The 71,733-nt window shown below is 46.8% G+C and overlaps 1 protein-coding gene and 1 long non-coding RNA gene across 7 annotated transcripts in view; one reads left to right on the top strand and one right to left on the bottom strand.

The window, feature by feature from the left end:
* Positions 1-2,410, top strand: part of LOC118350704 (uncharacterized) — an 8,964-nt gene extending 6,554 nt beyond the window's left edge. Inside the window, exons 1-2 of the long non-coding RNA XR_004804987.2 lie at positions 1-1,273; positions 1,936-2,410. The exon at positions 1-1,273 is cut by the window's left edge and continues 6,554 nt beyond it. This is a non-coding gene — a long non-coding RNA (uncharacterized LOC118350704). The remainder of the gene's footprint in view (positions 1,274-1,935) is intronic.
* A 23,766-nt stretch (positions 2,411-26,176) lies between these two features.
* Positions 26,177-71,494, bottom strand: DRAM1 (DNA damage regulated autophagy modulator 1). Of its 6 annotated transcripts, none has more exons than XM_025439386.3 (7): positions 71,332-71,494; positions 56,558-56,625; positions 53,033-53,175; positions 47,362-47,539; positions 43,134-43,192; positions 39,459-39,637; positions 36,669-38,790 (listed from the first exon to the last, which is right to left on the bottom strand). In XM_025439386.3, exons 1-6 carry the CDS (start codon positions 71,460-71,462, stop codon positions 39,464-39,466), a joined length of 753 nt encoding a protein of 250 aa, XP_025295171.1. In that variant the 5' UTR covers positions 71,463-71,494; the 3' UTR covers positions 36,669-38,790; positions 39,459-39,463. The 6 variants fall into 6 exon arrangements, with proteins under 6 accessions (XP_035554734.1, XP_025295171.1, XP_025295172.1 ...); XM_025439387.3 differs by having other exon boundaries at positions 39,545-39,637; XM_025439389.3 differs by having other exon boundaries at positions 39,459-39,544.
* Between the last annotated feature and the right edge of the window lie 239 nt (positions 71,495-71,733).

Below are 71,733 nucleotides of genomic sequence, written 5' to 3'. Positions count from 1 at the left end.
GGTGCTAGAAAATTTATGTTGAGTAAATGAAAGGAAAAAAGGGCACGTTGGGTCTTCCTCAGTTTCATTGCCTAATTTGTCTCTTAGAGTTCTTCTTCTGCTTCCTATTCTTCTTCTTGAATCAAAACAGGAAGTGATAAAATTGTCATATATGCATTACAAATCATGGAGTTATGATACCTGCCAAACTGGCTCTAAGGTATTAAGGAAGTCAAAGCTTGGTCCCATTTCTTTCTCAGTATTCAGTAGGCCTGAATATCAGTATTCCCATCTCATGACAGCCTCAATAGACAGCAGTGTGCTTTGGAAGGCACAAGTATTGTCCTAATCAAGAGCAGGGATCTCTAGACCCTTTCAAATTCTACACCAAAGAATTTTCTCTGGGCATATGCAAGTATATTTTAAGAGAAATTCTTTGGTATTATTACCACTTGCATATATTTTGAAGATTATAAAAGTGAGAGACTGAATAAGGCCATTATTTCTAACCATAGAGATGAGAGAGTTCATACTTAAATGAGGGTGTAAATGAATTTTTGGAATCTTCTTTACTGGATACTCTTTTGAAAAATAGGTAGTCATGATCAATCTAGGAATGTTACGTTAAACTTAGCACTTGTATCAGGCAAGTTAAACTGACAACTGCAACAAGCAGTCCCAAACTTTAAACTTTAGTTGATGCAATAGTATAGGTTTATTTCTCATTCATGCAATAGTATAATGTAAGCCAATGATCCCCCAAATAACATATCAAAGATCCAAGCTTCTTCCTTCATCTAGTGCCTTCATCTGCTTAGATCTTCTGAGTCCCCTCCATCAAGCTTCAGGATGAAAAAAGAATGTGAAGATTAAACAAAGTTTTTATAGGCCAGGCCTCGATACATATCATTTCCTACCCACATTCCATTGCAATATGGCCACATCTAACTACAAGGAAGGCTAGGAAAAGCAGTCTAGCTGAGTGCCCAATAAGAAAAGGAAATGGGGTATAGGGGACACACAGCAGTCTCTGTCACAGTTCTAAATATATACTTCCCACCCAGCATTATGACGTTAGCAGTGTTCCACATACAGGGCCAATACATTGTTGCTCTTGTTACATTTGGTACATCTAATACAATCTAATAACCATTATCTGGGACACTCTCTCCTGCACAGCCAAGTGTTAATTGTAGGTTGTGATAAATAAGATGACTTCTGCCCCTAAATATTTTGGACTAAAATAGAGCTCTTAACTGACTCTAAAATGGAGAAAAATAAGGATTAAAGAGAGGTAAAAGTGTTTTTAGCATATATTTGATCATATGCCTGTTTGCCTTAACTTTAAATCTCTCTAGACCAAGACATCATAACACATCTTTGTGGTCTTTGTTCAGTGCCTACCATATAGCAGGTATTATTGAAGTGTTTTTCTAAGAGAACAAAACAAAGAACTATATTGAAGGAGCACAGAGAATAAAATAATTATGTGTTGTTATAAGTTATGAAATGTACAACTCAGGGAGGTGCAATTCACATTATGGTCATGGTGAATGGCTCTCCCTTGAGTTGTATAGTATACAAAACCTGCGCATCTGTATGGGACAGGCCTGGGGAAGAGAGCAACTCAAAAATGCTTCCAGGAAAACATAAAAAGTAAACTGGGCTTTGAGATATACAAAGAATTTCTACACGTGAAAAAAGGAGAGGAATGGTGTTCCAGACTGAGGAAAGAAGCCCAGAGTTCTGGAAAGGCAGCTGGTAGATCAGGAAGCTGAGAGTTATGCCAAGACAGTGAGGTAATGAGTAAAAGGTGAGGTTAGAGGTTACTTTGTTGCTCAGTAGTGAAGGTGATTGTTTACCACACTGAGAAGTGTGAAGTTTTTTGGGGTAAATATTCTAGAGTTATTGTTGATTTTGGGAAACAGAAATAATGTGTGCCCAATCATGTTTTAGGAAGATCATTCTGGCCATCATGTGGAAGATGATGAAGAAATGATAAGCAAGGAGATCATGTGGGAGACTACAAGCACACGCCGCTAAGAAATGATAAGGACCTAACAAGGACAATGATAGAGTGAATAGGAAGAAGAGGGCAAAAGGACTTTGTGATTTATTGGCTGCCCTGGGTGACAGAGAGGAGTGAAACAATACTCCAAGGTGATGTGGAAGATAGTGTGGATAAAGAGAACGGGAATTTTAAAAAGGGAAATGATGTGTTCTGTTTAGTATGTGTTACATTTGAGGTGCCAGCAGGACATCTGTATAAATAGCCAGAAAGAGGGGAGATGATTTCTGAACTGTCAGCTCCTTGTAGTAGCCAGGTAGATGGTAGAGAGCAATGGTCCCTAACAGGGTTGTGTGTCTATGGGGAAGGGAAGATGGGTTTGGCTTACTCAAATTTGAGTATGAAGTAAATTACAACCACTTATTCTTCTCATGATTTTGTGGGTCAGGATCTGAGGACGGACTAGATAGCTAAATAGTTTGGTTCTACAAGGTCTTACCTATAGAGTGGTTGGGCCTGGAGGGTACACCTGCAGGATTATTCTTTACTCATACATGGTGCCTCCATGCTCCACCCAAGAGGTCTTATCATTTGAGGTCCTCGCAATGGCTTGGGCTTCTCATGTCATGGTGGTCTCTGGATACCTGATCACACTTCTTATAAGAGGCAGGAGTTAAAGCTACTAGACCAGTAAAGGGCCATGCCTGTAGCTGGCATGGTGTCACTTCTGTTACATTTTATTGGTCATGGGGCCTAATCACATTCAAGAAGTTGAGAAATATATTCCACCTCTGGATGGAGAAAGTGGCATGGTCATCCTGCAGAAGGGCATGTAGGATGGGAAATATTTTGGGGCCATCTTTCGAAAACACTATTTGCTATAAGAATGTCCATCAAAGTCACCTGAGGGGATTTTTCAAATTATGGACATTGTGCTTCCAAGTGTTTTTAAAAATTTTTTAAAGCTTTTATCTTTAAGGAATCTCTATACCCAACATGGGACTAGAACTCACAACCCTGGTATCAAGAGCTCCATGCTCCACCAACTAAGCCAGCCAGGTGCCCCTACTTCCAAATTCTAAGTAGGTTGCACAAGAAATTCTGATACATATCCCTAAGACCCACTGGTATAGAAAATAAGGAAAAGGTAGCTCAGGAATGAAATGTAAAAGGAAGAACAACTCTGAATAGGTAGCTCCTACTGATAGAGCAGAGATGAAAGAAATGAGCTCGAGGCATCATGGGAGCCAGAGCAGAAGAGAATTCAAGGGGGGTGAAGTCAGAAGCACCCAATGCCATGGAGGCAGTAAGAATAAGAAGTAAGCAATGGTTGCCTGGGTTTGGCTTTAAAATCTCCCCAGGCAACTCTGAATTCTGTTGCCTGAGGTTTGCCAACTGAGCCTGCAGCTAGGATAGGTTCCTCTCACAGTCAATCTATCACACAGGGTATAGAAAAACTTCAGGCTAGGACTTGAGAGAACTAAGCTCAGATTCTGACTTGGCTGCATGTTTACTCTGTGACCCTATGCAGGTCACCGCGGCTCTCTGGGCTTCGGACTCCTTCACTCTGAATACTATATTAATATTTAAAATGCCAAAAAAATTTAAAATGCCATATTCTGTTCTCATTTGCATTCAACAAATTTTTATTTTCTTTTTTTAATAATAAATTTATTTTTTTATTGGTGTTCAATTTGCCAACATACAGAATAACACCCAGTGCTCATCCCATCAAGTGCCCCCCTGCAGTGCCCATCACCCATTCACCCCCACCTCCCGCCCTCCTCCCCTTCCACCACCCCTAGTTCATTTCCCAGAGTTAGGAGTCTTCATGTTCTGTCTCCCTTTCTGATATTTCCTACCCATTTCTTCTCCCTTCCCCTCTATTCCCTGTCACTATTATTTATATTCCCCAAATGAATGAGACCATATAATGTTTGTCCTTCTCTGATTGACTTATTTCACTCAGCATAATACCCTCCAGTTCCATCCACGTTGAAGCAAATGGTGCGTATTTGTCATTTCTAATGGCTGAGTAATATAAACCATAGCTGGAGGCATCACAATGCCAGATTTCAGGTTGTACTACAAAGCTGTGGTCATCAAGACAGTGTGGTACTGGCACAAAAACAGACACATCGATCAATGGAACAGAATAGAGAATCCAGAAGTGGACCCTGGATTTTATGGTCACCTAATATTCGATAAAGGAGGAAAGACTATCCATTGGAAGAAAGACAGTCTCTTCAATAAATGGTGCTGGGAAAATTGGACATCCACATGCAGAAGAATGAAACTAGACCACTCTCTTGCACCATACACAAAGATAAACTCAAAATGGATGAAAGATCTAAATGTGAGACAAGATTCCATCAAAATCCTAGAGGAGAACACAGGCAACACCCTTTTTGAACTCGGCCACTGTAACTTCTTGCAAGATACATCCACGAAGGCAAAAGAAACAAAAGCAAAAATGAACTATTGGGACTTCATCAAGATAAGAAGCTTTTGCACAGCAAAGGATACAGTCAACAAAACTAAAAGACAACCTACAGAATGGGAGAAGATATTTGCAAATGATGTATCAGGTAAGGGGTAGTTTCCAAGATCTATAAAGAACTTCTTAAACTCAACACCAAAGAAACAAATAATCCAATCATGAAATGGGCAAAAGACATGAAGAGAAATCTCACAGAGGAAGACATAGACATGGCCAACACGCACATGAGAAAATGCTCTGCATCACTTGCCATCAGGGAAATACAAATCAAAACCACAATGAGATACCACCTCACACCAGTGAGAATGGGGAAAATTAACAAGGCAGGAAACCACAAATGTTGGAGAGGATCCGGAGAAAAGGGAACCCTCTTACACTGTTGGTGGGAATGTGAACTGGTGCAGCCACTCTGGAAAACTGTGTGGAGGTTCCTCGAAGAGTTAAAAATAGACCTGCCCTACGACCCAGTAATTGCACTGCTGGGGATTTACCCCAAAGATGCAGATGCAATGAAACGCCAGGACACCTGCACCCCGATGTTTAAGATATTTTTTTAACGAGACTTGAAAATACTGTTTTTTAATGTGGTATATTGCTAGGGACCAGAACAAGGGGAAACATCTGCTTTTATTTCTTCTTTTTTTTTTTTTGACAGAGATTCTAAATATTTATAATATACATGAAAAAAATTACAACAGTCATATTGGGTTTCTTTCAAATGTGAAGAAAGAGAGAAGGTTTTGCATATGAAAATGATAGACACCATCTTAGGAGGAAAATAATCTGACGACGGTGTTTGCTCACCATGGCTCACAAAAAGTCCCCAAGTCCTTGCCTTCACCAGGACGTCCTGGTAGATAGGTGATATAAGAGAGATTTAGGTTCAGAAACTCTCCAGAGAGTGCCGTCCAATGAGGTACAATGACTGGGTTTGCTTTATGCTCCTGGGTGTCCGATGAGGTACAATGACTGGGTTTGCTTTATGCTCCTGGGTCCCTTGCCGAGCAAACTGGTGGGTTGTGGTCTGAGCCTGGGTGCTCCAGGCTCAGCCTCTGGGGAAATCCTCAAGTGGCATCCTTCCAACCCAGCCCCCAGTAGGGCTGTCCAGGCATCTGCCATTTGCAAGGCCAAGGCTAAACCAGAGTTCACACAGCTGAGCATAAATTTCGTGGGAATCTTCGTTCTTTGTAGTCTGATTGTCGGTGCTGCTTTGGGGTGCCTCTAAAGACGAGGAGCCAATTTAGCTGCAGCCACCAGGTAAATTACTCATCAGCCCTCCCATTCCCACATCCTTTTATTTCCACCTGGTTCCTTCATCCATCCCCCTAGCTACTGCTCACTGCTCCTTCCCCACTTGATGTGAACTTCATATCTTCCCTTCTCTTTCTCATTCTCTGTGTCTTTCTTTCTCTTAATTAAATCCAATCATATTTCAGAGCCAGGCTAATCTAATTCCAACCTCTCCTTGGAGCTTCCCCTGCCAACCTTGGACCTCCCAACCTCCCCCGCACACATGAGTTACCCACCAAGCAGGTTGAGAATGTGCTTAAGCACTTGTAAGTCAGGGGTCTCAGCTGCCCCCCCACACACACAAACAGAAACCTCAGCTTTAATGAATGTATACAAAATTTTGAAACAGAAGAATCTAAAAAGATTTTATTTTAGCTTTAGCATATATAACCTTTGTGACATTTCAAGAAATAACATTTATTCTTCATTACATGGGGAGGGGCACAGCTTAGGGTCTTCAGAGTTCTTAATTTTATACTGATCCTTCCTCTGAGATTACATTGCTCTCATGGTGTTTTCTATACACATTAGCATTTAATTGTATATTGTCACATGTATGACCTAGTGGCTGAGCACGTGGATTCTGAAGTCAGATTAATGTGTTGAAATCTTGACTCTGACACTAGCTCTGTGGCTTTGGGCAAAGTATTTCTGGTGGATAATGTCCAATCATAGCTATCATAACTCCTCACCCCACCCCCCGCCATTCCTCCATTGAGAGGTGAAACTTGTTTCCCCTTCTCTTAAAACTTGCCAGGCCAGTTACTGGTTTGACCAACAGATCATGAGAGAAGTGATATTCTAAGACTTCAGAGCCTGGGCCCTAAGAGAACTGGGAGTTTCCATTTTTTCCTTCTTGGAGCAACTGCCATCCCAAGAGGGACAGTGGAGGAGTATAGATGTCCTCTGGTGGACAGTCTTAGTTGTGCTCCCAGCTGATACCCAACACCAATTGTTAGTCACATAAGCAAGCCCTCTTGGATGTCCTACCTCGGTTGAGCTTCCAGAGAAGTATAGCTCCAGACAACATCATGTGGAGCAGAACCGCCCAGCCGAGCCTAGCCAACTCAGAATCATACATAATAAGATAGTGTTACTTTGAGCCACTAAGTTTTGAAGTGGTTTGTTATATAGAAATAGATCATTCGAACAGTATTTAACCATACTTAGATCTGGTTTCTTCTTCTATAAAATGGAGTCAATAATTGTACCTATTTCATGGGATTGTTTTGAAGATCAAATAAGATTAAATGTATGGTAACTGCTTAGTTATGATGTTAGCATATGATGCTATGCTATGTTATGTTAACTATTATTATTTGTAATCATGCAAGGAAGGCTCGTCATTGGTTAAAATATTTCAAGAATCAAAGTGCAGGAGGTGGGGGAGGACGGGGAAAAAAGGAAGGTGTAGAAAATAAATGGAGCTACTATTTATTGGGCACCTACTAGGTTCCAGGCCCTATCCTAGGTGTTCACATATATGATCTCCCTTGCTCTTGACATAAAATTTGTTGGGGACATGTTATATCCTTATCATAGAGTGGGGGCTCAGAGAAATTAATCTCAGGGTGCTACAGCCAGGACATAATGTAAGCAGGCTGCAAAGTGGGCTGTGCGACTTTATTTTTTTTTTCACCTTCCCACACATTTTGGACCGAGGGGCTTCCTGAGATCTTTCAAAGTATAATTTCTGCTCTCGGTAAGAAATTACGTAGCCAGCCAGATTCTGTTCAACCCAACTGATATTCTGCCTCTAGTAGGAACACTGAAAAAAATTTAAGAATATCCTCCAATGTCCTTCCCTTCCAGTAATAAATGATTACAAATCTAGCACCAAGGAATCTAGAGAAATCTTTCACAGAACTAGTTATTTTTAGTTTATGTCAATTCTCAGAGAAACACTTCCCAGGCATGTAAAGCTGTACTCCCTTTCAGTTTTTCCTAAAATATCACCTTTAGCCACCTGGGAAGTGGCTTTAGCTTCCCTGTTAAGTGTTTGTTTATACATTACTGCTTAACTTGTAAAGGAGAAGTTATTGTACCTTTCCTCACAGAACCAGTTTGCTTGGTAAGGCCAGCACAACAGTGATAAGAAAACCTATACTAGGCCCCTCACACTGGGCCTCTGAGATTCTGGCTGAAGGCTCACCCCCAGACCTGTGTCCAGTAATAAAATCCTCCTCAAATCTGGGAGCACTCAGCTCATTCCTGCCTTCTCAATCTTTTAAGTGCCTCCTTCCCATGCTCCTTCTTTTCCTTTCCCCAGTTCCTTGCAAAGTCTTGTTCCAAAATGTCAGTCAACCATCAGCTAATGGGATCAGAAGCTGCTTCACAATCACAAACCTTCTGTTCCCCTGCCCAGGGCCCCCCATTACCACCCAGTGTCCCAAGATGACCTCCAGCTTCATGACATAAGAAGACATTTCAGAGCAGCTTTATAAACGGAGAAACTCATTTGTTATTTTTTCAAGGGACAAGAAAAGAAAATGTTATGAACAGGAAATTGTTGGTGGGTCATTGGCTGGGACACTGAAATTTGAACATTTAACAATTAATTTGAGGATAATATAAACAGATTTCATTATACAGATTTTAGGAATATGATATGAATAGTCTGTTGTTTTGAATTCTAGAATGTTCCTCCCCCTACCTCACCCCCACTCCCACTCCCTCTTACTATGATTTGGCATTTTCCCTCTTACTACTCTACTCTGCTGGTTGTTGTCTCCATCTATGCCTGCTGTTGGAGTGCAGATGAACTCTGCATTTGGCTTCATATGGTTGCCTTGCCCACATTATTCTGGTTTCCTATTGTGTTGCCGACACATTTTTAAGGGTTCCGTTATGTTAGGTTTCTCCCCCCTACTCTCTTCAGAAAGAAAATTGACTTTTCAAAGGAATATTAATTTTTTTGTTTAAATAAGTCTCTTTCTAGTTCTTTGTCCTGTTTTACAATTATAGCCATGTAATCCATAAGGAATCCATTAGTGTGTAAGAGGTTTTGAAGCTGCTAGATGTGTGTGTGTGTGCGCGCGCGCGCACTGTTTTTTTTTTTTCTCTCTCTCAGAATCTGGCTGCTGCCAACCACTGATTTAGGAATGTTTAGGGGTATATGCCAACTCAATAATCAAAATCATTTTGGTACTGGGAACCCAACCACAGTCTCTGAAGACCAGTGGAATTTATTGCTTGCTCCAGTTTACTAAGTAATAGTACCAACAACATTTTGAGTAAAGAAGAGTCTGATAAGATGTGAAAGAATGTCAGGATAATTCATTTTGAAAATAAAACAATGCTTGTTTTGAATTGAAATACTGATGGCACAAAGAGCCTGATGGTCCATGACTTCCTTCCCTTGACCTGGGGTAGGAATATGATTCATAGCTTACTTCAGGATTGAGGCTCCATACAAACTGCTGGTTTGCTGCTATATACACCTTCCTGCTTTCATCCCACAAATACATATCTGGTACTGGTTTTGGGCCAAGCACTGGCCAAGGCGTTGGGACTGCAGTAGTGAACAAAGTAAACACAACTCTTGCCCCATGGCACTTTCAGAAGGAAGGTATCTCGGCCGTTATAGATTACTTGCTGTTAGGACATTTGAGGCACACACAGTTTTCTCATTCTTGATACAGCAAGTTCATGGGACCAACATCACTGGCAAATCACAGATCCAGCCCACCCTGGAGTCTCTGCAATTTGAAAGAGAGTAAAAGAAAGTGTTGCCCAATGCTCAGAACCACATCTTCTACTTCTAAATCTGCATTTCCTCCTACTGCTCATGGAAGGAAATGCAACTTCTTCCTCCCTAGAAGGGTAGTTGCCAACCCCACTCTGGTAAGGATCCTTCACACTACCTGAGCCCTGACATCTTGGACCCCATAAGGTGTAACCCCCCTCATCATCCCTTACACCTGCCACCAGTCACCCTGCAGTGGAAGCCCATCATGTTAGATTCTTGGGACAGATTCTTCCCACTCTTTATGCCCCTTCTATTTCAGCAGGACCACCCCCCTCCCCCCATATGGAGCCCAGAACAGCAGATCTAGAGCTTCCAGGGCTCATAAGAAACCCATCTTTCTGATGGATCCTGGAATTGTCTTTCCCTTTGGGACAGCCCTGATTTCAAACCCTTATATCCAAAAGAGCACTCAGCAGTTACTGTATTGCTGCTATGTGCTCTGATGTCTTAGCTGAGCCAACATGATTATCATACCTGACCAGATCTTGCCCACAATAGTCATGAGGTTCCCCTGGGCACAATGGGAGCTATTCTGTCCAAGCTGTGGTGCAGGGAAGAAAGCTGGGTCCACCTGGTTCCTCTGCTCCTGTGCCTCTTCAGAGGCTATGTCCTCTAACCCAGCAGGAGAGAGAAGTTTGCTTGGTTTCCATCCTAGAGATCTGGGTGCAGAAAAATCCACTGTAGCCAATCTGTCACTCCCTTCCCTGTGAAGAGGACAGGCACAGGAACTTTTCCCAGATCCTTCCCAGCTCATCTACCTCTAAGGGACCTTACTGTAGCTAGTGTGTGGGAGGAGAACAAATTTAAATGAAATAAACATGAGCCTTCTCCTAATAATAGGCCTATTAATCCAGCACTTCTGAGTGGTCAATTACCTACGTGGTGGGGGAGGGGAGACAAATCCTAGCCTTACTCTTGGTAGTTCAGCAAGAGGCTGGCTTAGCAAGTCTGTGTTAGCTTAGGGAACAGGTGGATGCCCGAGGCTAATCTCTGGAGGCTCTGATTTCAAACAAGACTGTTTCCTCAACCAATAAATTGCCTGTATCACATAGTATACCATATGTCCTCAGTCATCCTTTTCTTATGAATCCATAGAGCAGCACAGGGCAGGGTCCTTTGTCTGGAGCCATTTCCCAGGGACATGCAGTTGTGGTCAGTCAAGCACACATCTCTCTGTCTCATGATGGTGGCCCAGGGTAGCTTTGGGTTCCGTGGCCTCTTATGTGGATGCTTCCCCAGTAAACTATCCTTCACTTTCTGCCTCCTATCACTAGTACGGTGTGTGTCTCTGCTGTCTTGGCATGACAGCATCAGACCCCAGAAAACTGGCCAGTGTGCAGGTGTGAAGAACTCAAGGTCTCTGTACACAGTCTCATGGAAAAGAACTCAAAAGCAATAATAAATGCAGTACATTTACATACACTTGAGGTAAGAAGGGACTTTGACAGGCTGTCCTTGCACCCCACTCTAGGCAGCAGATTATAATCTTAACTAAAATGCATATGTCTGCCTAGATTAGCGAAGTCCTGGAAGGCCATTCACAAAGGGGGCCCACACTGGTTCCTGGACCCTCACTTTCACTCTTCAGGGAAAAAGGAAGCCCCCGCAGATGACTGTATCTGACAAGAACTTGCACTAGGAACAAATCCAAAATGAGATATTCACTAAAGGGGAACTAAGTTACTAATTTTTGTGGAGAGCAAACCACCCACTGTTTACTCACATTGATTCATTTAAGAAAGTTCACAGAAAATTAAAATGTATATCTATGTTGCTGACAATACATTTATACCCACCAGTAATATTTCAACACAAGCAAACATTCCAAGTGCATGGAAACAGGGCTATTGGCCCTTTGATGTGAGATGGCAAACCTAGGGATATACTCAGGCTGAGGCCGGTGTGTTCAGATTAGGCCATAAACATACGTGCAGGGCTGGAGGGGGGAGGGCATGCTGAACGTGGGCTTATCCACCTTGCTTAGACTGTTTGCATGGGTGTAAGTACCCAGAGGAAGGGATGCCATACTTTTCTTCCACATACAGACACTATCCACCTACAACTCCTAAAGAAGTCCACTTTTCCTCATTAATCTGCCTGAAAGGGCTCCTTTTTATAATTGTATGCACTAGCAGGGGTCTCACCTTCCCTCAGAGCCTTTCAGGATTTGATTGTTCTAAAGTCAAGTGCAATATAGGAATCCTGACTACTAATAGCTTGAACCATCCATCCCCGTTTGGAAATGACAACTTCAAAAAGATTTTGGATTTTTGGACTCTGGTCTTCTCCTAGTGGGTAACCAGGGAGCATTAGAGAATAATTGGTCCAGCTCATCAAGGTGTTTTGTTGTTGTTGTTGTTGTTTTTTAACTGAGTCTTTCCATCTTGAGATAATTGTAGATTCACATGCAGTTGTAAGAAATACAGAGAGATATACCACGTACACTTTCTCGGGGTTAATTGAGTCCTTTCTCTGTGCCAGCCATCAGGACGACAGAGATGTCCCAAATGGTGTCCCTGGGCCTCAGTGCCTTTAAGTTCTCATGTTGAAGACAGAGAAAAAAATAGTGAAGTTTATTGTGCAAACTGCCAAGAGGGAAGTGAGCATGTTGGAGGAACAGTCCTGGGTAGTGCCTTGGGAGATGAGCAGAAGTTTTTTCAAGAGAAATAGGTCTTGGAGGGGTAACATGGGCAAAGAAAACAACACAGGCAGAGGCTCAGAAGTATGAAATAGCATGGTGTGTGCTGGGAGCCATTCAAGTAATTCAGCATGGATTGGAACAAAAAATTCAAGGAAGAGAGTTCAGAGGCATCTGGGGAATGAGAAGGGAATGTTGTGTGATCCTGGCCTCCCACATTCTATGCTGGGGAAATAAAAAACAGATGGGAAATATGCTCCCAAACATGGCCCAAGTATGGCTCTCAGAGAAGCAGGAAAGAATCTTATTCCTGTTTGAGGAGCCCACAGAGCCCTCATTTCCAATTTTTGGGCTATCACCCACTTCCTTCTGTGACCTTCACCCAGCACCAAGGGCAGAAGTCTAGCTCACATCTTTCCTCTTCTGTACAAGGGTAACAACTGGCATGCAACAGAGGGCTCCCCTCTACCAATCTGGGCTACCACATGGGGTGAGGCACCCTCAGCTCCCATCTGGCATGGAGTTTACCTAGAAGTCCCATAAGGGCCCAGTGAAGGACACAGAAGGGAGCTGATGGTGCTGCTGGCCAACTCAATGGAGAGTTACCAAAGTGGGTTCTGTAGGCAGACCACCTGAGCTGAGAATCAAATGGGAATCCTGTCCATACTCCAAAGAAATAGACAATCCTGGAAAGCTGACATGAGGCAAGTTAACCAGGACTGCAGGCCTTGACTGAGCTGAGGAGCAGCAGACCTGGGCACTTGGGTGATTCAGTTGGTTAAGCATCTGCCTTCAGCTCAGGTTATGATCCCAGGGTCCTGGGATGGAGCCCCGCATCTGGCTCTCTGCTCAACGGGGAGCCTGCTTCTCTCTCTCCCTCTTGGCCCTACCCCACCTCTCTCTCTCTCTCTCTCAAATAAATAAATAAAATATGAAAGAAAGAAGAAAGAAAGAAAGAAAGAAAGAAAAAAGAAAGAAAGAGAAAGAAAGAAGAAAGAAAGAAAGAAACAAACAAACAAACAAACAAACAGACTGGAGTACTCTAGCCACAGATGTCCACAGAAGGTGCCAGTAAAGCAAGGAGTAACCAAGTATACAGGGAAATCGTTTCTTCAAAGACAGTGAATATCCAAAGAATAGATGGGATCGGAGTACCCACCTGCTCATGTCCACAATCATACACTAAGTCAACGTGCGTATTTCAGGCATCCTGGAGGAGAGGACAGGGAGGGCACACTGTGATGCTTAAATGTAAGTGTCCTTGTTACTCGGCAGGATGGGGCTCCTAAAGAACACTAGGTAGTTTGTAGAAAAATAGGCAAGCTACATTCTCTTTGGTGAGTGCGTATATTGCATGTAAATGATCAACCCCTCTATGTATGGTTTATGAATACCCTCAGTAGGTTTTTGGATGAAATAACTCTATTTTAATGTGGAATGATGAGGATTCTATGCTGGTTGGCGACTTCTGAATCATGCCATACTCTCTGCCAGTGCTAAAATATTCTCTCACTGAAGAAGAGATGAGCTACTTTCTCACCTGTCCTTGGGTCCAAAAATTGGGCAATCTTGGTACATCCCCAGAATATGGGGATGTGGACTTTATAAGAAGACATAGGTGGTTTTGGATCTATGAGTTGGTTTGTTTCAGAACAACCTAATTTTGTAGTTAGTATTCCACCTTATAGCTGAAAGGGAAAGTAAAAGGTAAAGGAGAAAGCAGTGATGTGTGTAGGTAGGACTTGGAACTTGGTGGCTTATGAGTCACTGATGCCCATATTTGTAGGTATGCTTTTTAAAGTAAAAAAGGAATTTTCCTAGTTTGCTGTGTTCACAAAACAAATATCAACAACTTAAAACAATAATGATTTATTTCTTCTCCATGCTATCTGCAGGCTGAGATGGGCTACGGTGTTCACCAGGGCCCTGTAAGTAACAGGAACTAACCCTTCCTGCTATGTGTCTCTCTTTATCCTCGCATCACTACCATACTCACAACACTTCTGATACCAGATGTGTGAGGAGCTTCCTGCCCACATCTACAATTCCAAGACCCCAGCTGGATGTCCTACCATTCAACGCACTTCTGACACTATCTACCTGGAGATAGCATCAGATCTCACAGGTTAATGGCTCAGTCCCACAGGACAGCCTCCACCATCACCACTGTGGATGGCAACACAAGTCCAGGTTGTCCTTTGTGCTCCTGATCAAGCAGCTATAGGTCAGAGGTTCCTCATTACCCCCTCCTCAGGTTTGATTAATTAGCTAGAGTGACTCACAGAACTCAGGAAAAAAGTTTCCTTGCCGTTTACTGGTTTATTATAAAATGACTATGATAAGGACCCAGGTGAACATTTGGATAGAAGAGACAGATAAGGCAAGGTATGGGAAGCGGGCATGGAGCTTCCACGCTTTCTCTGAGCATGCTACTGTCACAGTACCTCCAAGCATTCACTAATCCAGAAGCACTCTGAACCCCCATATTTTTGAGATTTTTTATGGAAGCCTCATCATCTAGGCATAATCAATCATTAACTCCATTTTTAGTCCCTCTCCCTTCCTCCAAGCTTCTAATCATGGCTTGGTCTTTCTGGTGATCAGCCCCCAACTAAGAGTCACCTTATAGAACAGAGATATTGCTGTCACCCAGGAAATTCCAAGGGATTTAGGAACTCTGTGTCAGAAATGGGGGTTGAAGACCAAATGTTGGAACACAAGATGCTGCTACTGCTTTAATCACTTCGGGTATCATAAGAGTTTTAGGTGTTCTTTGCCAGGAACCAGAGTCAGAGATGAATATATATGTAAATATGTATATATATGTATATATATTTTTATTATCTCATACCCTGGGCTCTGCTCTCTCTTCTCATCTCAGGACCCAGGCTAAGAGAGCAGTCCCTACATGGGACATAACTGGGAAAGAGCACAAACCTCAAGACAAGTCTTAAACCTTCTGCTCCAATATGATGAATGCCATATTTACCCACATTTCATTGGCCAAAGCACATCACATGGCCAAACCCAAATCCAGTGAGGTAAGGACATAAACTTTTCCTATAGGAGGTACAGTAAATCACCTGACAATGAGCAAGGAGGAGTGACCAGTGATTGAAAAAAATAATATTATCTAGCGTGATAATATACATTGATTATAAACAAATTGGAAAACGCAGAAAAGAAAATAAAAATTACCTGTAATTCCACTGCTAACACTCTGATGCATTTCCTTCAAGGCTATGTGCCTGTATGTTTGCCTGTTTTGACAAATTTAGTATTACATAACATACACATGTTTACACCTGCTTTATAACTGTTGGTTGATATAGAATTATATAAAGAACACTTTCCCACATTAAAAAATCGTTCTTTTAAAATATCACTTTAATTCTTGCACAATTTTTGTATTAGTTTGGATAGACTAGGTTTGTAACAATAACCAATAAAACTCAACTTTGTTGCATGGCTTTGAACCACAAAGGTTTATTTCTTATTCAAGCCACATGTCCAGTGCAGTTTGGCATGGTGGTTCTGCTTATCTTGATCATTCTGGACATAAGCCAGATAGATTAGTTACCATCTCCAGTGTATCTGGCTATTATATAAGAAGGAAAGGAGAAAATAGGAAAGCATGCACTGGTTGTTAAAGCTTCTGCACCCAAGGTTTTCACATTTTATTAGCCAAATTAAGTCACGTGGTGTGACTTTTTTTTTTTTTAATGGATACAATATTTTGCAGATCCTCCAATCAAGAGGTTGACTCTATTTCTCTACTCCTTGAATCAGCTTGGCCATATGACTTTGGCTAATGGGACAGTCACAAATGTAATATAAGTAGAGGTTTAAAACGTCCTTGTGTATTGAGGCTTGTTTCTCTTAATGCTCTTTGAACAACCCAAGGTTAACATAGAGGATGACAGATCACATGGAAAGGGGAAACATGGTGTCCCAGCTGTTTCAGCTACCCCACATAGGTACATGAGGTCATTCTCAACCATCAAGCTCCACCCAGCTTAGACCCCAGAAGAACCATCCAGCCAATTCACAGATTTTGAGAACATTTAAAGCCACTAAATTTTGAAGTGGTGTATTATGCAATAAGAGCTGATATATATAGAGATATATATAGATATATATAGATATATATGGATATATATATATATATATATATATATATATATATACACACACACACACATCTAATTTCATCTGGGAAGGAGCCATGGTATTTTTAAAAAGTCTCCATGACCACCTCGGTAAGAAATCTTATGGATGTGCCATCATTTATTTAACCATTTTCTTTTTTTTAAGATTTTATTTATTTATTCATGAGAGACATAGAGAGAGAGAGAGAGAGAGAGAGAGAGAGAGACAGGCAGAGGGAGAAGCAGGCTCCATGCAGGAAGCCCGACACGGGACTCGATCCCGGGTCTCCAGGATCACGCCCTAGGCCGAAGGTGGTGCTAAACCACTGAGCCACTTGGGCTGCCCTATTTAACCATTTTCTTATCATTACAATCATATTGTTACCTAATGCATTATATCACAGTCATTATAACTGTAAATAACACTACCACGGACATCTCTGTGTATAAATTTTACCCGTTTCTGATTGTTTCATTATAACAGATTGGTAGAAGAATAATTGCTGTCAAAACTTAAGCCTCATAATAATGACCAAATACTAATTTATAAATCCAATAAAAGTACATAAGAATACCCATTTCTCTTCACTCTCATTTAGCACCTATGCGTGAGCTTTGACAAGCATCTTTTCTAATTTTCTTTTTAATATTTTATTTATTTATTTATGAGAGACACAGAAAGAGAGGCAGAGACACAGGCAGAGGAAGAAGCAGGCTCCTTGTGAGGAGCCCGATGTGGGACTCGATCGCAGGACCACGACCTGAGCCAAAGGCAGATGCTCAACCATCAAGCCACCCAGGCACCCCTATCTTTTCTAATCTAATGAGAGAAAAGTCTCATTTAAATTTTAATTTCTTTGCAAATTGAGGTTCACTTTGTTTTCCATATATTGTTAACAATCAGTAGTTCTTATATAACACTCTGAGTGTATATTATAACATTTCCTTATTTTTCTATATTAAATTAAACCCAACTTCAGTGCCCCACAGGACAACATTGGCAGAAAGCGCAACACCAGGTTTTTCCAAGTTTCTTTTCCCTCTCTTCGATGGTGGGGAACCTGAATGGGCATTAGAAAGGGGTAGGGCTCTGTGCTGGTACAGGGGAGACTTTATGAATGGGTGAGACCATCTGGGTTCCCACAGCCTTGAAGGTAATGTTCAGTTTTCCCATTTAGACATGCCTGTAATGTAGACATACATTCATCTACTCAGAGGCATTAGAGTGGGTCCCCTCCTGCTCACATCTTTAAGCACCTTTTGCTTGCCCAATATCACATTCTGTCAGCATCACAAAAGGCAAGATGCAGATCCTCAGTTGCCTTTATTTGGCAGAGATATAATTTGAGAAAGCTTGTGTGGCATGTGGGGGTGGGGAGGTAAAGGAAGGTGGCTGGAATGACAAGAGGTAATGTGTACACATTGCATAATGCTTTCCCCAAAGGAATGAGCAGATATCTCAGGAGACAAACAATGTAACTGTTGGAAGCATAATATATATGTCAAAAGTCTAGGAAATCACACACAGAAGTATTGAACCATAAGTCATCATATTTCTTCTATAAATAAGAAAAAATCACAATATTTTTAGTGAGTTAGAAAAGAACTGCAAAATCAGACTCTGAACCTCATAGACAGACTTGCTATAAAGGCCCTCTCCCTATAACCACACCTCCCATCCCCACTATTTTTTTAGACCTTGCTCTTTGTAAAAGCTTCCTTTCCACTGGATGTTATGGGACATAGCTTCTGTCAGCCAATGAATCAACAACCATTCCCATCCCTTGGGGTGGTGGGGTGGATCCCTAAACCCAGTCACAGTTACTTGCCTCCAAGTAGCATATGTTTCTGCCTCCAACTCCTTTTCAGGTAAAGCAGCTGAGTGACAAAGCAAAGTCCTCATGAGACCCACTAACTAACCACCTGTTGAGCCATGTGCTCCAATGTTATGGTGGTAGGTGGTACAAGGGCATTGCCTGCATCTAAGACAAGTGAGGAACTTGCAAGAAAACATAAAAAAAGCTTGCTGATGCCAAACACACTATGAGGCAACATTCGCCTGTGCAGTCTGTGTGTTGTGTCTTCTGTAAAAGAATGTCAACAAAGGAAGGAAATGGAAACCATTCCCCAATTTGGGCAACCTCTCCTCACTCACACGCGAGAGCTGGAACAGTGGATACAAAAGTGGACAGAGGAGTGAGGGGGCCCCTGAAAAGGCAGATGGGAAAAAGGGTTAGCTCTCATACTTCAAACTTGTTGCTATAAAACAGAAGAGCTGTTAGGCTCCCCACAGAGCTGTTTTCCTCCTCTAAGTCTACCTAGAGTTTCTTGATGAAGCTATTCGCCTATAAAATTTCCTATCTCCTTAAGATTTAACTTCAGCTGAAGACCCTGAAGAAACAATGTCTCCTTTGAAAGAACTGAAGAGTCCAGAAGCTTCTAGTTTCAACCAGCCACTGTCTAAACAGACAGCCTGCTCTCCAGCCTGAGGGATGATAAAACTTCACAGCCTTGGAGAGAATTCCATGTCAAGAATGTCTGCGTCTGGGGATCCCTGGATGGCTCAGCGGTTTAGGGCCTGCCTTCAGCCCAAGTCATGATCCTGGAGTCTCAGGATTGAGCCCTGCATCGGGCTCCCGGCATGGAGCCTGCTTCTCCCTCTGCCTGTGTCTCTGCCTCTGTGTGTGTGTGTGTATGTGTGTCTCTCATGAATAAATAAATAAAATCTTTCAAAAAAAAAAAAAGAATGTCTGCTTCTGAGAGCTAGCTCTGATTGCCCTCATCTCCATTAAAAAACCAGATGTGTGCTCATGAGCAAAGTAAATATTCAAGGTCAATATACGTTCTTCTCCATCAATCTAGTTTAGCACTTGAATATGAACAAATAGTCTATGGAGCAGAGTGGAACTTTTCTATAACATTGGTGTCAAGTGACAAGACTCACTTTTGTGTATTAGGTTAACTATTATATTAAATGTCTACGAGATAGACTTTTTCTGTTTCATGGGGAATGACTCGAGTTATGATAAATCTCCTGACATGGACGAGGGTATGATATCTGAGAGCTTGAGTCTGGATCCTGGTTCTGTTGCTTAGTCTCTATGTAACCTCGGGCAAGTCATTTAACTTCAGTTTCTGTCTCTAAGATGGAGGTTCTAATAGCATGTATCTCCTACCTTGTCAGCACCAACCATGAAGAGTGTGAGCTCATTCTAGGATTATTCCGTGGCACCAGAAAAAGTAGGATCCAAGAAGTCTGGATACCTAAACTTGTCTTCATTCATTCTTTCATGGAATTTTTTACTGAGTACCTACAATGTGCTGCTAGAGACACAGCAGTGGTGATGAAAGACGTACCTCAAAGCCCTCATTGAGTTTATGGTCTCCTCGTTTGTCGGCCATCTAGATGTGACCCTTCCATATCAACCTGTGCCCTGAGCATAGTGTTTCTCAAAGTAATGTAAACATAAGAATTACCTGGCATCCTCATGAAAAGACAGATTCTAGGACCTCGTCCTGCTGGATATCATGGGAGATCCTGACTTCCTTTCCCTCAGTGGCAAACTGGTAGCAAAGCAACCCCTACCACAATCTTATTATTCATTCCAAGGGAAAGAGCATATGGAAAAGGGCTTTGGAAACCATGAAATGATTTTTCAGTGTGTGGCATACAGGCTTTCTCTGGAGGTTCAGAGAAGCCAGCCAAGGGCCACTCAACCTGTGGTCTATTCCAGTGTCTTCTTACCACACCTCTTCTTTCTGGGCTCTCTGGAGATGTGAATTAGAAGACATCCATCACCATTTTAACCTAATGAGCTAAAGGATGTCAGACTGAAACCAGACTCAAGTCCACCACCAAGGTGGACACCTGTATTATATTCCAGGAGTACCTATTACAGGGCTTCAGAGGGCCATTCAGTGGCTATAATGGGTGGTTTTCAGGGGACTTTCCTGCCTTCCCTTGTCACCTGCTGAAAGTGGGGATTAACCCAAAGATTGGAGTGGTGAACCGTAGGGTCTTGGTAAGTTCTTGCTACTCAACTCCTGTCCACCTCCTCAGCTTCCTCTCCTTCTTCTCCTCCTCCTCCTCTTTTATATATCCATCTGATCTCTGACTACCTCTTCCCTTATTTCAGTAATAAAATCCTCTAGTTTTTAACTGGCCCAGAGCTATCTAGAATAACGACTACACTTTCCAGCCCCCTTGCTACTGTGATCAGTGGAAAGTAAGCAGAAATGTCATAGGGCCACAACTGGGAACAGTTCTCAATAAATAACTGGCATCTGTTTCAACCCTTTTCTATCCTGTCCTGTCCTCCATTTGCTGCCTGGAACGTACGTGTAATAGCTAAAGCTCTGGTGTCTATTTTGGATGTCAGGAACAAGACTACCACAGGAGAACTGGAATAGAGAAGCAGCCTGGAGGCCGGAGCCCTGGGCAAAGCCTCTAATCTGGTCTTGAATTATCAACCTCTGGACTTTTACATGAGAGAGAAACACACTTCTATTTGAAGCCACTGTTATATTGTGTTTCTGCTATTTACATCCAAAATGAGTCCTAACTGATAAAGTGCTCAGGAGCTGGATTCTGGAATTAGACTGCCTAGGTTCCATCACTTATAAGTGCACAGACAATGGCAATTGGCTTCACTTCCCCTCCCCAGTTGTACAATGGGAATGCCAAAGAGAGCATCTACCTTCTAGGTGAGAATGAAGTGTGAAGCACGTAAAGCCTGGCACCTAGTAAACATTTAGAATAAAGGCATGCCTCACGGTAGCAAGACCAAAGGTTATTCTTCTCTTCAATGAGGTGTGGGTTTTTTTTTTTTTAATGCTGCAGCAATGGAGATAGCGCTAATAATAATATCTTTAAAATATTTATAGAGCACTTTACAAGAATTTTTGCAACATCTCTGTGACTTACATATTATTACTTTCATTTCACAGGGAAGGAAATGGAAGTCCAGAGAGGTTTACTAACATATGAAGATCACATAGCCACTAAGGGATTGTGATAGGGTTCCTTTCACTGTCCACAAAGCTTAAGTTCAAGTTTTGCTTCTGTGCCCTAAACACATAATTTTTGCGAAGGTATGCTCAAATTTTTCTATTTGTGAAGAATCCAAAAAAAAAAAAAAAAGTGCCCAAATCCCCTGTGTAAGAGACTGTGTTCTGGGCCCTGACAGCCCTAGGTCCTGGTATGAGATCTCAAAAATGTTAACCCCAGGTCATACTTTTAAAAAAGGGATCCAACCAGAGCTCAGCTTAGCCATGGGAGTAGAGGAAAAGCCTGGATCCACCTCAATTGCAATCTGGGTAACAAAGCCTGATTCTGAGTGATATTTTGGGCTCACCCTAAAAGGTCCTGGAGAAAAGTCAAGCATCTGAGGCAGGGGTGAGGTTTCATGACAGTGCATGTGTTTTAAATTGGAGATTCTTTTAACAGAAGCAATTTGGAGGCAGGACTGGAAGCTGCTGGTAACTGGAAGGTCATGGCCATTTTTCTACATTCCCTGTGGGCAAGGCTAGTAGCTCTTACTGCATTTGGGGTCATTTAAGTTAGATGCTAGGCAGAACTTGCTCACTCTAACAAGTGTGAAAGGCAGACACAAATGCAGCTGTAGAATATCATTGTGCAGATTTGAAAAAGGTATAGAAATAAAATCTTTGACACATGGAGGATATGGACTGAGTCTCACCCTAGGAGAAACTCAGCAGGTGAGTGTGTAGTAAAGGTACAATGGTTCTGAGCAGTGAACACAGAGCTGGGTTCAAATCCTAGCTTATAAGTGCAGTCAGAAATTTGGGCCCACCTCCTCATCCACTCGCATCCTTGTCCTCCACCCTCTACAAAAAGGCCACCCCAAGATGCCTACCTCTAAGAGTGACCATGAGGTTGAGACAGGGACAGGGACAGGGAGAGAGATAGGGACAGGGACAGATACAGGGACCAACAATATGGGAGCTGTTCTATACACATTTGCTTCATTCTTTTCTCGTGAATCTTGTCCTCTTCTGTGACTTTATGATCCCATACTTCCTGGAATTCTTGGGCACTAGAAATTTTCCAAAGAGATTCAACTGCTTAATTAGCTGCCCAGCAGTAGAGCCAGAGTAGAAGTCAGACCAGCCTGGCCTGGCCAGCCCAGCCGCACCCCCATGCCACTTTGTTCCCTGTTCTCCTAGGGCCACGGTGGGATTGTCACAAATGGACAATGCTCTATGGTGCATGGATGCTCCACAGAGCTTGGGGAATCCACGGGCACAAGGCCCTGGCTCCTCGGCAAGCCGCCTGTGGATGTGGGCGTCCGAGGTCTCCTAAATGGTCAAGACTGGGACCTGACCAGGGGCCTCAGGAAGGGCAGGCTCCAGGAGGGAAGTGCCAGGGAAGGACGAGGTGGGCCGGAGGCTGAGGACTCTCGGATGTGGACAGAGTGTCCTGTGCCAGGTGGCTGTCTCACCCTCCGCCCTCGTCCATGGGCTGTCCTCCCCAGTCGGGTGTGTACTTTCCCTTGAAGAAAAGGTCTTGTAGGTCTATATCAAGTCTCCTTCCTAGGTTGGGGCTCCCTGTAGGGCAGCGGGAGGGTGTGGGGAGTCAGTGAAGGAGGGGGACAAGTGACGGTGTCATCCTGGAACAGGCCGCCCTGCTCTGTGTCTGCCCGGACGGGAGCCTACAGGCCCCTCAGGCCTCACAGGAAGATGACAGCAGCGGGTGGGGACGAGCCATGAGCCTCCACTGTGCCACATCATTGTGGCATTGCTCACTGGGTGAGCCTTCTGCCCAAAGGTCACAGAAAAAGTATGAATTAAAAGAGAATCTACAGCCTAACACAGTTTATTCTTTTCTCCACCTATGTAATTTTTTTTTATTTTAAAATAAGAGACTTGATGAGGAATTCCTTGTTTGCCTCTGAGACCCTGTGTTTCATCCAGTAACTTCCACTGTCAAGTGAGCTGCCCCACAGTGAGCACAAGCCTGATGAGCAGCTGACAGGACCTGCCTTATAGAATCTGTGTCTGTAGACCATGGGCGCTCGGTGCTGTCTGTCCTGATACACTCCAGCTCTTCCTCCAGGGGGAGAGACAGAGACAGGGACAAAGACAGGGTCAGGGACTGAGACAGGGGCAGGGAGAGACAGATACAGGGACAGGGACAGGAAGAGGGATAGGAATAGGGAGGGAGACAAGGACAGAGATAGAGACAGGGACATAGACAGGGACAGAGATAGGGAAAGGGACAGAGACAGGGACAGGGAGAGGGATAGGGTCAGGGAGAGAGACAGGGACAGAGACAGAGACAGGGACAGGGAGAGAGATAGGGACAGGGACAGAGACAGGGACTGAGACAGATACAGGGACAGGGAGAGGGATAGGGACAGGTATAGAGACAGGGACAGGGATAGATACAGGAACAGAGACAGAGACAGGGACAGGGACAGAGACAGAAAGACCCCAAGGGAGAGGGGCTGGCTCTCAGTACTTTCCATTCAGCTGGAGGTAGGATTAGGCAACTGTATACCGCACTTGGCCATTTCCCAGGTGTTGGTGGACAGGGGCCAGTAGCGCAGTCCACCAGTGCCCCCTGTTGCCCATGTCAGAAAAATCACGGAGCAGCCCGAACCCCTAAACCCGCTCTAGGTTATCTCAACAGCCTTTCAATTTTTCTGACGAAGAAACCTCAAAAACCTGAAACTATAATTCCACCTTTTTATTTCACTGAGGGCAGTTTATGTCAATTACATTATTACTTTTGTTTTGTTTTGTTTTTTAAAAGATTTTATTTATTTATTCGTGAGAGACACACAGAGAGGCAGAGACACAGGCAGAGGGAGAAGCAGGCTTCCTGCGGGGAACCCGATGTGGGACTCGATCCCGGGACTCCAGGACCCCGCCCTGGGCCACGAAGGCAGACACTAAACTGCTGAGCCACTCAGGGATCCCCACATTATTATTTTAGAGACTTAGACGACGTTAGGAAGGATCTTTAGATAACATTTGGCCAACTGGTTTATTTGTTTGTTTTACCTAAGGGTATCAGTTCTGAGGGCTATTGGCCACTATTGTGTGAAATCAAAGAGGGCCAGGAAATGCAGAGTTCAACATCAGGTGAACTCTAAGTAAGCAGGCTCTTCTCTGCTGGCCGGCCAGTCCTTTACTGCGGATGGTGTCCCCCTGGGGAAATGCAGTTGCCCATTAGCACGGGACCTATATGGATTTCCTATAGGGCCCACACTCCAGGAAACACACATGGATGGTGCCAAGTGAGTCCAAATGAATTATTCTACACACTTGGAAACTGAGTCCTTGGGAGGGGCCAGCAACGGAGTGGTGGCAGAGCCACCATGGGGACCCGCTGAGAGGGAGGCTCTCGAGCTTCCATGCCTGCGTCTTCACCAGGGCGCCCCTCTCCCTACAGGTGACTGTTCCCATTTCTGTCTGCATAAAGGGTGTCTGACGGTGGAAGGGGGAATGGCCCTGCCCTCAGCCAAGGGCACTGGGGAAGTGAAGTAGGCTCCGTTCAAGGATGCTCCAACTCTTTGTAGAGAATTTGTTTCTGGAATTTTCTATTCAATTCCTGTCTCTTGTGAAGAACTTTATTGTCTTATATAAAACTCCTATATTCCAAGACACCCCTTCTAGTCAACAAGTACTTATGCACACAGCTGTGTGCTAGTGGGATGCTGCAGAGCAGGGCAACGTAATACACCACACCAAGAACAAAGGTTTGGAAATCAGGTTCTGTGCTGCCATATTCTGGCTGTGTACATTTGGACAAGCTACTCATTATCTTTAAGACTCACAATATGGAAACAATCTAAGTGTCCATCAACACATGAATGGCCTAAGAAACCGTATACACACACACACACACACACACACACACACACACACACAGTACCTCAGTTGGAGAAAGGAAAAAGGCATAACCAAAAACTTTAAATAACAATAAGGAAATGGAACAGAGATAGACTAGGTTTCGTGCCACCTACCAACACCAGTGGGCCTTCACTGGCTGCCTCAGAGTCTATGTTGGGGGGAATTCTGAAGTTCTTGCCAGCCTTGCAGGGAAGGAGCACCAATGTCAACTAGTGATGCTTTTCATGAGAAGGGGGGCATGGACATGAGGTTATACTTGCCATTATTAGAATAAACGATAAAATGTCACAAGTGGCAGATTATATGGAACAGCCACTTCCAGGGGAGATGGGAGAACTGCACTTGGGGGGTGGGTTTGGTATAAATGGAAGGAGATGAAGGAAAGCAGGAAGATGTAGCTGGCACCAGGAGCTTTCTGAGAAAATGTGCTAAGGATAAAATGCACATGGCCCCGTGGGTGGCAATAAGCAGACCAGCCTGTCTAGAGAAAGGTCTCATGCTACAGATTAGCTCTACAAATATGGCAACCAGATACTGAGCCAGGGATCCAACATCAAATAAGCTGCCCCATTGTTCCCATAAATTTCCCTCAGATGCACTGGGACATGTGCCTAAATTTGAAGCTCAGAAAATGTGGACACCAGGACATCTCTAGTACCATTTTGTCTATCAGGGAGCTACTCAAAGACTCCTCCCTTTGCTCATGAGGACCATCCTTTCATGTTCAGTTCATGGCTGAGGCTCAAAACCCATCACTCCATGTGCACTTTACAAACGTCTTCCATCATGTATAGCTGGCACTGACGCCCCAGGCCTCTGGGGTTCTCAATCGATACACATACAGGTTAAAAAGTCTCTGAAAATGAAAAATGAATAATTAACTTACCAGAAACTGTAGCTGCCATGTATACCATGCGCCTCCTCTATGCTCAGCACTATGCTACCTCTGGGGTGGGGGGGTTGGGAGGGATGGGAGGTATCAAAGAGATATTTTTTATTTTTATTTTTATTTTTTTTGAGATATTTTTTAAAACCACAAATAAGAATGGGAAGTTTTGAAAAATTCCTGTTTGTAAAATTTCATAATTTGGCCTAGTGCGATTTTATTCATCCATTCCTTTTTATGGAGTGTCTACCACTAAGCAGGGACTTCTGTCTTAGTTAGGACTTCTGTGGTTACCAGTGACAGACCTAACTCAAACTCATTTAAGCAAAGTTCAGGATTATTGTAAAGGATAATGTGATGTCTGTGAAACCCAAAGATAGGAATGTGCCCAGGGCATGAGAACAATGGAAACCAGGAACTCAAACCACCAAGGTTCTTCTTTCTTCCTCTGGTCTTTGCACTTCATTCACTCTCTCCATTAGCTTCATTCTTCATTCCAGCTACTGATCAGCTTTCTTCATGGGGATCCCATGGAAAAACATGGAGGCCAATAGCTCCCTCACTTAACAGTACATTTAATAGCTTTGGTCACTACAGAAAACAAAACAACACACAAAAAAAACCAAAAACCTATGTTCATATTCTTTCTGGTTCCAAGTTGATAAGTCCCAGGGAGGGGTTCACTGAAGCAGCTGGAGTCAGGTAAACTCCAGAGAGTCAGGAAACAACATGGCAGGTCCTGTGGGAACCACAAAGATGGGGATAAGGGAGAGGAAGCTTCTGGAAGAAGAGGGGTGGGGTGAGGTGCTGGGCAAACAAAGCAGGAAACACCTGTGACACCTTCTTTGATGAATTTTTCACGCCAAGTCCACATAGCTGTCAATCAACTCCATCCACGTCATAAGCACCTACTTACCCCCTTGCTGAGTATCTGCTCCATGCCAGATGCTGTGCTAGATTTTAAGGATGAAAAGATGGCCTTGATGCCTCTCAAGAGTGCTAGGTGTTCGGAGAATAGATTAGGTTTTGGACTACTCTAGGGCCTCCCTGTATAACTAAGGAGAGAAGACGGTGTATTTGGAAAACAACCAAGTGTCAAGCTGTGCGCTATGGATGATAAAAATAAAGGAAGGTAAGTGGGGTCAGGGAAGCCTGGATGGTGCGGGGGAGGCGGCTTGGAGAGAGGGATACTTCTGATACGTCTGCAGGGTCTTTAAAGGGTGAGGAAGATTTTGTTTGTGGCTTCATGTGATTCCAGTGCAGGATTTTCACAACATCAGACTAAGTGAGGCCCTCTGCTCATGGCTGTGCACATCTGGAGGCCTTCTGGAATGCAGCCATCCACAGTGGCCCAGTTCCTCTCTCACAGATGGGACTACCACCCATAGCTTTTTTGATAACCTTGTTTTTTTTTTTTTATTGCCATGGCTCATTGGATCAAAGCCTCAGAGTTTGATGCAAGTTCAGAATAATTCAAGGCTTAACTCATCTTTCGGTGCTTGGGGAGCTGCACAAGCAACATCTGGTATGGCCTGCAGAGGGATTCTTCACCCAAAGAGTCTCAGATTTCAACATGTGAGCCATCCTGCTGAATAACATCATAGACGGGAAACAGCACTCAGAGACCTCATCTTGTTACAAGAGCTCAGTGTAACACCCCGTGGTCATGTTTTGCACACAATTATAATAAATGGCGCAAATTGTAGTAGGTTCTTTATCATCTCATTTCTTGCCAAAGGGACTGAATTCCATATCAATAGGGTTGAAATTCCCTTGTGGATTTCTTCTGGGACCAATCCACAACCCATCCCAGCACCATTACTAACTCCCTTCCTGTGCATGGACTAGCCCATAGGCTCACAGTTTAATGTTGTCACGGGGAAGCTCTCGGCCATTCCTTTGGTTAAATACCATCTGTCACCTCCCTATCTTCCTGGGTTGGGACCATTCCTTACCTCTTGGTAAATCCTATTTTGGAAATCCCTGGCTCCGCCCTCTGTAGCCCATGCGGTAGTCCCACCACTCCTAGAGTTCTCTTCAAGGTTTTACCAGGTTCTTAAAGGTGAGATACTGTAATAACTAACAGTTGCGTCGTTATGTGCCAGGGATGGATTATTACAGAGGCGCTGTTATCATTACCCATGACTCACCAGCAAGAAAAATGAGGCTCAGAGTTCCAGCAAATTGCCCAAGTACAAGATATGAACCCACATCTGTCTCATTTCCAAGACTGTGTTCTTCTTAAGAGATAAACATAGGAACCCAAGTATGCGGTAATGGGAGTCTCTCGCGTGGATCCCTACTCCCAGGCTGAGGAGGGCAAAGGAAAGAAGAAAACACAGAGCATGACCCTGAATTCAAAGAATTCTGAGGCACAGTGAATTATGTCTAAAGCCAGAAAGGGTTGGTGAATATCGAGAGCGCTGGCATGAAAAGGGTCACTGGCACGTTTTCAAGAAACGCTTCAATAGTGTGATGGACCTGGAGGAGGCTGAGAGCGGGCAGAATGATATGGACTGCACATAAAAGGAAGGGGCCACCAACAGGTGGTGGGATAGAGTGGGGCGTTGGGCCGTACCTACTAAACTTGGACCCCGGGGGTGGAGCCCAGGAACTATTTTAACACACTGTCTGTGTGATCCCAGCACACGCTCAAGTTGTGACCCACCGCTCGGGCAGTTTCTCAGCCTTGGCTGCACATTGGGATCCCCTGGATTCATGGTGGTCCTGCCCTGTTCCCAGGCAGTGGATTTGACAACGCACTCCAGCTGATCCTAATGTGCAGCCAGAGTTGAGGAACCCTTGCCCAGTCCAAGTGCAGAGGGAAGGGGTCAACCCAGCTGCCTCACAGAGCTCAGGTATCCCAGGCATTAGCTTAAGAACATGCTTTTCAAGGCCTTTCAAGGGCAGAAAGACAACGCAACAAGCCCACAGTGCTTCACAGGCATTGCCTCAGTGGCTCCTCATGACCTGTCCATGAGGCACCATCACTAGTTCCATTTTATAAATGACGACACTGAGTTCCCAAAAAAGTACCTGATTTGCCAGCCATGTCATGGCAAGAGTATGGCACAGTTAGGACTATATAATTAAGTCTTCTTTGCCTCCAAAGTACTCTCTCTTTTTTTTTAATTGCGATAAACACACATGGCACAAAAGTTGCCACATTTACCTTTTGCAGGCATACAATTCAGTGGCACTGGGTGGAGTGGTATGATGTCATACCCCTATCACCACCTTCCACTTCCAGAACTTTTTCATCTTTTCAGATGCAAAGTCTGGAAAACTGTGTGGAGGTTCCTCAAAGAGTTAAAAATAGACCTGCCCTACAACCCAGCAATTGCACTGCTGGGGATTTACCCCAAAGATACAGATGCAATGAAACGCCAGGACACCTGCACCCCGATGTTTCTAGCAGCAATGTCCACAATAGCCAAACTGTGAAAGGAGCCTCGGTGTCCATTGAAAGATGATGGATAAAGAAGATGTGGTTTATGTATACAATGGAATATTACTCAGCCATTAGAAATGACAAATACCCACCATTTGCTTCAACGTGGATGGAACTGGAGGGTATTATGCTGAGTGAAGTAAGTCAATCGGAGAAGGACAAACATTATATGTTCTCATTCATGTGGGGAATATAAATAATAGTGAAAGGGAATATAAGGGAAGGGAGAAGAAATGTGTGGGAAATATCAGAAAGGGAGACAGAACATAAAGACTCCTAACTCGGAGAAATGAACTAGGGGTGGTGGAAGGGGAGGAGGGCGGGGGGTGGGGGTGAATGGGTGACGGGCACTGAGGGGGGCACTTGACGGGATGAGCACTGGGTGTTATTCTGTATGTTGGTAAATTGAACACCAATAAAAAATAAATTTATTATAAAAAAAAGAAAGTCTGTACCAAGTAAACAGTAAGTAACTCCCCATTCTCCTCTCCCTCCAGCTCCTGGTAACCACCATTCTGCTGTCCCCACGAATCGAAGTATTTCTTTTAAACCACCATGTTTCTAGAGGGGCTCGAAGGAGAATCAGAGGGACTGAAATTGGTCAGTTTGGCTCCCACCTGCAACCTGGGTTCTCAAACTCCTGACCAGCTTGTAATCCCCTCTGAACAGCACATCCCTCTTGCCTCTCTGCCACACGCAGGCAAATCCCTCCCCTGGGTGCTGTTCCCACCTTGCCTTTGTTTAGCACACCATCTCCCCCTCCGTGTCCCCCTCCTGGCCTGGGCCTGAACCAGGTGCTTCAGGGACCCCGCAGACCAGACCTCGCAGACTAGCATGTATTCTGATCACTCTGGCATTTTGGCACAACATACGTTTGGATTTAGTGGGTTTGGGGCAGGGCCCGAAGTCAGGCTTCGGGGTGATTCTCGTGCACCGGTCTCCGAAGCTCATGTGGAGGGATGAGATCCAAGAGCGCCGTGCTTTGCTGCTGCCTGCTTTAGCGTAGTGTCGCCGCGGCTGTTCCTCCACCCACTGCAAATACCCGCAAACAGAAACCTGTCTTATGTACTATTATGTTCCAGAGGCTGGCATTGTGCCAGGCCACAGTAAGTCTCAAGAAACCCTGGCAAATGGGTAAATAAGTGAACATGCTAGAAAAATTAAAAGGAGCCAGATCTATAAAGAACCTCACAGGCCAATCTAAGGAATTTGAAACGTACCCTAAAGCTATGGGGGAGCCGCTGAAGGATTTTAAAAGGGGGATACATCAGATGTGTATGTGCAACGTCTGCTAAAGGCCCAAGACAGAAATCAAGGAAATAGTGAACTACTGCACTAGTCCAAGCAAGTGATCATGAAGGCCTGCACCAAGGTGGCGATGGAGGCAGTGGAGACAAGGAAGAAGATTGAAGACCATGGAAATGGGTTGACCCCACCTTCAGGGGTCAGGCACATCCAGTTCATTCTAGGTACACTGACCAAGAGTGTCCCTCTCATGCTCCAAAATGCCCTGGTTTAGGTGAACTACCTGCTCACCATGTAGCCAGGAGATCCAGTTAATGGGACATGGGGTGGCGTGGGGTGGGTGGCAGAGGGAGCAGCCCAGGACTCGGCTCTCGGGTTTCTGCCCTTGGCAATGCAGAGGGTGTTAACACCGCTTGCCACCCTAGGCAGTCCAGGAGGACAGGCAGCGGGAGAAGCGTCTCCTTAAAAATACTTGAGTCACAGAGCGAGTCACTGAAGCGTGGTAAGTGTGGTGCCATCCAGCACAGTGAGAGTTACACAGGAGACACACAATGGGCTGAAATTTTGGGGACGCCCATCAAAAGTGTTCCCACATGGAGAACATCCTTCCTTCTGAATTGTTAGTGTCAGAACAGTTTGTTGGGAAGCTGCCCCCGTCTGCCCTTCAGACCAGTGGCAGGTGGGAGGAGGTCCCCCTCCATGGTCAGGTAATTCCAGGTCCTCTTTCTCCCCATTTTCTTTCCTCCAAGTCACCACTGTGTCTGCTCTCACCAGCCCGCGGGTCTTTAGGATTCACTGGGTCACCGTGACCATGGTCATTTACTCAGTCAAAACAGCGATGTACCCCAGGAAGGCCGACCGACGCAGTCAGAAGAACACATTCTCTGGTTCAGCCTGAGCCAAAGTCCAGGGAACACAGAAATGTCCCACTGCATTTATAAGCCACATGACCTAACTTCCTCCCTGACCTCTGGTCACACATGCCAACCCCTCGGCTTTCTCCTCCTCCCCCAAAATGTCAACGAGTAGGTAATTATTCAATAAAGCTCAGAACATACCTTTGCTTCTTCTCTTGGCCAGAGAAACCTGGGATTTTCCCAGTTTCGATTTCAAGGTGGCTCTTGCTTCAGGGTTCCAAGTGCAGTGACGCAGAAGAACAACCTCACCTGCTGGAGCCCTGGAGGGAACTTCCAGACAAAATAGTGGCTTTTTGGGTATTAAGAGGAAATGACAGACTGGACTGCGCTCCATATTCACTTCAGTACATGCGTTAAGGGCTAGGGTAGCAGCTGCCAGCTGATAGGCCAACTCTAAAGGCCTCAGTCTTTGCCTTAAATCAGATGTCTTGGGCAGTACCTGGGACTTGCCACCCTGGGCCGATGTGTGCACAAGGAGAGTTCAAGGAGGCCAGGTTTGTCTTCCAGGCGTTCCTGTCACTGGTGCTAAGATCAGCCCGGTGGGCCAGACCTGGAACCCAGGGCACCCAGGCCTGAGACCGTCGCTGCTTCCTGCTGCTGTGGGGACTGGAGGACTCTCTTGGGTGCTCAAGTCAGACCCCAACCCCAGTGTCCGACAAGTGGGACCACTAAGGACTTCTTTTCCCAGCCTGACGGAAGCCCCTGGATCCCACCATGATTTCTTCCTTGGGAAGTAGAGCAATGATTCCAAACAGAAGACCACCCCAAGTCTACATTATGGCACCAATCAGAAGCAAAAGATACGAAGATTTCAAAGTTCTAAGAAAATACACCTTCCCACCACCAGAGCCTTAATCATCCTGAAAGCCCCTTCATAAACCCCACAGTCCAAGGGAATCCTTGGCCATTTCCATCCTCCTCTAGGATTGTGGACATGTGCAGAAGAGCTCATTTCACACTCCCACCAAAAACTGGAGATGGCCTGCAAGTCTCCCTGCCCATGTTTCTACTTCTGATTCTAGTGCCCTAGCCCCTGCCTCACCCCCTGCCTCCCAAGGCTTATACACATAGTTCAACTGGGATCCACCCTTTCAAAGCAACTCAGACATTTGATACATTTTTCTGAACTCTCCAGTTGAGAGTTTTGATTCCTCCAGGCAGTGGGTATTATATGACTGGAAAAGCTGACAAATTCACTCAGAATCACATGATGATGGTTGATGATCACGTTGTCCTGATGGAAAAGGTTGACTTCGGAGTTACAGCCCGGGGTTGGGTCCTAACTCCATTGCTTGGTACCCAGTGACAACCTAACTGCAATAATATCCTCAGTAGTAAAATGGGGCCGACTGGGGCCCAGTTCCTGGCTCTCAGCACCTTCTGTGTGGTCAGATACTCAGCCAGTGTCAGCGGAATCTGAGTGATAGCAGGCGGGCGAAACGGGTCCCTAGTGGGTAAGCAGCAGTCCCTAAGGCCAGGTACTAAGAACAGTCACGCACTCTCCAGGTAGGTAATTCCAAGTAAGATTCTCTTTTTCAAAATGACAAATGGGCTTTTAGGACAGTGACATTTGGTGGATGGTGCTACCATAGTAGACACATGCACCTATGCCTTTGTCCAGACTCCCAGAATGCACCCCCAGAGTGAAGCCCATGCAAACCATGACTGGGGTGATGATGAAGTACTGCTGTAGGTCCATCGTTGTAGAAGGTTGGGGGGGGGAGGGGGGGCCATGCGCCTGGAGTGGAGCACTGTACTTTCTGCTCAATTTTGCTGTGAACCTAACCTTCTCTAAAAAGTGAAGTTTATGGGGATCCCTGGGTGGCGCAGCGGTTTGGCGCCTGCCTTTGGCCCAGGGCGCGATCCTGGAGACCCGGGATCGATTCCCACATCGGGCTCCTGGTGCATGGAGCCTGCTTCTCCCTCTGCCTGTGTCTCTGCCTCTCTCTCTCTCTCTGTGACTATCATAAATAAATAAAAAATTTAAAAAAAAAGTGAAGTTTATGAATTTTTTAAATGGCATAAAAGATACATCTAAGCAAAATTAAAGCCTATTATTTCCAAATAAGTTTGTTTAAAGTTTCTCAAAGCTGGAATTTCCTCCCTCCCTGTCTCTTCCCTGCATTGCTGGTGTCCCCCACTCACTGAGCCACCGGCTAAGGGAGGGCTGGGGCCATCTGAGTTGCCCCTGGTGTTTGTTGTCTTGGGTCAGTTTCCCTGGGCGGGGCAGGGGTGTTGAGGTTGGTGACCAAGGACCACAAGAGTACTAGGCCCTCAAGAAAGTGCAGACGAAGCTGGTGGCCCCTCAAAGAGACACGGAGAGGAGGAAGTGGCTAGAAAGGACTGGATCAGACGAGGTGAGGACAAAGGGGCCACATCACAGGGAAAACCTGAGTGAGACACAGAGGCTTCCGACCCCTGAAGGAGAAGAGCCGGAGCAGGAGCGGGAGGCGGGGGCCGGGGCGGGATGGGGGAGCTCTGCCGCGAGCGGGGGGCACCCAGGGCCCCAGGAGGACGCACGGGGAGCACGGGGGCGCTGGCAGGGCTCACCAGGATGCCCACGGGCGCCAGTCGGCACACGAGACCCGCCAGGTGAACCGAGGGTGGCCCCCAGGTTGGGGGAGCTGGTGGCCAGGGAGGGTCGCCGACGGGAAGGAGCGAGTACACCTGTTCAGAGTAGAGGGCAGGGTGACAGGACTTGTCAGGTCGCAGCCGTAGCCGCTCATCCCCGCGTCACCGCCACGGGAACTGCTCCCAGAGCCCCTGCTCGGGGCGCGGTGAGGCCCAGGGCCACCCACGAGGCGGGGACCGCCGCAGGATCCAGCCGGGGGGCTGCGCAGGGAACGGGGGCAGCGGGACACCGCGCGGGCAGGTGCTGACGCGGAGGCACCCCCAGGACGCACCACCTGGTCCCAGGGAAGCCCAAGGCCGTCCTGGGGGGGGGGGGGGCGTGTGGGGAAGAAGGCAAAAGGACATGTTTAACTGTGTTTCTGCTCGCATTTGCATGAGAAGCGGGCGTCTGCGGAGGGAGGTACGACCTGAGTGCGCGTGGGTCAAGGAGGAGCGCGGAGGCTTTGCGCCAAGGACCTTTCTAGACAAGTTTGATTTTTGAACCCCATGAACATGCTCACTGATTCAAGAACTTTAGAGTAAGAACAAATGGTCTGGAGAGTAAACGCTGTGAGTGGGAGCGGGCGAATCCCCACTTATCTAGAAATTCCCTCCCGGTCCTGGCAGGGGGGAGGTGGGGGAGATGGGGGGAGGCGGGGGGAGGCAGGGTAACAGCCGTATTTGCCTTTTGGGGAAACCTGGGTGACACTTATGAGGCAGGGCTCCCAGGGGTGTGCCTCTGAAACCCTCCCCGACCCCATCAAAGGTAAGCCAGGTGTGTGCAGGGCGTGGGGGTGCAGCTGGCTCTGGGGAGCGGGGTACAGAGGGAGCTCCCGGCTGAGGGACCGCGGGCTGGGCACACCCGGCACCCCGGCTCTGAGCACACAGCTGGGGGCTCCGCCCGCCTCTTCTAAGCATTGGCTTTGGAGGTCAGCGCCACCCCCGCCCATGGGGTCTGGCACTCTGCCACCCTTCCTTTTAGAAGATAAGTCCCCTGGGGGCGGCAGCGGAGTCCACGGCTGCCCCTCCAGACCCCGAGGCTGTGGCTGCGCCCTCTTATGCAACCGACAGGACGCAAATGCATGACAGCCTGGCCTCGAGAATGCGGGGCGTTCAGAGCCAGACCAAGAGTATGTGTGTGGGGAGACGCCGGGCCTGCCAGCCTGCCAGGCCCAGGGAGCCGGCGACAGGGGGCGACCACTGACCTCCCCCGCAGTCGGCCTTCCTCATTCCAGGGCCTACACACCAGACCAGCGCGTCTCCAGCTGAGCAAAAAGTGGGAACGTGGGACAGTGCCACATGCGAGGGATGTCAGGAAACCCAAACACAGCACAACACTAATGTACTTAATTTGGCTTATGAAATGCAGTTTCTGTGGAATTCTGTTAGTGTTTAAAAAGAGAGAGAGAGAGAAGAAAAAGAAAGAAAGAAAGAAAGAAAGAAAGAAAGAAAGAAAGAAAGAAAGAAAGAAAGAAAGACCCACTTGATCAGCAATCAGGAGAACTCGAGTCCCCCGAGCCCGCCCCAGCCCACAGCACACCCCGCGGTTCCTCCCCCGCACCAGGTGGTAGTACCTGCCCGACCACCGCCGGGGCTCAGACCGGACACAGCCGCCCGGGGAAGCGGGACCCTGGAGGCACCTACGCGGCTGCGTCCTCCTCACCCGAGGGGGCCGTGGGCCAGCGTGATCCGGTGCCCCGGGTGGCACAGGTCGGCGGGGTCGGCGCCCTGCTCCCAGTCCCGTTGTCTCAGGAACAACTTTCGACAGCCGTCAGCCCAGCACTTTGGACCGTGTTGACCCTCCCTCCCCCCGAGGGCGGCAGGTGACACAGGGCACCCTACCTCCCTGACTCCCGGGGTGGGGCGGTTTGGACCTGTGAACCGAGCCAGCCGGAGACAATGAGCTTCCCCTCCCGGGCCAATGTCCCAGCCGAGGGGCGAGACCCCCTTTCCTGGACAGGTTATAGCCCTCAGGCTTCTAGAAGCCATCTCAGCCCCCCCAGGGGCAAACCTGCCTGAGGAGGAGGCCAACAGGGGGAAAGTAGAGCCTGGAGAACGACAGGCGCTGGGGCCCCGTTTGGGCTCAGCCGCCCCCGCAGCCGCCCCACCGCCGCCCGGGTTAGTGGCTCAGAAGGCGCCCCCTCCTCCCTGCCGTGGAGCTGCATATGGGGCGCCTGCAGCTCCAAGGGCGGAGCCGGATGCCAACTCCTGATACGAATGGTTGAGTCTCCGCAGAAACAGACCACAGTGCCCACATGCGAGGCTACACGAACTAAAGACAGAGGGGTTCAAGGCGCCCTGTACGGGTCCCAGCTGCACACACTTCACAGTGGGGCCTCGTCCACAGGTCGTGACCGCACCGAGACAAGAATTGCTAAAACACAGAAATATTCCATTTTATTTTACTCTTTCCCCGTGAGGCCCAAGGAGAAGCAAATGCATGGAACCGAGCAATGACACGGACGCGCGGATCGGAGCAGCTTTGGAGGTTCACGGAGTCAGCAGAGTGGCGCGACCGAGGGACTGGGGCGTCCTCAGCCTGTCAAGCCAGGGGCACCGCCGTGCGGAGCCCGTCGAAGGATTCCAGGCTGGAGAGACCTGTCGCCGAGCGGGGGAGCCCGAGCGTGCAATGTCCACGGTGCACAAAGCACAACAGTGAGAGCGATGAGGTCACACACACTACACATCGTCGCCACCCGCGGAGCCAGTGTGAACCTCCGGCCGCAGTCCTGCAGCGCCCCTCGCCCCTCCTTCCTCCGCTCACGCAGGCGTCCATGCATTCAGCACCCATGTGCACCCGGAGGCACCCCGGTGAACGCCGGGGTACGAAGGTGACAATTACGACCCATACTGCACCCTCAAGGAGCCCCCGGGCCCTGCCGCAGCGGTGCGGGAAAGAAGTACGATGGGGCCTGCCGTGAAGTGCGGGTACGGAGGGTCCGTGTGACAGGAGACGGCGCGTGCAGTCCCCCTCCCGTGGTTGCATGGCGGGAACGTGCCATCCCGCATCTTCGCCGTAAGGAGGCTATTGGTTCGCTGTCATCGCCAGTGTGGCTGGGGCCGCAGGCTGAGCGTGCTACGGGCTTCCCGCCGCGGAGGCCGCGGGGCCCGCGGTGGGTCGGGCCGCGCGGGCTGCGACTGCTTCGTCCCGACAGCGCGATCCGCCGGCGGCGTCCGCTTCCCCGGCCCCTGGCGCAGGTCCTCAGGGGCCGGGGGCGGATCCGGGCTCTGCGGGGTCTTCGAAGGAAGGCCTCCTCTCCCGCCTGCACACTGCAGGCCCCTCGGTGCTCTGAAAGGCCTCCTCCCTGTGTCCCTTGCACCGTGGGCGGGAAGCACCGGCGGCCGGCGGAGGAGCCGCGAACGGCCGTGCGCGCCGCCTCCTCCCCGCCTCGGCCGACGCTCCTGTCCGCAGCTTCAGTGGCGTGAACGCGGTTCAAGACTGAGCGTGCTCCCGGACTCAGACCCGGCGATCACCGAATGCCGGCGACGGCAGGTGGTGGCGTCCCGCATGGCCTTTCTAACGCTTCCCGCAGAGTGGCTTTCGAGGAGGTTGGGGCAGCCCGAGGCCTCGGCCCACACCCCGCCTTCCACAGGGGGTCCCTGGGATACTTCCCTCCTTGCCCACCCGGCCACGACGACACGCAGCCCCCAGTGGGGTTTCCCTTGTCAGGGGCGTCCCCTCGCCTCATTGCTGTTACAGGCTTCTGGATTCTGGCCAGCCGAAGCCACCCGCCCCCCCTCCCCCGGGACCTGGCCCACTGCGGAGTGGCCCCTGGTAGCCGGGGCAACAGTTGCGGCTCCTTAGCAGGGAGGCCCGCGGGCCCGAGTCTAGAACCTGAGTCTTCTGGTTCGTTTAGAGCCGGTGTGTACAGAGAACCGCAGACTGAAAGGCATTTCCGTAGAAGCACCGTGCTGAGTCCGCTTAAAAATCAGAGTATCCTTGTTAGTGTTGATTTGTGAACTAAATCTTTATGATCATTAAAAATCAAGCTTCATAAATGTTCTCATGGTATAAAATCAGATGGTCCATTTTCTAAAAATAAAACGTAAAAAACAAATAGGCCCTGATTTAACTTGTTAGTGAACCCCTCAGTGTATTCCCGTGAATCACTCACACACAAAGAAAACACAAGACAGAATCTGTGCAAAAATAAGAGCTCTCCGTTTTCTGTAACACCTTATCTCTTCTGTAATGAACTTGTTAAAGGTAAAAAAAAAGTGTCTACTTAGAAAATTATAAAAACATTGCTACAATGTCATAAATGCATTCTCTAGGAAAACATACCTTTGGAAATAGTACAACTATTGGGAATCCTTAAAGAAATTCAAGTCCTGGATGTACCTCAGGTACATTTCACTCAGGGCAACATTAACACCCTGTCTGTCCTCCCTACCACTTCCAGAAATTGTCTGCAACGCTCACTGACTGACATAGGATTCTTCTTTCTTCAAATGTCGTCATTGATCTCTGTGGATATCCTGAGGGTGACACCCTGTTAAAGACAGAAGAAAAAGGTTTCAGAGGAGGTGAAGTGGTGCCAGCCAAGGAACGTCCACCGGCAGTGCACCCGCCCTCCACAGATGACCTCACGGTGGGTTCTGCACACTCTAAGTTGGGTCTTAGAGAATTTTCTTGGCTTCTTATCTCCTGTTAGCTAAGAATTCACTTGTTTCGAAATGGAAGGTTTTTCTCTGTTGTCAAACTCTCTGCCTTGGGGAAGATTTTTTGACAACGGACTTTTGTTTGATAAAAGGACATATTTCCTATTATGTGGAACTAGTCAGCAGGGCCTCCTCAGAAAGCTAATAACCAGGGTCTGGGACTATGAGCATCCCATAGCAGAGGATGTATGAAAATTTCGCTGTTTGGGAGAGCTGGGGAAGATGTTTCCCTTATGGGGGGTGCCTGGGGGGCTCCACGAGTGAGCGTCTGCCTTTGGCTCAGGCTGTGACCCGGGGCTGCGTGGGGCCAAGTCCCAAATCTGGCTCCCCACAGGGAGCCTGCTTCTCCCTCTGCCTGTGTCTCTGCCTCTCTCTGTGTCTCTCATGAATAAATAAAATCTTTTTTAAAAGATGCTTCCCTTGTGGAATAAACTGAACTGTAATATTTACGTATTTTTTTTCCCAAACATAAGAGTAAAAGGAAAGATAGTGCTCTTACTTTTCTTAAGTGACAGAAATGTTCTCTGGAGTTCTCCTAACCCTAATTGTCAGCGGTTCATGACCGTTGAATCGGTAAACACCTACCTGGAAATCGTGGATGAATGTTAGGAAGTAGAATATAAAACCAAAGGCCACTGTCCACTCACAGATCGCACTCACCACATGATACACATAATCCTACAAACAACAGTAAGACACAGGATTTAGCCTAAATCCATCCACTGCAGGGTAGGTACCAAAATCAAGGGCTGGTCAGAGCGGAGAGAAAGTGGTGGCTGAGGCCTTGGGAAAGCCAGTGAGCAAGGCCGGGGGCTGACCACCAGGGCACCTGCCCAGTGGAAGCACGAAGGCCCCCGGCCCGGGGTTGCGCAGGCCCCCGCCGGCACCGGGCTGCAGACCCGCTCTGCACACTCCAGGAAGGCAGAAGAGGAGCCGCTAGGCGGCTGAGGCGGGGAAGCCAATCCAGACTCCAGAGAAGAAAGAACCTTCGCTCAAGGCGTGACTAAGCATCCCAGAGCTGAGGTGCACACCTGGAAAACGTCTCCTGGGCATCCAGGCCTCATTAACTAGACACGGTGCTGGGCCGGGGGCGGGGGCGGGGGGGCCTTCTCCGCAGCCCCGGGGATGGTGGCGAGCGCTGCTCTGCTGCCCTGGGACCCAGACGCGGCGCAGAGCGAAAGCCAGGGGCGCAGGGACACGGTCAGGGTGCCCTGGGCGCGGGGGTGACACGGGAAGCCACGCGGGCAGCGGTCCCTCCTGCGGAGGCGGGAGCCTTCGTATCAACAACGGAAGTGACCGGGAACCCAGGCCTCAGCCGCTCAATCCCACTTTCACCAAACGGGCCGCTGTAAAAGATTAAGAAGAAAGCCTGCGAGTGCGTGTGCGTGGGCGTGTGCGTGGGCGAGACGCGATCTCTCCTGACTTTTACATGCGGTCAATTACTTTAAAAGCATCTTTAAACACCATCTGAAGGGCCCTCGGGGGCGCAGGCGGGCCGCGTCTGGACTCGTCTAGATCCCAGCTCACGTCCTAGTCTCGGGTAGGAGCGTAAACCCCGTGCTGGGCTCCACACTGGGTGTGGAACCGACTTAAATGTAATAAAATAAACAATGTCTGAGTCAAAAGGACGCGTCTGCATCGTGCCTGGAGCCCACGGGCCAGGCTAGGCCGGCGGCGGCTTCCACCCGCCTTTGGTCCCAGGGCGGCCTGTCCCGCTCCCCTCCGCTCGGCCACAGGTTCCCGGGGAACGAACACCCGCGGGGCTGCGGGTTCTGCGGGGCGTCAGGTCCTCTGAGGCAGTTTCCAGCGGCGGAGATTTCGGGGAGGTGCAGGCGCCCGAACGCTCGCGGACCCCGCTTTGCTCCCGCTTGCTCGCCACCCACCCGTGCGTCCTCGTGCAGCCTGCGGCCGGCGTCGGGCCTCCGTGCGCGTCCACCGCCACCAGGAACGGAGGCGGGCACCGGAGCCGCGCGGCTGAGCGCAGGCTAGGAACCTCTCCGTGAGGCACGAAAGGGCCTGGGAACCGCGGGGTGCTGGGCCGCGCGGCGGAGGGCAGCCCCCGGCACCGCCCCGGGGCTGATTCGCGGTGCAAGGGCTCCCCCCGGCGGCGCCACCGCACGGCTCCTTCCCCGACGACCTGGCTCCTGTGTCCCCAGCCCCTCCAGCCTCCCGCGGGCTCCTGCAGGCCCGGCACCCGCGGACCCTCCGCCTGGGACGGCAATGGCCCCGCTGCGCTCTCGGCACCCGCGCATGGCTCTTCCTCGCCCCACGGCACGGTTCCCGGGAGCTGCGGGCCCCACCATTCGCTGGATTCTCCGCCTGCCTGCGGGTGGCTGCAAACGCCAGCCTTTTACCCAAACTGCTTTTTGAAAAACATCCTTAAAAAAAGAAAAAAAGAAAAAGAAAAATATCCTTAACTCCCCTGTCACTTGAAACACGAGCTGCTGCTCTCACACACTAAGTCTGCTGGAGCATCTCGAGCAGGTGTGCCTGGAGCACCTCTGAGAGTCCCTGAGCACCTCTGCAGGAGTCCCTGGAGCACCTCGTGTAGGAGTCCCTGGAGCACCTCGTGCAGGAGTCCCTGGAGCACCTCTGCATCAGTCCCCCTCAATTCCAAACATTTGATCCAGGTGTTCTAAGGTTTGACTAGAAGTCCCGGTCAATCCACCCTACGCCTGGTGGCTCCCAGTGCCACGACAGACATTTCTCTTTATGTGTCACTCCCACCTCATATTCAACAATCCTACCACCAGATCCCCCCACCGGCCCTCATCGGGACCCTGCTTCTGTTCATGGGGCAGAGTCTCTGCTTCCCCCAACAGGACACTTGGAATTTCTCTTTGGTGCATGTCCTTCTGTTGTCATGTTTGTCACTTGCCAGTGCCCATTAAACATCTCCCCTTCTTATATCCACCTGAGGCTATCTTATTTTTTTTAAGTTTTAAATTTTAATTTCTGTATAGTTCACACACAGGCATATGCATTTCAGGAGTAGAATGTAGTAGTTCAGCACTTCCTTGTATCACTCCGCGCTCCTCCCAGTTAAGGGCCCTCTTAATCCCCTCTTGTTTCACCCCGCCCCCACTTTGAGAGCCAGCATTTTGTTCTCTGTAGTTGAGTCTGTTTCTTGGTTTGTCTCTCTCTCTTTTCCCCCTTGTCCATTTGTTTTGTTTATTAAATTCCATAGGAGTGAAATCAAGTTTTTTTTGTCTTCCTCTGACCTATGTGGCTTATCTCTAGCTCCAACCATGTTGCTGCAAATGGTTGGATGTCATCGTCTTTACGGCCGAGCAGCATGACACTGTGTATACACACCGCAGCCTTACCTGCTCACCTATGCAGGGGTCTGTGCTCCACTCCCTTGCCATGGCTCCTGGAAACCACGCTGCTCTACATGTACGGTTGCATGTAGCTCTTTGAATTAGTGCTTTTGTATTTTTTGACTACTCAGGCCTGTGATTACTGAATCATATGACAACTCTAGTTTTGACTCTTTGAGGAACCTCCGTACTGGTTTCCACAGTGACTGCACCAGTTTGCCTTTCCACCAACAGAGCACGAAGGTTCCATTCTCTTCACATCCTCACCGACACTTGTTGTTCCTTGTGTTGTTGTTTTAGCCACTGTGGTGGGGGGTGAGGTGGGAGCTCATGGTGGTTGGGATGTGATCTTCCTGATGAGGAACACGCTGAACTCCCCGGGTGCATCCAGACTTGAGATCTAAACCTGAGAACTGCCTTCTCTGGCCACCCTAACCCCAGGCTCAGTTCTCACCCATTCATCCAGGGGTTACTTCTGACTAATATTCTTCCAATGTACTTGCTTTTGAAGGAAGGCTCTGTTCAAAGCTTATTCAGGCCCCCTGAATAGGAGGCTCTCTGCCTCCCCCCTCACAGCTCCACATGCACTCCTCGCCCACGCATGTTGCCCTGACTGCACTGATGCTCCAGTTCATCCTGAAACAAACTGCCCTCCATGCTGGAGCTCACCCCATCCTCTGATTCACAACCCCTGCTCTGACCTCCATACCCCTAACCCACATCGCCCCACCACCCATCAACCTGTCCTCTTGATTAGAAAATTCCATTAGGAATTTAAAATTTTGCAAATAATTTTGAGAATAATCCCCAGGAACCGGGTTCGACAATCATACTGAAGACAGGTTAAATGTTACCTTTTCTTTCGGATTCCACTCCAGCTTGGTTATAGAAATTAGTGAAGCACAGGCGATCACTAAGAAACGGAAATTGTTAAGGAAGCTCAAAAAAAAAAAAAAAAAAAACCACCCTAGGTCTTTTAATGTTAAGACTATTCTAATAATCATCACACAGTGTTAAAATGTTAATACCAACATTTCTGCAATCAGATCTGCTATATTAGCTTCTTTAACCTCAAACCTTCAGCTCGATTGTGATAGCATTTCAGTTATAGCACAGACATATAGCCACTCCTCAGTAACATCTTTTCAGTCAGGTATAAAATGTTAATCTGTGGCTACATTTTGCTCCACTCTGCTTTTTAAATTTGGTCAAATGACTGACACAGCCATCTAGATGGCTTTTGAGTACTTTCCCCCTAAAATATGATTTTCTCTAAATTAAGGTATTGAATAAAAATACTCTTCCCCTATAAACCCAGTTTCAAGGCAACAGCTTTAAGGAAAACATAACATTTCAAAGTACCAAAGCATCACAAATAACCAAGATTCATCTACAAAAACCAGCTACAGTTATCTTTAAAAAAGAGACTTATTCTATCAAGTCACGGGATAAGCAGAACGCTTCCTTCCAGGCTCAAGGGTTTACAAATCAGAGCCATACATAGTATTGTGTATAATACTATTGGGGGTGCCCAGACAGGCCAAACAGTGCCTGGGACTGAGGCTAGAGCCTCCACGACCATCTGCACAAAGGCCGTGGCAGCCATTCCAATGGAGCTTATAAAGGCACAGGAAAAGCTGGGGATGAGCTGCGATGCTCTTAAAATGCTTTTGCAAACAGTTATGAATTCAAAGCTTTGAGTCAGTGTCAAGTTTAGAACTTCCTCTGAAAGCTAAGTCAGCGTCCTCCTCTCCCTGCCCTCCCTAAGCTCCCATATTTTGCAATTCTTAACACTTCTCCATTTCTCAAAATGAAAGATTCTCTGATCCTGTCATTACCATATTTCTGTTTCTAAAGTTTAAAAGCCTCTGAATTCTTGAGCCTCATCTTCTGCGCATCAGGTACCACGCTGGCAGTGAGGAAGGGGGAGACAGAGAAAACTCTGGCAAAACAGACTTGGTGTCTGCTCTGAGAAACATCATGGCCTAGTGGGATGAAGCCCAGGGAAGGAGCTGCACTAAGACAGGAAAGAAGCTTAACTGGGCATGAGGAAGGGCACGAGGTGTGATGAGCACCGGGTGTTATGGGCAACTGAGGAGTCACTAGCCTCGGTCTCTAAAACCAGTGATGGACTCTGTGTTGGCTAACTGAATTTAAATTAAAAAAAAGGGGGGGGGGCACAATGATGACTTGGAGGGAAAATTATGAATTCAGAGTGGAATGGGGTTTGAAGGGTCAGCAAAGGCTTCCTGAGTTAAGCTAATGTAAGCTGAGGCTTGAGGAGCCATCTGGAGCAGCGTCGCCCCAAAAGTAATGCCAGCCACATGCGTAATTTAAAATATTCTCCTATAGGCAGACAGCTTCTGCTCTGCCATCCTACCCAACTCTCCCTTGGGGTGTATTCAACAAACTTCTACCTCCTTACAAAAAAAAACAAAACAAAAAAATCACCCTAAAAAGAACCAAATGAGGGGCACCTGGCTGGCTCAGTCAGTAGAGCACGTGACTCCTGGTGTCCAGGTTGTGAGATGGGCCCCATGATGGGTGGAGAGATGACTTAAAAATAAAATCTTGGGGGATCCCTTGTTGGCTCAGCAGTTTGGCGCCTGACTGGCTGGGGGGCGTGATCCTGAAGTTCTGGGATCAAGCTCCATATCAGGCTCCCTGCTTAGAGCCTGCTTCTACCTCTGCCTGTGTCTCTGCCTCTCTCTCTCTCTCTCTCTCTATGTCCCTCATGAATAAATAAATAAATTAAATAAATAAAATTAAATCAAATCTCAAAGATAAATAAATCCAAATGAAATTAATTTTAATAATATATCTTATCTAACCCAGCATATCAAAAATATTATCATTTCAACATATACTAATATAAAGAATGAATAATTAGATATTTAACATTCGCTTTCTCTTTCTTCTTAAATCTTTGAGATCGGTGTGGTTTTTAGACTTAACTGCATATCTCCACGTGGACCAGCCATGTTTCGCATGCTCAGCAGCCTCGTGGGGGCTAGTGGCTACCAGAGGGGGCCGCTTGGCTTTGGGGAAGGCGGTGGAGGAGGATAATCCAGGCAAGGAGAGGACAGTGGATGGAGGCAGAGGGCAGGCAAGGGGAGTCCTGGGCAAACTGTGTAACGTGGGGTCAACCACAGGCAGTTTCATGGGGCACCTGGATGGTCAGTTGGATCAGGGTCCCCCTCCTGGATTCAGCTCAGGTCATGACCTCAGGGTGGTAGGGTCAAGTCCCACATGGGGCTCCGTGCACAGCGTGGAGTCTGCTTGAGATTCTCTCTCTCTCAAATAAATAAATAATAATAATAATAAATATTTTTTAAAAACCTAAAAAGATAGGCAGTCTCAGACTATGTGTCTCAGGCACAAGGACCTGGGTTTTACGCTGTCAGTGATGTTGAAGGGTCAGAAGCCGGTTGTGGGACGGGTGGTCTTGCAGGGAGGCCTCAGGGATGCTAGCAACCGCCTCCCTCTGTGCTTCAGTTTCTTCCTTAGTGAAGTGAGGATGATGTTCCATGGACATGTTGCAGTTAGAAGAGACAAGCGCATTTTAAAGATGTCTCAAAATCTTTGTAAAGAAATATAAATACCATGCTAAGGTGTCAGCCAAAACACCTTTCCATTCGGATGATCTCGTTCTAGTCAATCTAGCACAGGGACGTGCCCGTTTCTGTTTGGGGTGCTGTCCCTCAGCATTGATCCCAAGAACTGTCAAAAAACGGGACCTGTTTGTATGTGAAACTCTAGGGCCTGAAATGCTTATCCTTGCTAAAATTTTCTCCGATTTTAACATATAGAGATGTTGTCTCTCAAGCTGGAAGCAAGGAAAGGTTTCCTACACCAAACTTTGGCTTTAACACCACAAATGCTCCTACTATGAATTTTACAACTAACACAAGCTAAAGGTTTCAAGTAGGTATATTTGAGAGAAACATGAGTGTCTTCAATACATGAATAGGACAAGGAAATTGCGAAGGAATTATCTCTATACTGAGAGTATGCATTTTGCTTAAATTTCTCAACACTAGTATTTGCTTCCTCTGAGCTTGGAAATTTTGTAACTAAAAATTTCCCTCCCTAAGATGAAAAAAAAACAAAACCCAAAGCCTTAGATTTCACATTTTGTGCAGCTTCTGTTTCAAAAGAGAAAGGTAAAACTTGGTATTTAGAAGCACATGGTGCATTTTCAGTCAAGCTCGCCCGCGTTATGCCCCAACTCCATCCAGACCACCAAAGTTTCTGCTAATAAAAGAGTTGCTCTTTTCCTACCGTCTGACAGAAATCACCATCTTTTGATGGCTCTGCAGTTTTTCTCTGATAAAACTGCACATGGTATTTCAAAAGATGTGGAACCTTCCAGCTTTTAAAGACACAGCTTTTTTTTTCCTGTTAAATACCTCTAGAAAGAAGAGAGAGAAAGGTCAAGCTCTCATTTCCTTTAACCCAGAATGCACAAGCCTAAAAATTCCTATTTTCTTTTCACGCTGTTGAATTAGAAAGTAGGGTGAGATTTCATCCTGAAACTAGAATCAGTGATAACGAGAGAAGGCTGTCTTTCAACTGACTTAGAAGCAAACGATAGAGAGGGCTTTTTCAAACCACTTAATTTGGATGAGTAAATGGCACCATCTACTACTGAACCACCGACTGCAGGGCGAGGGCAGGGGACGGGCCTGGGCCCTCACACAGCTGTTATCTTAAGTGCAGTATCAATATTTGGGGTTTTTGACCAAGCACTACAAAGAAAAATAAATATTTTCACATGGCTTATGAAATGTTCCCTGTCGGAAGGAAAGTAAACAGCCTAAAGTGTTCCGACAGGTTTCTATTCTTGCACACATTCCCAATTCTTTTTTTTTTTTCACATTCCCAATTCTTACCTAACCAGACAATGTTGGGATATGTTCTTTATGGTTTTCTTAACAATTTCTCCCAATTGTTCTCCCAAAACCTGTGAAAACCGGGCTGTTAAGCTTTGCTGTTTTTCCATGCTCTCGGGTGGTGGTTGGGGGGCAGCTGGGGGACAGAGGGTCGGGCCCACAGAGACACTGACAAGTGTGCAAAGGATACTGGGGACGACGGCCGCACAGGACACAGCGGAGATGGCCATCCGCACATGGCATGTGGACATGCTGTTCCACTGGGGACACGATTTGTAAGAGATGATGGACTGCAGGAGTGTGTAGCCCACACCGCAGACGAAGGCCAGGAGGGCGCCGCCGTCATGCACCACCGGGACAGCCAGCTCCTGGAGAGAGAGAGTCACAACAGCCATCACCCTGCAGCACCCACGCCGGGCTCCCGGAGGCCACTGGCCCCACTGACCCACCTGCTGAGGCCTGGAGGGCGTGGGCCCCCAGTAGTGCGGGGGCACGGCCTCCCAGGCCCTCACGTCATGCCCTGGGTATACCCCCCGCCCCCGCCAATGTGGGCACCCTGACCCAGACCCGGTTGTGGGCACTACCCCCCCGCAGGAGGGCAGGGTCACAGGTCCTGCAGTCGGGCAGAGCTGGGTAAAAGTCCCCACCCTGCATTTCCCCATCCCTGAAATGGGCACCCTAACCCTTGTCGTGCAGGGCTGCAGGGAGGTGTCCCGGGAATTCCTTTTAAAATTATATAACCGGTTGCATGAAGGTGCCGAGCGTGGCCGGGGCTTTTCAGGCTCCCCTCACCGGTGACCTCATGCTCCTTCCCCTGGCTCCCCACGCACAAGCCTCAGCAACTGTCGCCAGGCAAAGGCTGATTCCCATGGAGGCTCCTTCCCCCACCCTTCAACCAGCTGTTGCACCGGAGGGCACCCCCATGACCAGTCCACACAGAGACCTGGGCTTGGGCCACGGAAATGCTCACGATGGACCCTTCACAGAGCTTGCTTTTGGCTCCTTTCAAATATGCAGGGGGCACTGACCTTCAGATGTAACAGTGACATCGGACTGAACTGTGGGGTCTCTGCTTGAATTTGAAAATGTGAGCTTTTGCAATGGCACAAGTAAAAGTATTGTCCACACAGGAAAGGAAGATTTTAAAAAATGACTTTCAAACTTATTTTCTAAGGAAATTTTACTTCCTGGCATCAAACCTAGTAATATAAGGGAAATCCCACTCTCTGATTTATGTCACAATAAAACATGGCTGCTTAACATTCTGACACATGGCCTATTAGGCACTCATGTATTAGGTATAGACCCTGTATTCCTAGGTTACCCAACACAGGAATATAGAGTTGGGAAAATCATATATGAAAAATAAAATACATTCTATGTCTTTAAAATATTTATATACCTTTAAGTAAAGAATTTTTTAAAAAACCAACTGAACTGTACACTTAAAAATGGTGAAGATGGTCAATTTTCAAAACATTTTATTTATTTGAGAGAGAGAGCATGAACATGGGGAGGGGCAGACAAAGGGGGAGAAGCAGGCAACGAGCGCCCCACACAGGACCCTGAGATCACAACCCAAGAGGTAGGCAGACGCTTAACCTACTGAGCCACCCTGGGGCTTCTAAAGTGGCCAATTCTATGTTATTTGTATTTTGCTACAATGACAAATAGCAATAATTCAGAGGAAATGCAATCAGTCTCTCAAAAAATAACCACACCCCCACGTTCACTGCAGCATTATTTGCAACAGGCAAGACAAAGAAGCAACCTCAGCATCCATCAAAGGATGAACGGATAATGAAAACACCACACACATACACAATTATTCATCCATGGAAAAGAAAGGAATCTTGCCACTGTGACAACGTGGATGGACACAAGGGCATCATGCTAAGTGAAATGAGCCAGACAAACAAAGACAAATCCTGTGTGATCTCACTTATGTATGTAATCTTAAAAAAAAAAAATTAAATCTGAACTTATCGATACAGAAAACAGATCAATGGTTGCCAGAGGTGAGGGGTGGGGGTGGAGATGGAGGATGGGGGAGGGGGATCAGAAGATAGCAGCTTCCAGATATAAGGCCCAAGGATGTAATGCACAGCCTGGTGACCATAGTTATTAATGCTGTATTATTATATGTTCAAAAATTGGTAAGAGAGTCAATCTTAAGAGAAAAAAAATTGTAACTATGTGAGGTGATGTCTGTTGATGAATTTATTATGATCCTTTTGCAATATGCACATGTATCAAATCACCATGCTACACACCTTACACTAATACCAGGCTATGTGTCAATGAAAACTCAGTAAAACTGAGGGGAAAAAACCAGTATTAAACCAAAAACAATATTCAACCAAATATAAAACCAATACTAAACTGATAAAATAAAAGAATGAAGAGAAACAGATATTTTTCCCCTTGGAATGTCAGGCACATTCAGACAAAGGAAAGTAAGCAACAGGCTGGACTTGCACTGCTAATGAGTCATTTTCAGGAATAACAATCTGAGAGCCCCGAGTCCTTCCATGCTCAATTTTTTTTTTTTTTTTTTTTTTTTTACGTGAAGTAAATCAACATCCTGGATTTACAGACTATTTCCTCCAATGGCTATCAGGGAATTTGCCTCCTCACCCCTGCCCCGCTCCTAATTCAACCCATCCTTTGGGACCCACCTCTGCACACTGGGTGCCCCCCCCCACCCCACATTGACCCGGACCTGACCAGACCAAAGGGCCAGGAGTCAGCAGGAGCGGGACTGGGGTGTGCTTTCCCCTGTGACGTATACACTCTCCCATCAATGACGACTTTTAGAAGGGACAGGATTCTTAGTTCGGAGGTGAACTAGGGATAGATGCTAAAATGAAAACCCAGCACCCTTCGGGATCTCTTTTTCGAAACTCTGTTGCTACTTTAAAAGGTGGTGAAGAAGAAAGAAGAAAAAGAAAGAAAGAAAGAAAAAGAAAGAAAGAAAGAAAGAAAGAGAGAGAGAGAGAGAGAAAGAAAGAAAGAAAGAAAGAAAGAAAGAAAGAAAGAAAGAAAGAAAGAAAGAAAGAAAGAAAGAAAGAAAGAAAGAAAAAGAGAAAGAAAGAAAGAAAGAAAGAAAGAAAGAAAGAAAGAAAGAAAGAAAGTAAGTAAGTTAGTTGAAAGGGTTCAAAACCTTGGCAACTTGACTCTCCCAAGAAGGAAATTTCTGGAAGGGAAGTCAAGCATGGAGAGAGGCTGGTGAGGACACGGAGCAGCAGCCACGGCCCCCAACCAGCTCAGGACGCAGCCCCTGGAACTCCTGCCCAGGCCACACGGGAGGAGAAGCGCCGACAGGCCCAGGGCTCTGTGGCTCACGCCCCCAGGTCCCCCGGGAGGGAAAGCTCAACTTGGTCTGTTCATAGCTTGTGGAGAAGGAAGTAGAGGCTATGGAACAAGGAAGTCATAAGGGTTATTTACGGGAACAAGGACAAAGCAAATACTTTGCTTCCGGGGAAGTTTGATATTCTATTCCCGGCTTCTGTGAAGATGTCATGGCCTCGCGAAACCTTAGAGAACCACCAGTTTGGTTGTCGGCCGGGAGTTCTCTTTGTGGAACCGGCCCTTCTGCTTTGAAAGGCGACAGCTGTCGTGCTCACCCCGCAAGTTATTTGGAGAAGAAAGTGACAGGCCGTGGGACACGCCACCTGCGCCCGGAACAACTCAGGTCCGCCGTCCCCAGGCTCCCCCTTGCCCCACATCTCAACCCTTCTCCCCAGCACACGCTGCCGGGGCTGGACTGTGAACTCTGGCCAGACTTTCTCCCCACAGGGATCTCCCCATTTCTGGCTGGAAGGTAACCGGTTCCTACCATTGCTGGCCGGTGGCTTCCATCCCCACCGCGGCTGCCCTGCCATGCTCGACCGGGACACAGAATGACCCGTCAGGCCCACGTGTCCCCTGGCAACCAGGACCAGGACACCACCTGTCTCCTGAGGCTGTTATGGGGATGACAGAAGTTAAAGCACGGAAGGTTTTCATAAATTCTGTCACATAGGAAATTTTCAATAAATCAGTTGTCATGAAAAACCAAGTGCACACGATCATGAAAAAGAGTCTCCCCATGTGACCAAAGTCACCTGAAACCATGTGCTATAGCCTTTGTCTTATTTCACCATAAAAGCACAACGAGGGTAGGAAAGTCAAATGGAGCAAGAGGCAAATCTACTTGCACAGTGCGCTCCACCGAGCCCTGTGCACTTGCCTGTGGAGGTACAACCTGTCTCTCCCCTTTGCACCTTTCAGTGTCAACGAGGAAACAATGATTGGGGCTTTAGAACATTCAAGAATGAAACCTCGTGGGACGCCTGGGTGGCTCCATTGGTAAAGTGTCCGACTCTTCATTTCAGCTCGGGTCCTGACCTCAGGGTCACGGGAGGGAGCCCTGCCTGGAGCTCTGGGCTGAGCGTGGAGCCTGCTTGGGATTCCCTCTCTCGCTCTGCACACACACACCCCTCCCTAGAAAGCAAAGCAAAGCAAAGCAAACTCGTGAGCCCTGAGACCCAAGAGATTATCTGCCCTGCAGAGCGCCCAGGAGCAGCCGCGCAGTCAGGAAGGTGTCCACCCCCCTCACCCCTCACCCCTCACAGCGCGGTGCTAAGTTTCCCACAGCACTGTGCTGTCCCCAGCCCCCGCAGCCAGCAACCCCCCTGCAGCCGGTGGACCCCCATAGGCGGCACCCCCGCGGGCAGTGAGAGCATGCGTGAAGGTGGAACAGACTGCCCGACAGTGACGCTCCTGACATTGTGCAGCAGGGGCACCGGCAGGTGCACGGAGAGCGGACAGTGGATGGAACAGGTGCAGCGCCCGGCCTGGCTCTGGCGAGGGACAGCGGTGGCCAGGGGCCAAGGCCAACACCTCTTTAGAAAATAAGCCTCATGCAAGACGGGAAAATTCTGTAAGGCGGTGTCCATGGGCAGGAGCATGAGCCCTCCGGAGTTTCGGCCTCTGTGCAGCCGCAAAGACACCGCAGTGGGGAGCGGAGCCCGCCAAGCAGTGCTAGCCTGAGCCGGCGACCGCCGCGGTGGCCCCCCCTCAGCCTGCTGGGCCCGGAGCGTGGCGCGGAGCCCTCCCCATCCCCTTTGCAAACCCGATATACAATGAGTATTTTTAAAACATGAAATGTTGTCTCCATGGACAAACAGCTCCCATGCTTCCAGAACGAGGCCGGGAGGAGCCAGTGGCCACAGGCTGGACAGACCCGGGACTGCCCCCCACCTGCTGTGGGAGGAGCGGACTGCAGAGCACATACAGGCCGCCCCGAGGCCTGGGCTCCCAGGTGAGGGCGCTGAGTAACCCGGGCAGGCGAGGCTGCCGGGCGGAGGCCGCTCTGCGAACCTGCGCACACATGCTCGTGCACACAAATATCTTCATACTCTTTTTTAAAAAGATTTAATTTATTGACTTGAGAGAGAGAGAGTGAGTGAGCCCAGGCGGGGGGAGGTGCAGAGGGACAGGGACAAGCTCCATCCCGGGCCCCCAGGGCCCCTGGGATCACCATCTGAGTGGAAATCAGGACTCGGAGGCTCAAGCAACAGAGCTCCCCGGGCACCCCCAATATTTCCACACTTAACGGAGCTGTCCCAGTGACCCAAGGCCTCTCCCACCATCAACCTGGCTGATCACTGCTGAGCGCAACGGGTTCCCCATGCCCCCCACGCCGCCCGCCCAGTCTCCCCTGCAGGGACCTTCAGATGATAAAGACCTGTTTCTAGGAAGCAACCTACCCCACTTAAATGCTTGCCCCCCCCCCCACCACACAGGCAGCCTCTACCCTTGCTGTTGCCCTCCACGTGCCCCCTCAGCCGCTAGGGTGCCAACAACCGAGGACGTACCTGGAAATTGGCCACGATGCCCATTCCGATACAGCCCACCAAGCCGAGCACTAGCGACACCAAGTTAAAAACAGGAGTGCTGAAATAGCTGGTTTGATTTTGCTTCTCCACTATTTTATATCTCGTGTACATCGTGGCTGCACCTGGAAGGATAAAAGGCACTTTGCTGAATTGTGACTATTTGACCTTTCAGAACGAAAACCACAGGGACAGTTTGCATTGCTTTTTTTGAGTCTCTACTTCAGTCTCCTAATTGCCGTCATTTCCCATTCACCCCCTATTCCGCCTCCGTGTGACAGACAGACACACACACCAGCTTGCCTTTTGCCCTTTTCATGTAAAGCTACTGTGCACATATCCTGTGACTTTCTTTCTCTCTCACATAAAGTACACCACCGTGGAGCTCGCCCTGCATCACTGTCTCACTGCGTTTACAGGTCTCATCGCCCTATTGATTTAGTCTGTTGCCCCCTCATGTCGGGCTCCTACATCGCCAGTGTTTTCCCTGTTACCAGCAATGCTCAGTGAGAAGCCTTGTACACAAGGCTTCAGCACACTTTCAGTGCTTCTGAAAGACGAGTTCCTAGGAGTAGTATTACTGGAGCTAAAAGTGTGCACTAGTAAAATACCAAGAAGTATCCACAAATCGCCCCAACACGGTTTTGTGGCACTTATACTCTCACAGTAAAGCTCGAAAGCAGGTCTGCATGTTCTTGCCTTTTTAATTATCGCCAATCTAATGAAGGAGAAATCGCAACCTGTTGATTTAATCTGCATTTCTCTGGTGATTAGTGAGATGGAAAACTTTCAGTATGTCTACTGGTCACCTGCATTTCTTCTTCTGAAAATCACATTCAATTTTTTTTCCTGATTTTTCTCTTGACTTTGTCTGTTTGTTTTTAATTTGCTGTTGCTTTTCACACATTATGTACTTTAGTGGATTATCTGCCGTAAATATTACAAATTTTCTTCTAGTCCATCTTTAACTTTGTTTTCTGTATCTTTCTCACTTTGAAGTTTTAATTTCTTTATCTTCTATATCCGTCAGTCCTTTCCTGTTTAGCTTCTGGGTTTTGTGTAAGCTCAGATAAGAGTTTCCACCCTCAGGTTTTAAGAGCACTTTCCTATTCTTTATTATCTCACAGTTTTGCTTTGCATGGTTAATCCTTTCATTGCTGTTGATTTTTGTGAATGGTGTCAGGAGAGTACTTAAAGGTGTTTTTTTTTTTTTGAAGAGCTCATCAATTAACCAAATACCACTTACTGGTTTGGAGAGTAAAGTCACAAACTAATCTCCGCAACCGCAGGGTCCTTGTCTTTCTGCAGCTGGGTCCCTAGCACTAAGAATAAACACAGAGCCTACCACACCCTAGGCACCTACAAACTGAATGTTGACTACATGGATGGCTATCACAGTTTTAGATATGTATGAACTCTTACTCAGCAAATGTACCTTATAGGGGAACTTACATCAATATGCAAAGATGTATTTAAAAGAATATTCACCAAAAAATAAAGAATATTCACTTGAGCATGGAAAATTGCAAAAATCAGAAATAGCCTCCAGGCTTCACATAGGGGACTGATTAAATAAATTATAATGAGATGGGTACCATGCATATGTTAAAAGAGCAGAGTAGATTTTTTGTCCTGACAGTGTGTGATGGTCATGTTTTGCTGAATTTTAAAAAGCAAGCTAAGACCTAATCATTTCTCAGAGACTATTTGAAGTGAAGATGCTGGTGACAGTCTGCCTTGCCTGGAAGCAAAAAGCCGTATTTATCGCTTCCCAGTGAGGAAGTAATCTCTGCGTTCTAAATCTGGATTCTGGACAAGGATGGCACGCAAGGACACCCTGGGATTGAACACCTATGTCTACTTCCCCTTGCCCACCTCCAAAGCCTTGGGATGAGAAGACCACAGAGTGCGGCAGCATGAAACTTTCTCTTTACCCAGTAAGATGGACAAATTCCAAAAATGCCAAGTCTCCACTTAAGGCTTCCTGCCCCTCTGCCCCGCCCCCTCCCCTTCTGTCCTTCCCTCTGTGCCTCTGCCCTGCCCCCTCTCCTTCTGCCCCTCCCCTTGCACCAGTAGAGAGGCCAGAATGTGCTGATTACAGGATAGGCCCTGGCAAACAGCTGATTGTCCCAGGGGCTCAGGGCCTCTGAAGGACCAGGAGAGAGGGCCCACATCTTCTGTCCCTACATCTGGGTCACCCCACAGTAGACTGTGTTTTTCAGTCATTATATTAGCTGGCTAATGAGAGGGCTGTGACCATCTATCCACTGCACTGTATCCTATCTCAGGGTGTATTGAGGAGTTGAAAAGAAAAATCATCCCTGAGGTGGAGACAAATTGCTGCCTGCTTCACCTTTCCCGGTCAGCATGGGCCAGGCAGCCCCCCTGTCAGGGACGCCCAGAGACAGCGAGGACCCGAGGCCCCTAGAGCACGTGGCCATCAGCTGATTGCTGGGCCCACTGCCCAGGTTCCAACTGAGCAGACCTGTGGTGCGCCCTGGGGACATGCATGTGACCTGACACCCCGAACAACGTTCACATGCATGGCTTTCGGTACACACGCCGAGAAACATTAGCTTGTACATTAGGTGCTTTGACTTTCACCAACGCACTGGATACAAATCACAAACTTAAAAGTCAAATTACATTTAAAATTCATTTCCAAATCCTGTGACGTGTTACCAGATGAAGTGAAGAACAGTTCTACGACAAGGCCATAAATTACTGGATTTCCAGTAATCTTAAGTTTCTCAAAGTGGAGCAAAATTATAGTTGCAAAGGTTGTATTTAAAAAAAAAAAAATTAGGGCAGCCCCTGTGGCTCAGCAGTTTAGTGTTGTCTTCAGTCCAGGGCGCGATCCTGGAGACCCTGGATTGAGTCCCACATCAAGCTCCCTGCATGGAGCTTGCTCCTCCCTCTGGCTGTGTCTCTGCCTCTCTCTCTCTCTCTCTCTCTCTCTCTGTGTCTCTCATGAATAAATAAATAAAATCTTTAAAAATAAAAAATAAATTATATGCATGAGAGGCCTGGATGGCTCAGTTGGTTGAGCATCCAACTCAATTTTGGTTCAGGTCATGATGTCCTGGGTAGTGAGTGGGAGCCCAGAGCCCTAGTCTTAAAGGTTCTCTCCCTCTGCCCCTCCTCTCACTAGTGCTCTCTCTCTCTCTCCCAAATAAATAAATCTTAAAAAAATTATACACACCAAGAGTGAACCCTAAAGCACACTATGGACATTGAGTGATAATGATAAGTCAGTGTAACCTTGTCAACTATAACAAATGCACGACTCTGCTGGGGGATGGTGATAGTGGGGGAGACATTGGCTGGGGGGCAGGCATGTCTGAGAAATCTCTACCTTTTGCTCAATTTTGCCGTGAACCTAGAAGTGTCCTGAAAAATAAAGTCTGCTAAAAACCAGCAAAAAATTATATACAAACTGTCAACAACACATTTTGCTTCACTTGAGACTATGAATTTTTCATTTATTTATAATTATTGTGTACTTACCAAGAAATGCAGAGAAGTTTATCATAAATCCAAAAATCCCACTCTCTGGAGGTGTTGTTCCCGTATCACTAATAAAAAGAAATTTCAAATTATTAAAAAGGACTTCTGTTCAGCCCTCTGTGGGAGGGATGTGACTGGCAGGTTTCATAGAATGTTTCTTCCAGGGGGTCAGCCACTTTGAATTCCAAAGACTTAGTCTGATTTTGCTAAGGTATTTCTATTTTGGCTCTGAAAAATCTAAAACTTATTATTCTACCACAAGAGATTACATTTAATTTTCTCCCATTGTAAAAGGCTAGGAAATATTTAAAGTAAATGGTAGTGGTGTTTCTAAAATGACCAAGCCTAATAAACTTGATATATGTTCATTCTCAGCAAGAAGTGAATGTGACTATCTTGGGGGGGAAACGTCTAAAATCAATTTTGAAAAATCTACCATTTGGATTTTAAATACACATAAGCACATCATTTAAATTTTTTGAATAATTTGATTTATACATAAGAGTTTATGCTGCTGAAAATAGAATGGTGGGAAGCTGAGCAATATTTTTGAGGCCTATTAGAACTTTATGGAAGCAACAGGGTATCAAGGATATATTAATTGTGATAAAGTATTTTAACAAAAAGTAGTTTCTATAAGACATCTTTCTGGTGTAGTCAATTAAATGAGCTGGAAAGTAGTATTTAAAGTGTTGTTTTCTATTCATTCACGTGGAGGTTTACATTTTTACATCATCTCTCTGCTCCCAAAAGGCAACAGTTTAAAACTGATGGCCAAAGAGTTCCCTATATGAAACAATTCTTCAAGCCCATCTTGAGTATTTCTCCATTTTAAAACAGCTCCGAATTCAAGTATTGAAAAACTGATCACGTTGAAAAGGCGCACTTCAAATTATCTAAGGAATTCCACAAGAAGCCCATGTGTGTAGAAGGCAGCAGGAGTCTAAGTTTTGTGCACACTTAATATTTGAAGAGTATAAAGAAGTTAATACGCCCCCTTACAATACACACTTCTATTACTATTTCAGTATCAGTGGCACCTACTCCTGCAGGAATCTGGAGGGTTGAGAATACATTGCCATGTTTCCTACAAATAACCATTGTGCTCCCACAAAGGAAATGCTGAAGGGAGAAAGGCTGCATTACATGCAGGATGTCCCTCTGGGCATGACGTAGAAAGGGTACAGGCTGGAACCAGCATCAGAAAAAGGCAGAGACAGTTTATACCCTTGGGTGGCACTTTTGCCCGAAGATTAAATCTCACATAGAAATTAAACCTTCTGTTCTTGGCCTCAGGATATAAAAAGGCAGCTTTCAATGGAGTCACGGAAGAGTATGCATGATCACAGGCCTGACGGTAACCAGCCACATGCCAGGGAGATTGTTTGCTTATTTCCATAAAAAGGAAGGAAATGGAAGCAAGAGGATATTTATGGAGATAGGAAGGTAGTTACGGGGAAGAAGGTGCCCTGGCAGGAGATCAGTCGAGCAGGCCCTGGAACTATCTGCCCATGGATAGCAAACCAAGGCACAGGTCAAGGGCCCACATGTATGGCCCCCATGACATCAGATCTGTGATCTGAAAGCTCTGAATTTCAGGGTGGTACTTTATTCTTGTTTATCTGTACATTTAAAACCATACGGGGCACCTGGGTAGCTCAGCTGGAAAAGTGTCTGCCTTTGGCTCAGGTCATGATCTTGGGGTCCTGCGTTGGACCCCCACCCCCACTCCCTGCTCAACAGGGAATCTCCTAGTCTCCCTCTCCCTCTGCCCCTCCCCCTGCTCATGCTCTCTCTGTCTCTCTCTCTCAAATACATAAAATCTTAAAACATAATAATAAAAAATAAAATAAATACAAAACCATACAGGAGAATCAAAAGGTCTTGGTAAATAGCCATTCGTGTGTACTTGTGGAATGAATGAATGAATATCAGTACTAGTGATTAAAAAAAACCTATTAAATATCGCTTATTGAGTATTTACTATGTACCAGGCACTGTTAGGTATTTACCATACATCATTTCATTTTACCTTCACAACCTTGTGGTGAGTCTTATTTCAGCCCCAGTTTACTGAAGGAAGAAAGTGGTGCTAGGGAGGTTCTAATTTGTTCATGGTCACAGAGTTATTAAGGAGAGGAATCTACATTCCAGTTATTAAACAAAACACACCCAAACTAGAGTTGCTTATGCCAAGCCCCAAGTCACCAAACTGAGACTTAGAGTTTCACTCTCCTGGAAATAGCATCTTTAACCAGTCATTCAGGAATCACCTGATCAGCATCAGATACATTGTCTGCTGATGACACCCCTGCCTTTCCCTGTAGGGAAAGTGACCTTGCCATAATCAATTGGCTTTTTGCCTAGTATAACTTCCTTGTTCCTGCTCCCTTCTGCCTATACTAGTCTTCTATTTTGTGTAGCTCTTCAGAGCTCCTCCCTAGCTGCTAGACTGGATGCTGTATAACTCATGAATCCATGAATAAAGCCCCTAAGACCTTTTTAAAAAATATTTATTTATTTGAGAAAGAGAGAGATAGTGAGAGAGAGCATGAGTAGGAAGAAGGAGAGGGAGAAGCAGACTCCCCTGGGACCTGAGATCATGACCTGAGCCACAGGCCGATGTTTAACCGACTGAGCCACACAGGTGCCTCAGTAAGATCCATAAAATTGTACTCAGTTAAATTTGTTGTTAATACAATCCAGATATCTGGCAAGGAACGAAGCAGTTAGAATGACTCGGGGTGATGGTAGAGAATGAACACTGATGTGCTGCTAAATGTTTAACAGCTAGCTCGGGAGAGAGCCCAATGTGTAGCATAGGCCAATTTCCATGGTGTAAATGCTCCAAAATGACATCAAAAATCAAGCTGCCAAAATGTAGATCGCTGAACATTGAATTGGGCAGAAATGTACACATTTGGCTCTCAGGAGCTCATATCAGCTGGCTCTAGCACACTGTGGGGATGAACCATGATGGTAATAGAAAGAGATCATCATGCCTTTCTTGGATACCAGGAAAGTGTAAACCAGGCAAGACCTCATAACTCCTCAAATGCTATAACTGAACTCTAAAACATTCTTGACACATATTTACTACCATAATAAATATGATTTTCATTCAGGATTACTGAGTCTACACCTACCATCAGTGCACGAGTACCAACGGGCTTACGTTCCTACACTTGGCACTACGACATAAGCAGTGACCATACTACAAAATTGGGGAAAATATTATTGCACTGCATTCATAACCAGTTGTTTGATTAAATGCAACCATATTTAAAAATTTTTTTATTCAGCTCCACAAATACCATGAAATTTATTGACTCATCAGTAAAATATTTAAGAGATAGCTACCATGTGTTAAAAACAATCTGAGTCACACATTACCCAATATATCTGGTAAGAATGGTCAGTTTGTGATTTATTTCCAGTAAGTGATTTATTTCCATTAATGGTACCTAACTACATATGGTGAAATTTTGCTCAAGAATATTTCACGAAAATTTTCCAAGCAGCAAATGAAAATGTGACACTTCTAAGAACTTTTAAGAATAAAAGCAAAATTAAACTACTTGAGGCTACCCCAAAATAAAAAAGCATTTGCACAGCAAAGGAAACCATCAATAAATAACAAGGCAACCTACTAAATAGAAGATATTTGCTATATATATATATATATATATATATATATATATATATATATAGGATATATCCCATAAGGGATTAATATTCCAAAATATATAAACAGCTTATATACAACTCTGCGCCAAAAAATAATAATCATCTGGTTAAAAATGGGCAGAGGACCTGAATAGACACTTTTCCAAAGATGACATACAAATGGCCAACAGATACATGAAAAGATGTTCAACGTCACTGATCATCAGGGAAATGCAAATCAAAACCATGAGATACCACCTTACACCTGTCAGAACGACTAGAATTAAAAAGACAAGAAATAACAAGTTGTTGGTGAGGATGTGGAAGAGGGGACCCTCATGTACTATAGGTGGAAATAAAATTGGTACAGCCACTGTAGAAAACAGTATGGAGGTTCCTTTAAAAATTAAAAACAAATTTGCCATATAATCCAGTAATTCCACTACTTGGTATTGACCCAAAGAAAGTGAAAACCTAATTTGAAAAAATATATGCACCTTTATATTTATTGCAGCATTATTTACAATAGCCAAAATATGGGAGCAGCCCAAGTATCTACTGATCGATGAATGGATACACACGATCACACACACACACACACATACACACACACATACACACAATGGACTATTACTCAGCCATAAAAAAGAACGAGGTCTTGCTATCTGCAATAACACAGATGGACCTAGAAGGTATAATGCTAAGTGAAATAAATAAGACAGAAAAATACAAATACCATATTCGTATTTCATCCATATGCAGAATCTAAGAAGCAAAGCAAATGAACAACAAATAAAAAGACAAACAAACAAAAAAGACTCTTAAATACAGAGAACAAACTAGTGGTTGCCAGAGGGGAGGTGTGTTGGGGGCGGGGAATGAGTGAGATAGATTCAGAGTACACTTATTTTGATGAGCACTAAATAATGTACAGAATTGCTGAATCATTATATCGTACACCTGAAACTACTATGACACTGTGTTATTTATACTTCAATGAAAAAAAAAAAAAAGAATAGTACAGGGCCACTGGGTGGCTCAGAGAGGTTGAGCATCCACCTTTGGCTCAGGGCATGATCCCAGGGTCCTGGGATGAATCTCGCATCAGGCTTCTCGCAGAGAGCCTGCTTCTCTCTCTGCCTGTGTCTCTGCCTCTCTCACTCTGTGTCTTTCATGAATAAATAAATAAAATCTTTAAAAAAAAGAATAGTAGTGGTTACCCATTATCATCAATAAAAATGAAAGACTCTTTTACCTTAACATATTTTTAAGTCTCTCAGTCTCTGAACTAATGTCACATCATTAATAAATACCACAGCGCATCTGCCTGATATTAGAATCCAGATGAGCGTAACACCAACAGGGTACCAACAGGGTACCAGGGTTTATTTTTATTTTTATTTTTCTAAGCTCAAACTAAATCATCTCACTGTGCAAAGGCAGAGGCAGTAGTATTTGGTTGGCATAGCTACACTTGGGTGCTGACTCAGGAAACTGGAAGAATGAGTAAGAGGAGAAACCAAGTGCCTCCCGATGGTGCAGCGGTGCAGCATCATCTCCCCAGCCAACTCTCACCACATGATTCTGTACCATGTGGTTCTCGCCCTGCCCCCTTCCAGCTATCTCCTCACCAGCCTCCTGGTGAACGACACACTTTCTGGAAACTGCAACAGAGATAGAAAGTAGTTGTTCATTTGCATACAGCCTAGAAGCTATGGAGGCTTTGTGCATGGACAGTAGTTTCTAGGGTAGGGTTGTGTCTAGGGAATCAGCTTATGACTACATTTCCTGTATTTGCATGTCTGCAAATTCAGTTCACCGTGGAAAATTCCAAGTTGTCTAACCTCCTTCTCCAAACTAATTTATGATTTTACACCAGTGTATGATCACCTGATGCTCAAAAAGGATTGAAAACAATGCAAGGAAGACCTACGTGATAATATAAGCTTGGTGGAATACTGTTCTCAAAATCTCTGGATATAAGTAATTCTGTCATTCCGAAGCCTGGAGTCATGGTTTATGGGGAAGAAGAGAACTGACAAGCTGACGATATGCAAAATTATCTGCTTACCCAGACTGAGGCCTATTAGATTGCCCTAAAATTCTAGGACCATTGCTTGGAAAAATTAATTAGGACTTAGGACCTGAAGACTCTGAATGCAGCAATAAAAGGAGACCACTACTTCCTTTATCTTCACAATATTTAAACAGAATATGTGAAGGGAAGAAGTATGATAATAAAAAATCATTACATTTTATTAGATACTTTTAATTATTATGGCTAACTTTTTAGCAGCTTCATTTGCTGATTATTCTGGAGTGGGAGGCACCACCTAGCCATTTCAACCATTTTTAACTTAAACAGAATTTTCTACTCATAAATGCAAACAAGTCACTCTTTTCTCACCCCACCCACATGCAAATTTCCCCCCTTTCTATGAGTCCAAGTTTCCTTTTTGTTCACCAAAAAAAAAAAATAATAATAATGAGGCTGCGGGGGAGAGGGAGAGAGAGAATTTTAAGCAGGCTCCACATCTGGCAGGGAGCCCGATGCTGAGCTAGGTCCCACAACCCCAAGATCATGATCTGAGCCAAAATCAAGAGTCAGACACTTCACTGACTGAGCCATCCAGGCGCCCCCTCTCCCAAGTTTTTAAAAATTGTTAAGTATCTCCTAAGCGTGGGGAGCTGTGCCAGGTGATAGGGATACGAAGATGAAGAGACATCTCACTAACCTTCAAAAAGTTTAACATCCAACACAAAATTCAAGGATTTGTTGATTCAATACCTTGTTACTGATTGCCTTCAACCTAATGGGTGGATTCTGTGGCGTGGTGACCATAGGGACACAACAGGGAAGGCCACTCCTCTGTGGAACTTATGAACTGCAGAGAACCATCCAAGGGGTCCAGGGGGTCCAGGGTGCTGAATCCCATGAAGACAGGACCCAGGGGGGTGAGGTGCCCCCCGAGACTGGCCCTCAGGGAAGGGCAGCTGAAGAGTGAAGGGGAGGGAGGGGAATGTTCGGGCCAGACACTCATGGGCCAAGGAACAGCAGAGGCCAAGGCCTCGCAGGGGGACGGTGTGGGAGGTACAGCAAGGAAGGGTGGCTTGAGAGGAACAGGAAAGGGCGACGGGGATGGGGCTTGGGCAGCCCGGGGGCGGGCCTGAAGGGCTGAGCTCAGGGATGGGCCACATCGCTGGCGGTACTTTTACAGGGTGTTGACTAGAAGAGACTGTGGAGAGGCGGCCTGGACCAATGAGACCCAGAGGAGGCCACATCATTTTAGTTTGTCAGGAGGTGATGGTGCTCAGGCCGTGTGGGAACAGAGCTGGAGGTGATCAGAGGTCAGATCTGGGGAGTTTCCTGACAGGGGTCTCTAGAATCCATCCCTGCTTCACTACAGCTGCTAACAAAAGAAATTTTAAAATTTAACATTTCCTCGGCACTCTCGCATCTTACTTGGCCTTCACAACTTCATAAGGCAAGTACTTATCATCTCCATCTTGAAGGGGAGGAAATTGCATCTTAATAAAGTAATCTGCTCAAGGTCATGGATAGGACATGGGAAAGGCGACCCGGGCAGTGGGAGCTGTCTGATTTCAATGGACACAACTTAGGAACTTGGCCCTGCGGTGCTCTCTTACATTTCTTTTTGTGAAAACATCATTTTCATGTGAGTTTATAGTCCTGTTTAACTATAGCCAGGTTCCCAGCAGCCATTCCTTCTGGAGCCTTTAGGAAGATGTCTTGGGCAGGCCCTGCCTACAACGTGGGGAACCGATGGCCTGAAATGCACTGACTGTCATGTAAGGAAGACTGTTCAGTAGAGCACTTTTTTTTTAAGTCGAAATTGAGTCCTTATTTTTAAAATTGCCAGCCTTGGACCAGTCAGACTTTTGAGCAAAACTCTACTGCCTTTTTAGAAGTAGGAATAACAGGGACACCTGGTGGCTCAGTGGTGGAGCATCTGCCTTCAACTCAGGGCATGCTCCCGGGGTCCTGGAATTGAGTCCCACATCTGGCTCCCCGCAGGTAGCCTACTTCTCCCTCTGCCTCTGCCTATTCCTGCCCCTCCTCCTGCTTGTGCTCTTTCTCTCTCTGTGTCAAAATAAATTAACAAAATTTTCAAAAACAAAAAAGTTTCTTATGGTTTCCTTCTCTCCTTTTTTTCTTTTCCCCCCTCCCCGTATTTTCATCTGTTTTCTTTCTCAGATGCCACATATGAGTGAGATCATGTGGTATATTTGCCTTATTTCACTTAGTATAATACACGCTAGCTCTATCGATGTTGTTGCAAAAGGCAAGATTTCATTCTCCTGGATGGTTGAGTGATATTCTGTTGTGTGTCCACACTACATCATCCTTATCCATTCATCAGTCAATAGGCAGTTGGGCTCCCTCCATAGTATGGTCACTGTTCACAATGCAGCTATAAATATCTGGATTGCACTGTTGTGGTTGAAATGGAAGCAAATGTCACCACTGCCTGAAATGCAATGTAGTCAGTAATCAAAAAAGTTGGTTAGGCAGAAGTCATCAAAAATTATGTAGATACAAAAAAAAAATGTGTACACATACACACCACCAGCAAATAAATGTACGCACATTCGTTTGCTTATCTGTTGACATAGGCCAAAGACATTATGTAAGTCCCAGCCCGTTGTGTCTCCCTGACATCTACTCTGAACTATCTCATTTCTAGTTTTGGGTTCTTTAAAGTGGAAGGAAATCTTAAAGCAATTTGAGTGCAAAATCCTTCTAGTTTTTACACTTGTCATAAACACTACTAAATAGACTGTAGTTTTTTTCTGAACAACGTCTCTTTTGAATCTTCCCAAAGCATTCAACAGAGTTTTCTTAAAAATTACAATTTTTTTTGTATTTACAGATCAACAGTTTATGTACAGTGAGTTAAATCACATAATTACAATAAAAAATACAACTGGCATAAATTCTTTTGGGAACAAAGACAGATGGCATTGGTGAAACATACAAAGATAGAGGTGAGAGAAGACGGAATGCAGCCCAGAGAGCGGCCAGTGCTGGGAGAAGCTTTCAGAGACCACCGGCTTAAGGGTATTTTTCAGAGAATGAGGTTACCAATTAACCCAGCAAATTAACTGAGGTTGGTTAAGAAAACTTTTACCGGACAGCCCGGATGGCTCAGCAGTTTAGCGCGGCCTTCAGCCCAGGGCGTGATCCTGGAGACCCAGGATCGAGTCCCATATCAGGCTCCCTGCATGGAGCCTGCTTCTCCCTCTGCCTGTGTCTCGGCCTCTCTGTGTGTGTGTCTGTTATGACTAAATAAATAAAAATCCTTAAAAGGGGAAAAAAAAAAAAAGAAAACTTTTGCTATAGGGAATAGAGCATGCAACTCCTGATCTTGGGGGGTTGTGTGTTCAAGCCCTATATTGGATGGAGAGAGTACTTAAAAAATAAAACTAAGAAAACTTCTTCTATCATCACAAAAAAACCAATGACTTATAAAATTAGCCCTCAAACAAATGTCCTTTCCTATTTAATACTAGCATCTATCCAGTCTCTAGACCAAGGTGGACTAGACCCTTGATAATACAAACAGCAAATGCTTACAGAGAACTTGCATTCTTGGACCAGAGTGTTAATGAATTCTAAGTGAGTTCACACGTTAATTCATGAGGGAGGTGCTATTACCACTAACCAAAAGAAAAGCAGAGGGATGTAACCTGTCCAAGGTCTGAGAGCTGGGGCACGCAGCGGAGCTGGAGTCTAACCAGAGTTGCCTGCTCCAGAGTTGTTCCTTTAGGCCCTGTGGTGGGTAATCAGAGGCTATAAATATTCAACAGTGTAAGTCAAACTGGCTACACAGCGAGGTTGCTAATCTTGTGAAACGTGGAGAATTTCATGAAGTCGACAGAAGTGGTATTGGAGAAAAGGCTGGACCAGCCGCCCAAGTTAGTGGACAGGGAGCGCCAGCAGAGCCGGGGGCGGCCGGAGGAAAGTTGTCAAGATTAACTGCACAGGTGTGACTAGCGCAGGCCTGTCCCTCACAATCATCTCAGCACTCAACCCATATTGACACAGCATCTGGCACCGTCACAAACACAAGGGATGCAGCACAGAACAGACCCTCAGTCTCTACCCTCACGAAACTTACATTTTGTGTGAGAAATAGACAATGATCAAGATCAATATCTTTACACACAGGTTAAGAATGGTCAGGGGAAAAAGTGAAGTCATTTCTGCAAAAATGAGCCTCTTCATATCTCCCTTCAAAAGACAACTGTGAAATCAAGGACTTTACACTACACAATCAAAAAACTGTGTTGGGAGAAAGATATACCCTTCCCTTAAAAAATCCACACCTGAAAAAAAAATCCACACCTGAATTATTTTAAGATTTTTGTTTATCATATAAAAATTTTTATCTTTTCCTTTTGTTTTGTTCATTACAAGATGGGTTCATTATAATGAATATTGTTCATTGTTAGAACTAGCACCTAACTGGGATGATAACCTACGTTTTGTGATTGTTAACCAAGTGAAAGATAAAATAACTTCCCTAATTTTTAGTTTCATTTTTGGAATTAAAGATCCAACCTCTTTTACTTTGTTTATGACGCCAGTTTGGTCTTCGTTTTAAGGTCTTAACTCTAGGTGACCCGGTTTTCTGCCACCAACCACTCAGCAGGTTTGTGGTCAAGAGGAGGAACAACAGGAGTGGCCGACGACCACAATCTACCCAGCAAACCGTACTTACACAGAAAATTGAGTCTAGGTCAATAAAAGCAACCAGGATGCAGAACTGACAAAACCTTAAAAATAAAGGGCCACAGAATAAACGGGAAGCACAAGACACAGGCCAAAAAAGAAGATGTAAGAGAGAGTGGCTGATCAGCTGGAAGCAGTTGATAAGTACAACTGATTCAAGATAGCTTGAGAGATTCCGTCACAGAGGGAACGTTAGAAACTATAACAAATTAAGGATGATTGTGCTCAAGAATGTGGGTGTGGCCTTGTAAACAGTTACACTAATCCTCTGAGTTTGACTTTTACTTGTTTTGACATCCTTGCATTAGTGGCTTTGTAATGCAGAAACATTGCACTATGCTATTCCAGCTTGTTTAGTGGCTGTTTGAATCTCATGTTTCTAATTTAATTTTTGATAGGAAACCAGTCTGCATGGCTAAGAATATATACATACAATAAGGCATCCAGGCTCAGAAATGTTGCCTTTGGGAGGGACTGGGTAAAAGGCACATCGGCCCTTTCTGCATTATTGTTTTATTCCTATATGTAAATCCACAATTATCTCAAAATAAAAAAACTAATTTTAAAAAGTATAGCATACGGCACGAAGTCTTATTCCCACCCTCTTGTCCATCTGCTAAAGCCCTGTTGACCATGAGCTCCTTCCTCGGTCATACGCAAACCACTTTTATTCATTTCCTTACAAGCAAAGACAGGAATACACTATTACTCCCTGTACCTTTCACCTCCACGTCATTCCCCCCACTAACGGTAGCATGTTTTGTTCTGCATCTTGCTCTTTTCCATTTAACAACATATTGGAGAATTTTCCATACTGATGTGTTAATTTTAAAAGTATTCTATGTATAGAGAGCTTTCCTTTGACCTATTCTTTGGATAAACCACATTTATTTAGCCAGTCCTCTTTGATGGAAATCTGCATTGCTTCCAGCCTATTGTTATTAAAAGCAATGCTATAAGTAACCTTGCAGGTATATTTTTGTCATTTTGATAGATGCCAAAATCCCTCCATAGAGACTGAATCTATTTACAGTCCCACCAGGAACATATGAAAGCCTGTTTCCCCAATAGTCCCACCATAAAGTGTGTTATCAAACATTTACGTTCCTGCCAATCCATCAATGAGGTTTTTAAAAATATTTTATTTATTTAATCAAGAGAGACACAGAGAAAGGGAGAGGGAGAAGCAGGCTCTCTGTGGGGAGCCCGATGTGGTACTCCATCCCAGGACCCCGGGATCATGACCCAGCCAAAGGCAGACGCTCAACCACTGAGCCACCCAGGGGTCCCAGCATCAATGAGTTTTAATTTGAATTTTCATTTCATTCATGAAGTTGAGCATCTTTCTACGTATAAGAACTCTTTGCCCATTTCTCCAATGTGCTGCAGAGCAACAACGTTATAAGAAGATAATGTGATGAGGAAGCGGAATTTGAATGTTACATTGGAAAGACGTCCTCCCAGGATTAGTTATTTAAAATGCAATGACTCAAATAAATAAATAAATAAATAAATAAATAAATAAATAAATAAATAAATAAAATGACTCTTAATGGAAGTGTTCAACACTGTTGGGGTGCCTGGGTGGCTCAGTCGGCTAAGAGGCTCTTACTTTTGGCTCAAGTCACAGTCTCAGGGTCATAGGACTGAGCACCTCAGAGGGCTTTCCACTCAGCAGGGAGCTCCACTCTCTCCCGCTGTCCCTCCCTGCCCCTTGCACACGTGAGCACTTGCTCTCTCTCAAATAAATCTTTAAAAAATAAAGTTTTCAACGTTATTAAAAAATAAATTAAGTGTTTAAAATTAAGAAATGTCAGAATATCAGATTGGCTGAACAATGTCATCATATAAAAAGGGGAGCATCCTGAACACGTTACAGTCACAGATCAATGACCAATGATCTTATGAAGTCCTCCCTAAAGGAATAGCGGCCCAGGCGGATGAAAATATCAAAGATGAATGCCCAAGAAATATAAAATCAACCAATATTGAAAGCCCTCATGAAGGACACCTGGGGGGCTCAGCGGTTGAGTGTCTGCCTTCGGCTCAGGGCATGATCCTGGAGTCCCAGGATCGAGTCCCACATCAGGCTCCCCACAAGGAGCCTGCTTCTCCCTCTGCCTGTGTCTCCGCCTCTCTGTATCTTTCATGAATAAATAAATAAAATCTTAAAAGGAAAAAAAAGAAAGAAAGCCCTCATGAATCTTATATTCTAGTGAAGGAAGACATAATCTGAGGAAATCACATAGTTTCTTAGAAGACGACAGAGCCATGGTAAATGGACTAGATATGGGGAACCGGGGGGGGGGCAAGCATGCACTTTAGCAGGGCAGTAGGGTCCCCAGGGTTTGGAGGGGGTGTAAGGGAGGAAGCCGGCTGCCACCGGGAGGAAGAGCTCTCTGGCAGAGATCAGGAGGCAGTAGGCACCCAACAGCTCCCGACACAGAGAGGAAGCCAGTGCCCCGGGAGGGAGGAGGGCGTGAGGTCGGGGGCACTGGGACACACCGCTGGTGGAGACAAGTTATAGGAGGACAAGCTCAACCCTCCTGCCAGCAAGACTCCCATCACTCCCCATCCAAGTCTTGTCTTTGCCGCAATGCCTGGGTTGGGCAGGAGGTGCAGACAGTACCTAATGCTCCAGCTGGACCAGGGGTCATGGGGGAGGGGGGGAGGGGGTTTGGAGGTGGTGGGAGGGGTGGGGGGACTAGGGGGTAGGGGGGGCTGGGGTGCTCATGCCCTAAGAGTCCCCACCATGGGGCCGGGAGCAAGCAGAACATGTGTCCACTGTTTGCAGGCTGCTGGCCCCTGGCGTCCAGGTGACAACTCTGGCCTTTCTCTCCTAGAATCCCTGCTTTTCCAAAGGCCGCCTCGCCTTGTGAAGTTTAACACCAATTCTTAGGACCGCCTGTGATGTGAGCATCTCCCCAGAGGGTTGTCTTGTCAGGTTCACATCTCCATTTCTGAATGTCTTCCATTTTAGGACCACCTTGGGGTGCTCTTCATCACAACTGGTGGGACATCTCCACAAAGACTCGAGCCCTGCTGCTGACCCTCTCCACCTCCTCCCCTGCCAATGACTATCAGGTACTCTCTGATCCTGACCTGGAGATCTGAGACAGACACAGCTACCATTTTCTCAATAAAAAGCATCGTAGGGAGAGAGAGAGTCCTCCGGTTTCCAGGAGCTGGAGGGGATCTGTCAGCTTCAGAATCAAGAGAAGAGAGGCAACGCCAGGCGGGACTGAGATGAGTCTCTGAGAAAGCAAGTCTGGGTTTCTGCAAGGAAGTCTCCTGGGCGCGTGGACACCCCCGGAAGGGGGCCAAACCGGCACCCTGACCTGCTGCCGCACGGCTCTCCTCCTTGCCTCACACTCTAGTCTCCCGTTGCCTCAGCTCCCCTTCCCCTTCCTCGCCCACAAACACTACAGAGCCCTGCTCACAGCGCAGCGGCTGGGCTGCACCCCGAGGAAGCCCTACCGGCTCTGGAGTCCCCAGATGCTATCAAACCCTGGTTGTCACCTACTTTCTCATCTCAGCAACCAGCGCAGGTCGCAGGGCTTGGGCAAGGCTGGAGGGCGCCAGTGCTTCAGGGATGTCCATTGCACCCCCACCCCACCCCACCCCACCCCACCCCACCCCGGAGCTGGGAGCCGACTGAAGGGGACCGGGCCGCCGGGGCCCTGATGAAGTGACCCCTCAGGGACGGCAGAAGCTGAAACTCATGAAAAAAGAAGCGGTGTGACGACGACGACGCAAGAGCTGTCAGGAAGCTGCCGCCAATATGAGGGCTCTGACCTGGGGGGCGCGGTCCCCCGAGGGATCTCGGCCGGGCGCCCAGAGACCTGGGGTGACACAGCCTGGGACGGCTGTGGGTGTGAACTCGGCTTCCCCGACCCTGCTGATGACATCGGAGTCACACCGGTGCGAGCTCCACGTCTGCTGGTTCTGTTTCTTGGCAGGACGAGGAAGCCGGCGTCGTCAGGGTCGTCCGGGTCGTCAGGGTCGTCCGGGTCGTCCGGGTCGTCCGGGGTGCTGGCCGTGGAAGCGGGAGGCGCGCGCCGCCCCAGCGCACCCCTGCCTCTGCGGCTCACGAGGGGCGGGCCGCAGCCGTCGGGCCCACGCCCCAGCCCAGCCCGCCCGGGGAGCGCCTCCGGCCGAGGTTCCAGTCGGTCCGAGCCCCTCCGCACGCGCCGGCTCCGGGCTGGCGCTCGGGGTCACGTCAGGACCGCGGGGCTCTGCGCCCCCGCCCCCGCCCCCGCCCCCGCCCGCGCCTCCCGAGCCCAGCCGAGCCGAGCCGAGCCGAGCCGAGCCGAGCCGTCGCGGCCGCCCCTCTCTCCCCGCCCGCCCGCCTCACCTGATGTACGGGAGGAAGGGGTTCACGTGCCCCGACAGCACCGCGACCACGTAGGAGATGATGAAGGCGGCGGACGACCAGGTCACCAGGAGGAAGGGCACGAAGGCCATTCCCCTCAGGAAGCACAGCATCGCGCGGCCGCCAGGAGGGCGCGGGGCCGGGGGCGGGGGGCGCGGGGCCGGGGCGTCCCGGGGAGCCGGGCGGGGAGCGGGGCGGGGCCGCGGGAGCCGCGCACGGGCTGGGCCGCAGACGGCGGCGGGACGCGAGGCTCCGCGACGGCGGCGGGGCCCGGCCCCGGGGGAAGCGCCGAGAGCCCAGCGGGCGCGGAGGCGGGCGGCCGGGGTGGGTGGGGCGCGGGCGGCCCCGGCTTGTTGCGAAACCCGTGAAGTCACAAAGCGGCGG

Source organism: Canis lupus, chromosome 15, assembly GCF_003254725.2.
Source record: "Canis lupus dingo isolate Sandy chromosome 15, ASM325472v2, whole genome shotgun sequence".
NCBI lineage: Eukaryota > Metazoa > Chordata > Mammalia > Carnivora > Canidae > Canis > Canis lupus.
This window is presented reverse-complemented; position numbering and strand designations above follow the sequence as displayed.

What these genes read in the sequence shown, in the direction of transcription:
- DRAM1 (XM_035698841.2), bottom strand. Translation starts at nt 71,462, where the DNA reads ATGCTGTGCTTCCTGAGGGGAATGGCCTTCGTGCCCTTCCTCCTGGTG. An exon ending in CCCTTCCTCCCGTACATCAG is followed by an intron (nt 56,626 to 71,331) that starts GTGAGGCGGGCG and finishes TCTTTTTATTAG; the next exon opens with TGATACGGGAACAACACCTC. An exon ending in CTGTGCGGCCGTCGTCCCCA is followed by an intron (nt 43,193 to 47,361) that starts GTATCCTTTGCA and finishes TCCGTTTCTTAG; the next exon opens with TGATCGCCTGTGCTTCACTA.